Raw genomic sequence first — 72,089 nt, 5'->3', positions numbered from 1 at the left:
CATTGAATTTTTATATTTTGTGTTTTATTAAGCTAAGCCAAAACAAGTGAAATCACATTTATTGCGCCAGTGGATTTGAAATGATTCCATCTTTAACACCGAGGGAACAGTTTTGTTATTTAAAATTGGCTGTAAGCGTACATTTTTAACAATCAGGCAATTTCTGCGACCCCTTTGACAATTTGGACAAAAAAACTAAAAATAACTATTTCACCCATTCCAGTAACCTAAAATGATCTTCTTAAAAACCTAAAAATCCGTTTTGTACTTCGTTCATTACTTCATCCTGTATGTTCCATAATTCTGGTGCAAATCTCGATGGTACAGACCTCTTTCCTCTACTATGAGGTCTTCTGACATAGTCCTACTTTGTTTCTAAATATGTTATCAAATCATGCTTGTTCTGATAGTGCTGTTCATTTAGATAATCAAAAATGACTTCCAGACCGTAAATGGAACAAATGGCAGCAATCAACAACAAATGTCAGTTCGGGTCAATTCATTTTCATTGATACTCCGGTTCTGTCAGAAGTTTATCGTATATCGTCATATAGTCTGTCAGAATTGAAATAAATAACACTACTTCATTTCCTTATCAGTATTCGCGTTTTGCAATAATTGCCTGCATTTCAAGATCATCATTACATATTAAGGATTTAATTATATACATCTTTCATCAGCAGCAGTCTTTAGATAAACGAAATGCTACTTAGTGGCATTTCATCTGTCATAAATAATACGTGCATACAATAACGGAGGAAATTTAGTCTCTGACAGTGTCGTGTATTGTGTAGGCCTAGGGTGGTGAAATAACCGGGATACAGTTTTAAAAGTTCTTTCCCACAACGAAGTTGTAGTTGTAGCAAATAGGTGAATTCAGGTTATAAATACACTCATTCAGATAATCTGCAGCACTACCATGCTGTGAAAGTAGTTACCTAGTAGTTCTCTTTTCAATTTTGTCCTATAGCGTACGTCTAATTATGATAAACTCTTAAAGAGAGGTTGGCAGTACTGGATGATTTCTAATTTTGGCTTTACCAACTGCTCTTACTATGGTATATCTTCCTGGTATCACTATGAACTTCCTCACCGAGGTCATAAGCCAATAGTTCTTCTCATAATTCTCAATGATTATGGATATGGATTTCCAATCTCCCTTCGTTTAATTCGTTGCACTTTTATATGGATTTGTGTCGAATATATGAGCATGTAATCCATATCTTCCTCCCGGCATTATTTTCAACCAAACTCTATCGAATAGCCCACACTGATGTGCGACGGTCCGAAATCATCGTGTACACAATGAAAATCTTTAGGCTTTTTCATCTCACGCTATTCAGACTGGGCCGAAAGTCACGATCGGATAGTTTATTTTATGCTGCAATAAGATATTTGTAGCAAAAAAAACTTAACAAAATACTTCAGAGCTCTTCAAATGGCTTACGTCGTACCAGTTCTTTAGGTTTCCGACTTTTAAGTCACGCTTGCGTGTCAAGTTCTTTTTGTGACGACGTTATTTCGTCTCTTTTCCGAAAATTGAAGCAGGTGTGCAATTTTGTCATTATGAATAATGAGCTGGTTATAATAGTAACTTGTCTTGGTTCTTTCTTTGTTTCGTGATCCTTGTCCGTCCCTTGAGGCTTAAGGCTGGTCTACAAAAAACCGGGAACGAGAACGGGAAGCGGAGGACATATGTTACGTGAATATGTTTTATTCACAATAAACAGAGAATGAAAATGACTATACATATCGATATGCATGTCAATAATGATATGTAAAGTCGACATAACGCATTCTGTTTTGTAATTTGTATATAATTAACCAATGCCGTTCTCTCATGAGTACAAACAAGCGAACATAAATACAGGTTAACCAACTTCAAAATTTATGATACAGAATATCTAAAATTTCAATTCACGTGGTACTGTAATCTGGTCACATAAACACGTATATATTGAAAGTGATTTTACTAAATTTGTGTACTAGTTGACACGATGCATGAAGAAGAAATTATATCACGGCCTTCTTGCTACAAAATATACGACGACCAAATAGCTCTCTATGTGATAATAGAAAGAATCTAGTAGGCTGTGATCGGAAACGAGAACGGCAAAGTTAAAAATTCGTCAACTTTCACGTTCCGTTCCCGGTCTCCAGCAAGCCTCTCGTTATTATGGATGGTGACGTTTAAATATTTGTACGGTGTTTTAACAATTTTTCCGTTCTCGTTCACATTTCCGTTTCCGGTTTACTGTGGACCAGGCCTTATCAGGCTTCTTGCATGCGGACGAGACCTAGTTTTGTTAGGGGCTGAGGAAGGATTGCTTACCTGCTAAACATTTTCTGTACTTTCTTTTGCCATATTGATAAAATCCATAAATCTTTGTTACTTGTAAGTAGGAATAAGAGACATCATTCAGTTTTGTGTAATATTTTTCTTTAGAATTTTACAAGTCTGGCAGAAATATTATTAATATTAACGTATGAAATAGGTAACGATTTAATAGAACGTAGGCCTACCTGCAGTTTTCATCGAAATAACACAACAAATAATACTAATTCTGACTTCTAGCTGCTAAAGTACCAATGAAGTTCAAGATGGCTTCAGGAATTTGTGTGAAGGAATATAAATATCCGTAGATATTTTTCTGTACGCAGAACAGTGGTCTAGAATGCAAATTTAGCGGCACATATTAATAACTTTTCAGCTACCTAACAGATTTTTAGTCGACCTGGTTGGCAAGTTGGTATAGCGCTGGCCTTCTATGCCCAAGGTTGCGGGTTCGATCTCGGGCCAGGTCGATGGCATTTAAGTGTGCTTAAATGCGACAGGCTCATGTCAGTAGATTTACTGGCATGTAAAAGAACTCCTGCGGGACAAAATTCCGGCACATTCGGCGACGCTGATATAACCTCTGCAGTTGCGAACGTCATTAAATAAAACATAACATTTAACATTTAACAGATTTTATGAAATTTTACACAGTAGTTACAGGTAGCATATATGTTTTGTATGCAAGCTCTCGTTACGTTGGTATAAGGGGATCTACCCCTTATAGGGGGACGCATTTAGACAAAATTAGTAACTTTTCTCCTATCCGACAGAATTTTATGAAATTTTACAAAACAGTTTCAAGTAGCATATATGTTTTGTATGCAAGCTCTCGTTACGTTGGTATAAGAGGAACTACCCCTTATAGGAGGGCGCATTTAGACATAATTAGTAACTTTTCTCCTATCTGACAGATTTTTATGAAACTTTACAAAACAGTTTCAAGTAGCATATATGTTTTGTATGCAAGCTCTCGTTACGTTGGTATAAGAGGAACTACCCCTTATAGGAGGGCGCATTTAGACATAATTAGTAACTTTTCTCCTATCTGACAGATTTTTATGAAACTTTACAAAACAGTTTCAAGTAGCATATATGTTTTGTATGCAAGCTCTTGTTACGATGGTATAAGAGGAACTACCCCTTATAGGAGGGCGCATTTAGACATAATTAGTAACTCTTCTCCTATCTGACAGATTTTTATGAAATTTTACAAAACAGTTTCAAGTAGCATATATGTTTTGTATGCAAGCTCTTGTTACGTTGGTATAAGAGGAACTACCCCTTATAGGAGGGCGCATTTAGACATAATTAGTAACTCTTCTCCTATCTGACAGATTTTTATGAAATTTTACAAAACAGTTTCAAGTAGCATATATGTTTTGTATGCAAGCTCTCGTTACGTTGGTATAAGAGGAACTACCCCTTATAGGGGGACGCATTTAGACAAAATTAGTAACTTTTCTCCTATCTGACAGAATTTTATGAAATTTTACGAAACAGTTTCAAGTAGCAGATATGTTTTGTATGCAAGCTCTCGTTACGTTGGTATAAGAGGAACTATCCCTTATAGGAGGGCGCATTTAGACATAATTAGTAACTTTTCTCCTATCTGACAGATTTTTATGAAATTGTACACAGTAGTTACAGGTAACATATATGTTTTGTATGCAAGCTCTCGTCGCGTTGGTATAAGGGGAACTACCCCTTATAGGGGAACGCATTTAGACAAAATTATTAACTTTTCTCCTATCCGACAGAATTTTATGAAATTTTACAAAACAGTTTCAAGTAGCATATATGTTTTGTATGCAAGGTCTTGTTACGTTGGTATAAGAGGAACTACCCCTTATAGGAGGACGCATTTAGACATAATTAGTAACTTTTCTCCTATCTGACAGATTTTTATGAAATTTTACAAAACAGTTTCAAGTAGCATATATGTTTTGTATGCAAGCTCTCGTTACGTTGGTATAAGAGGAACTACCCCTTATAGGAGGGCGCATTTAGACATAATTAGTAACTTTTCTCCTGTCTGACAGATTTTTATGAAATTTTACAAAACAGTTTTACGTAGCATATATATTTTGTATACAAGCTCTGATTACGTTGGTATAAGGAGAACTACCCTTTATAGGGGGGCACAATTAGAAAAATTAGTAACTTTTCTCCTATTTAACAGACTTTAATAAAATTTTACACAAACTCGCGGCGCTTGCTGAGTAAGAATACTGGGTGGCGAAATGTGGCATGTTACCGGCTTCTTATCTCGCTATGCAGCCACCTCCGCTGATTAAGATAATCAATTGAGTGTTACTCAGTTATATAGGAAAACTATTTAAGAGTTTAATTTCATGTTTTTACATGTCATTTTTCTACATTTGTCCTCCTAAATATGGATTTTAGACCACTGTGCGCAGAAAGGAAAAACACTGAAATAGAACTAAATTGTAAACCCTCCGGTTGGGACTCACCCGAGACCACCATTTCGAGATACATCTCATTTATATTATCGCATGTCACTTCCTGCTTGCATTTCTCTAAATTTTTCATGATTTATTATTCCCTGAGGCAACTCTGAATTTCCGGGTAATGTGCCAACTGGTACAAAGCAAAGATCGTGATGGAGCTGGAAGTCTCGAACCCTCCGACGAAGATTTGAAAGACCTGCTCTATTAACATGTCATCTCTAGCCCTGGAACACCGCAGGAAATGAGTAAGTGAGAGTGACTTGGAATAAATTAATTCCAGTCAAAATAAGACTTTAATAGCATACTTAGATGATAAGCAATGATGAAAGCACAGCCTTAAGGAAGTGTTTTTATACGTTATTTAGCAACTTTGTATGAACTGTATGTTTATGTAGCGTCGATTAAATTGGCGATAGCAAAGTAGTATTTTCTGGTAGGTAATCTTGAGGATACGCCATGTGATCTGAAGAAGAAATAAAAACTTAGGGAAATTTGAGTTAATTACTAGGGACCGTACTTTGTCCCAGGAGGCTACAAGATTAAGTATTACTGGACTTTTTAAGTAGGTGACACACGTCCATCTAGCAACCTAAATACTCGACTGGCGGCTCACGCTACTCTTGTTTTGTTAAGTGGGGCATTACAAAACATGAATTAATTTAATAATTACACTAATAGTTACAATTTACATTATTTACATTATGTACAATAGAATTCGCCATTTTTACTATATACACTATAATAAAGAATGGAGCCTACATTGATCGAACATTATTTACCCTATTAAGCTTATGCACAGTGTTGTATATTGTAATGCAAGGTATTTTATTTCATAATATTATGGACTTCTTTTTTTGTAAATTGTGAACAATAGTGTAAATTATGTTTTATCAATGTAAGTCTTCATTTTTATGATAATGTTTATTTTATTTGTCGAATGTCTAGTACATGATATTTACTATCATTGACTGAGGGAAAAACAAGAAAGTGGTGAACAAAACTATGGATTAAGTAATTAAAAACATTCGGGCTCTGGCTTCCCAGTAGCGGCCGACTTCCTTGGAGGATTTCAGAGCAGGGCATTTTGCAAGATGTTGTCTATCCATGTCTTCCTGTTGATGGCACAAAATGCAGGATGCTGATGGAAGGATGCCAAGACGATTGAGGTGTTTACCCAGGATGCCATGTTCAGTGTTAAGACGAAAGCTTGCAACTGCTAGTCTTCTGGGTTCAGGAGGTATATCCTTCAGTAATTTCCTACGTTGTTGCGAAATGTTTATGTCCTGTTCTTGTTGGTGATTATTTCTTTGTAGTTGCTTGATATATTGTTTTACTGAGTTAAATGACAAAGGTTTCCGTGGGTTTATTTTGAGATTGGCACTCTTCTTAGCTAATGTGTCTGCCTGTTCATTCCCATGTAGATTACAATGTCCTGGGATCCACTGTAACACAACTGTATTGCCACGTTCTTTTAAAGTTGCAAGTATTTTTTGACAATTATTGAGTTGTTCTGTGTAGGGGTGATCAGTTTTATTTATGGACAAAATGGCTGCTTTTGAGTCCGAGAGGATGACTGCGTTTGGGGTGCGACATAGACCTACCTCCACGTGGTGCACCCTGGACAGCGCTTTGCGACAAAATGGTCTATAATAAGGCAAAGAAAATGAGAGAGCCAACAAATTGTCCTTTTAAGGATTACTCTGAACAACTTTTTATGATAATGTAATTGAGCCCTTCAGAGCAGAAGTGGTGTAAGTAAAAAATAGGTAATGAGGGTTAAAGTAAACATTCTGTAAAATACAGCCCAAAGTAGCAATTAATATTCAATTTATTTAAACTATTAGCAGTAAGTGGATAGCAAAAAAGACATATTAATTGCTACTTTGCGCTGTATTTTACAGATTCTTACTTTAAACCTCATTACACAATTTTCACTTACACCACTTTTGCTCCAAACAGCTCAAATAGTGAAAATAGCGTATTTTAGTGTAAATAGTGTAAAACAATTCATTTTGGTTTTTCAGATAAATCTATTCAATGTGATAAATTTATTTTAAATCCTCAATCAATATGATTGATATATTTGCAAATTTTATTATTTGCTATTACATCTTAAATAGATATGAACGTGTTCGCCTGTACGGCATCATCAGATATTTGAAAATTGACGAAATCTGAACTTAATCCATTAAATTGTACAAAGTAATATGTATAACAAAGTTGATTGATTTTATCATGTAGTGGAAAACGTATTGGTAGAAATGTTCACTTTTGAATTTGTATAATTTGCTTTGCCAAAAAATAAAGTATGAAATTTAAGATTGTGGATGTGAATATTAATACATATAACTCACGTTACATTGTTTCTTAAATATCACTTATGTAAAGATAAAATAGTTAAAATTGATAAAATATTATACTTTGTGCCTAAATAAGAACAGATCACTTAGGCTACTGTAATACCGTATACAGATTTTTTATGAGCTGTAATATTTTTAGTACTAAAAGAGTTCCTAACGAACATAGTTTTATTGTGTTCTTTAGGAAAAATAAATAGTATTTTACTAACAGCTCTGATAAGAGCCGTGCCTGCAGCATAAGATTTTTCTATTCAGAACTCGCCCTTTCAACTTCATACTGTATGTGCGCGTAAGTAATTTATTCCAGCTTATCTTCAGAGTTTCAGTGGAAATTTTAGCCTAGCTGGCAGCGACATTATAAATGGTATGGGAACATTAATATTGTAATTATTTTCGATACGTTTGAAGTGTTCGTCATTTTAAATTCGACGAATAACTTGCAGGATTTGTTGTATGTTTAAAGACGTCCGCTTGACAGACATCTCTTACCGTCTGTGATGTGCTCGGTGCGAATGCCTGGACTGAACTGGCATCATCATTGTTTACTAAGCCACGTTAGGTGCGCTCACAACCATTCACAGAATTTTAGTCGCACTCTATTATAATTTTCCGTATTAACTTAAACATTGTTAATATGTAGGCGTATAATGTCTACTCACATATTCGGATTTTGCCAAATTACTATTAGACTATTAATATTATTAACATTGTACGAAATGGAACTATAAAAATTGGAGATTTATCTTTCGAAGAGGTCGAAATATTCAAATATCTTGGAGCAACAGTAACAAATATAAATGACACTCGGGAGGAAATTAAACGCAGAATAAATATGGGAAATGCCTGTTATTATTCGGTTCAGAAGCTTTTGTCATCTAGTCTTCTGTCAAAAAATCTCAAAGTTAGAATTTATAAAACAGTTATATTACCGGTTGTTCTTTATGGTTGTGGAACTTGGACTCTCACTTTGAGAGAGGAACAGAGATTAAGGGTGTTTGAGAATAAGGTTCTTAGGAAAATATTTGGGGCTAAAAGGGATGAAGTTACAGGAGAATAGAGAAAGTTACACAACGCAGAGCTGCACGCATTGTATTCTTCACCTGACATAATTAGCAACATAAAATCCAGACGTTTGAGATGGGCAGGACATGTAGCACGTATGGGCGAATCCAGAAATGCATATAGAGTGTTAGTTGGGAGACCGGAGGGAAAAAGACGTTTAGGGAGGCCGAGACGTAGATGGGAAGATAATATTAAAATGGATTTGAGGGAGGTGGGATATGATGGTAGAGACTGGATTAATCTTGCTCGGGATAGGGACCAATGGAGGGCTTATGTGAGGGTGGCAATGAACCTCCAGTTCCTTAAAAGCCAGTAAGTAACTAAGTAAGTAAGTATATTATTAACAACTAAATCTATTCAAGATAATAATATTAAGCCACTTACGAAGATTAGCCTATGCATAAAAAAACCTTAATGACACATCCAGTAGTGCGATGATTGAGACTTTTTCGAAGTCGACTTTGAATCGGATTATTGAAAGTTACGTGCATTTTTCGAGAATAAATTGTTTTGATTATTTATGATTCTTAAAGCATAAAAAGCTCTCTCACACTTATAATGGCTATTAAAAATAATAATACGTACGTATTGCGAGTGAATTATAGGTTTCCGTAGGAGGAAGGCTTGTCACGTACAAGTGACAGAAACATGATGACTTTTTTTTACTCTTATACATAATTGCTTCGATGCGTGCCATGTTATGACTGTAATTAAGCATTTTTATATAACTCTCTTCTACTGTCCATGCCGCAACTCTATTAAAAATAAGAGAAGTGGCAACAATATTATTATTTGTGTTTCCCCAATTTTACTATCAGAAATTAATTCTTGTCATTAATTCTTATATGTCATTTCAAGTTATATATTCAAAATAACTTAATTTTTTATATGATACGTGTTTTTGAGAGTGTTTTATAAATAGGAACTGGAAAAATGTAGTGTATAAATCAAAAATAATCAATTAAAAACGTGAAACTCACCTAAAATTTAACTTGGTGCCTTGAAAATATAACGTGTAAGTGCGAAACAAATATATGAGTGACAGATACTTGTCATGAGGCTTGACTGAATATAAATTTTAATATACCGTTTTTCTTACACTTTCCAAAATAATTTTCTGGATTCGTCTCTCTTTATTCCAAAAGTGGGAGCGGTCAGACTGACGTTCACCTATAGCAGCGTCGCTGTTACATTTAAACGTGCCCGTCTTTTCATTGGCCGCTGATGACGTTATACACTTCTACTTCTGTCACCTATTTTATACTAGTAAACGTCTTTTAATTAATATACTGTCCTGCTCGACGACAAGCAGATATATAGAATGTGCAACAGCAACACGGCCAGCTTAAGACGTAAACAAAGAGGAGTCACGCCGGAAATAACAGCGAAGCGGCTATACTTTCATACATAACACTAAAGAGCGTTATTCAAGCTTCAATACTACTTTCTTTATATTTACAGGGACATCATTTTATTTTTACTAACATTTCTAATATTAACCTGGCTATATCTTTGGATCGATTGAGAACCGGAAACACCGTTTGCTACCCCCTTTCACGAATGGAGTTCGATGATACTGACGCAATATGCAAACAAATCACTTTACTAGGTATAGGAGGGAAGAAAAGTAGTTCATCCATTTACGTAAACTAAGAAATACCGTGATTTTGGGTTTTATAATTTTATTAGGTTTTTGTTTAATCAAATTACAGTACAGTATTAACAATAAGTGTTTTTACTCACGAACTGAGCTATTCATGCGGACATATTCATTATGCAGTGTATATTATACTGTCTACAGCACATTAGCGTACAATATAGAGAATGAAGTTAAATTGAAAAATAAACATAATATGGATATTTAAACACATTTTTGAAAATGGTGGCCGTTCATTTCGATACAGGCTTCAATTTTAATGTGCATATTATCGCACTATAGACTATTGTACGTAATTCCAATTACAAGGTTTGTACTTCGTATGAGTAACTCATGTTGAAATAATTCTGTACCTACTCTATAAAATAGTACCTTACGTACTGTAAATTCAATCTTCACTTCTGCCCGATCCGAAAAGATGAAATTACTCAGACATGCTATCTACTGTCCGTCCAAGTGGTTATGTCACAGGGTCGTAGAAAGGGAGGAAATCACGTGACAGTTAATTACTTAACGAGGCCCTTTTATTTAAGTTATTCTAAACAGTTGTATAATATTACGTAGACGTCCAATTCCTAACAGAAATTAATGTTCTCAGAAAAAAGCTAAGACAGGCCAGGCACTATCATTTACAGAGAGGCGAATAGAAGCAAGTGGGGGAAACCGGGATGCGACGTAGGCAAATGGACGACAGTACCTGTGCGAAAATGATTCAAAATTGAAAGCTCTTTCGTCACTGGAAAACGCGAACATATTTTTAGAACGTACTGTTTACTATGAACGTAAGGCTACTATGACTGTATATGTGGTCTTGGATCTGTGTGGAGGACGGTTGAACTTCATTAGTAGAAGGGGTGTGAGTGAAGTACATTCAAAAACTCAGGTACAATAAAAATTGAAGTAAAAATAAAATGATGTCCCCGTATAATATCTTTACAAATTAAATTTCGTGACCTTATGCATTCTTTTTCACAAATTGAACACTTGGCCACACCATCCACATTTGACAAATAAATGCATTTGTTCCTATTGAACATCACTAGGCGACGATCTTCGTTTTAAAGAACGTGCTGTATTTGACATTTTGTGTATATCTACTTTTTGTATGTCCAGACTAGACTAGTTTAAACTGCTAGATGTGCATGACCGTGTAGTCCTGTAGGACGTGCTTACTCAGTTACCAGTCGGACATTTCAATTGCAGCGCCTAGTCAGCGTCTGTCCCGGATTTCGCGTACTTGCAGATTATGTGCTGTACATACTGTAGTGATGAAAATGTTCCTGAAGATCCAAATTCGATCACTGACAGTGAAGAGGGAATTAATATAAAACATATCCTGTCATTTAAGGCCGCCATCTCAAAAATATTTATTGTGTTTTAAAACTAGAAGACACGCGTGCTCATAATCTCATAATCAAATAACTGCTTTACATGCCAATCAGTCTGCACGCAAATCCTAAGGATCTTCATCTGTGAAATTGTGATCTAAATAAGTACATTTTAATATGTTTATGTTTAGTCACCAATTCGAAGACTAGTCGGAACTTCATAAGTGGTACCAATAAGGCATCGCACATGAGGTAACTAAGTAGGAGATAAATGGGATTTTCCCTCAACCACTCGAAGCAGAATTGCTGGATAACTTTTGACGTTGGACCTCGGACTCATTTCGTCTTCATTAGTATCATGTCATTAATCATCTTAATATAGAGTGATCCAAAAGTCGCGCACAACTTAATAATACGTTCACATTATATTTATAAAGATGAATTTATTACGTTTACTTACATCAGTTTTCACATGAGTTACAGCATTTTTCACAACATATGCTGAAAATGTCAGCCCCGTTCAATAATGCATGTACGAACTCTTTTTACCATGTTTGTGGCCACTTTTATGAGCACGCGTACACTGATGTTGTTAATCTCCGTTATGTTCCTCTTTAGTTCCTCCAGAGTGTGCAGCCTGGTTTTGTATACCCTTCCCTTAAGTTAACCCCACAAGAAGAAATCTGGGGATTTCAAATCGGGGGAACGTGGGGGACACAATCCTTGAGAAATGATACGTTCACCAAAAAACTCGCACAGAAACTGCATGGTTTCATTAGATGTGTGACGTGGCACGGTCCTGCTAGAACCAACAGTTACGTTCATCATTTCAAGAAGCACAATAAACTGTAATGATATCTATGTACACAACATGTTTCCGAGCAATAAACAAATGACTACTGCAAGCGTCAGAGTGTATACATATACACATCACAATGACGTCTAGATTTGTTGCTGTTAATACCCATGATACTATCTAGCGGTAGCCGATAGCACTTTCCAACTGCACTATAATTTTAATGTCCGCGACTTTTGGATCGCTCTGTAGTTACAGGTTGACCAGGGGGACATGGTGGACGTGATTCCAGGATGTGGCTAGAGATAGCGTCTCTCTGCGGGAGCTGCCAGAGTCCGTGAATATCCGGAGTACCGCAATCCTTTGCGCAATCAGCCATTGTTATTCCAGCGCGCGCTATTAGCCGTATACAGTTTTAAGGGCATGAATGTAGCCTAAATCAGAATAAAATATTTTTAATTGTATGGGCCACGGACACTGGCCTAAATTGAGTTTTACTTTAAATGTTCCTATCCCAAGCGGTTGAAATGGAATAACAATGCCGGCCGATTGCACTACTCTGGGTATTATCGCCGCGCTCTCATGGTTAACATTTCGGCATCATACAATAACGTGCGGTGTGCTTTTAAAACATAATTTTGCCGACCTATTGCTGCTCTGTAGGTTTCACTCTAAGCGTCACGTTGTCACGTCTACTTCCTCGATAAGAATAAGCACTAGTTTGTTATATTGTTAAATGGCTATTACTATTATTATTATTATTATTATTATTATTATTATTATTATTATTATTATTATTATTATTATTATTATTTCATATACGGGTACGTTGACATTCTTAACTCTTAATAATAATTTTTAACCACATACCTTAATGTTCGTCCTCAGCACAAGACATTCCATCCTCGGTTTTAGTCCACGTGGATTAGACAAGTAGGTGTAATTTAATAATGAAAGCAGCTTATTTGTTGCAATATTGAAATTGAGGCGAGTGATTGGAGCGGCGACATAAGAAATTGAAAACAATAATCCAATTAAATTGCAAAGACTTGCCGAATGTTATGTACGAGGCCGCTCAAAGACCTGCCGAATGGTAACCATGAGAGCGCGGCGATAATATTCACGGACTCTGCGAGCTGCACATATCCAGAGAAGCCGCAGGATCTTCAATAAGCGGATTGCGGTTAGATCGGGGGAGTGTAGCTCCCTCGGATAGACGGCGCCTTGATGAGTCGTGGATTCGACGGCGACATGTCTCTCTGGTTGAGGATGCAACAGATTGAGGCACATGGATTGCGAACAGATGCCATCGATCTGAGGGGGCCGCAGAATAACATCACAGGCAGGCGGAGGAACGGTCTCCAGTCAGAACTGGATGCTGTGGCTGAATCGATACGATGGCACCATGCAGTGAACATTGCGCTTGAGAAGCGATCATAAATGGACTTCAACAATCATTCCAACATAAGGAGATTGCACAATAAGCCTAAGGCTGCGGTACTTGCCTGCGTACTCTCCTTTGGAAAAAAAAAACGTAGTTCATTAAGATGTATGAAATAATTGTTTTTCGTCTAACATATGTCGTCAATGAAGATGTACTGTATGGTAATAGATATTTGAATATATTGTTTAGATATGTTATATTGTCCAAATGAAACTCAGTCATTGCTAATAGAAATAAATTAAACTTATCTAGTACTTAATACTCGCCACGGATTTTAACATACTTCTTCCACTGTAACAGCAGGTAACGGCTAGCCTACCAGCTACATAGAATTCCCTATAGCTTACAGGTGAACCGAAGTTTCACAGCATTTTGCACACTTTGTCCTGTGGTTCGTCCGAAGGAAAGGAAATATCCCTTTCAGACTTTTCTTCAAATCTCCAAGAATATATAAATACTGTGACATCAATCCGCTGTAGGAGAAGTTATAAAACTAATAATTCTGTGACTTTCACATCATCATAGTAAGGAGATCTTAGAAATAGTGACCACCATCAATTCCTTGAGGAAAAGCTTGTCTTTTGTAATTATTATGTACTGTAGGCGATAGAATTGATAGGAAAGTTACAATAAGAGTAGAAATAAATCTTTTCGTAGTAATTCATTTCTGTGGAGAAATCGTTTTCCCTGTTATACGAATTACATAACATTTCATTTGAAGTGTATATATCACCTTTATGTGTTTGATTGTTTTTATAATAAAACTTAATTATTTCATGTACATCGTGCCTATACAAATTAATGCCTACATTTTGATACGAACAAAATCGGTACAGTAGTTCTGGAGAAGTACAAAGACAAACAATCGGCATACCTATAGTATTTCGTTTTTTTTTTTAGGTATTAGGAATGCCGAAAACGTACAATTCCTTAAAAGTCTCTATATCGAATTTTGAAGTATTACAATACTTTGTCTTGGTACCTCATATGTTGAGAGAGAGAGAGAGAGAGAGAGAGAGAGAGAGAGAGCAAAAATTTAGATAATGTAGGTATAGAAAGAATGTGTATGTGTGTGCGTGTGCGTGCGTGCGTGTGTGTGTGTGTGTTTTTCTGTGTGTGTGAAAGATATTTTAAAGATAAAACTACAAAATAAATCACAATGAAGATTTATAAATCCAAGTTCACGAACTTCTCACAGTCCTGGACCAACAATAGAATAATTCAATTTTCTAAATGCATTTCATTATTTCAATAAGTCTGTGTGCGGAGATGGTAAAAATGTGCAAATAGATAAATCAGAATGTCACATAACATATTCAGTAGGTAGTATAGAAAAGAAAATATGACAGTACAAACAACTGTTCTATTAAAATGAGGATCGTTTATGGTAATCAACCATTATATAATCATTCGGATAATGATAAGACTTTTTTGAAGTTCTGAATATACGAATATTGAAACACTGAGAAAATGCTGTTTATTGTAATAAGCCTTTCAGTTTATGTTGACAAATTTTTCCTTTTTTTTTTTTCATAGCTTTCATCTGCGATTATTGGCAGTGACAAAAAAAGGACTTACGGTAATTGGTAGAAGCTAAGAACCCACGTTGCATAAAGACGTTAATAGATATATAGATAGGTAGGTAAATAGGTAGGCAGATAGGTAGATAGGTAGGTAGATGTATGGATGGATGGATGGATGGACAATTATTGTCAGAGGCAAATATGCATAGACATTGTCAATAAAATACATTAATAGGTCTACATTGAAATTAAAATAAGTAAAAATAACATACATTATGCAAGAGTTCAAAGGCCCACACGTGCATCCTCTAGACTACGGCTTGCCAAACTACGGCCCGCGGACCGCATCAGGCCCGCGGGCTACTTTTGTTTGGCCCATTTATTAACTTTAAAGAAAATTAAAAGTCAATAAAAGAAGATTAATTTATTCTCGAATTTCGATCGATGAAATCAAATCAGAGGCCCAGATTCTTAAACAAATTGCTCATATACTGTGACAACAATGATGTTGCTACAATATAGTCTACTGGTTGCAAGCGTTCAGCCGCCAGGCGACCTTAGGTTGTCCAGCCCTAGCACGAAGTGTGGCAACAGAGCAACCAGAGATTGCACCGCTGTAAGCTGACAACAGCGACTTCTTTCGATACACGCTCACACATAATAGAGCAGTTGAAATGTGAAGGGGTAAATATTATTCAGTTAAAAATATTATTAGCACTTTGAGTAACCCACAAGCATTTACTAGTAGTTCTTACAGCGTAACTTAACTTCAATTATGGCAGGGAAAGAAAAAAATGGACAGTGAATGCTCTGTGTTTAAACAACAATGGGGTTTGGACTATTTTATGATTCAAACTTGAAATAAAGTAATTATGCTGATTTGTAACGAATCAGTTACTGTCTATAAAGAATGTAATATTCGCAGGCATTATGAAACCAAACATTTGTTAAAATTTTCACATTTTACGGGGAAGTTACAGGATAAATTTGAAGCAATGAAACGTGGGCTATCATCTCAACAGAATATTTGAAGAAACAGAAATCAGACTGAAGCAGCAACACTGGCTAGTTTCGCATGAACTGGCAAAACACTAAAGAAGAAACTAAATACCCTGATAAGTAATCAATCACAACAGCGAACCAACAATAATAGCACAACACAAGATAACAAAATACTAAATTTAACAAACATTCAACTAAATAATCAAGAATTAGACATACTCAAAAATGGTTACAAACACAACTTTCCCCAAGCAACATACATAACATAGTTGATACACTAGCAATTGAAACTCAGCACATAATATCACAAAGTAATCATGAAAACAAAAGAATTTTTACAGTACAGCTCAGCTAAAATAATATAGAAGTACATTACAGATCCCAACACTAAAAAAGAACTTAAAATAGCCAAAACACAACAATATGAAATAAAGAAATTGAAACAAAAATTTGAAGACAATAATGTAACGCACATAAAAGCAGATAAGAATGATGCTGTTGTTCTAATGTATAAAACCGATTATATTGATAAAATAAACACTTTCTTCAACAATAATCAGATAACGGAACTAAAAACCGACCCAACCGAAACATACCAGAAGCAAATTAAAACAGCTATCAAAAATGCACCAAATGTAATCCCGAAAAATAATAGCCACACAATAATTATGAAAAACCCCAAAGCCCCCACATTGAAAACATTACCCAAAACACATAAAGCGGAACTATCCATGATACCAATAGTAAACTGCAGAGAAGCACCTAACCATAAACTTAACAAATTCTTATATAATTTCCTAAAAACAACTATTATACAAGACAGCCAACACACTATAAAAAATACAAGGCAATTAATAAATAAATTACGAAAATTAAAAACCACAAAATGCACGAAATTATTATCACTTGACATAACCAATTTATATACAAATATACCCATCAAAGAAACTTTAGATATCATATCCTCTAAACTAAGTGAACTCCAATTAGATAATAACACAATCCAACAAGTAATAAACTTACTACAAATTTCATTAAAACAAAATTACTTCAAATTTCAAAATAAGTTTTACGCCCAACCAACAGGCTTGGCAATGGGAGATCCCCTATCGGGTTTCCTAGCTAATATAATTTTACAACATATTGAAAAAGAACATATCAATAATCTAAGCAATAAATTTCATTTCGTCACATATAACAGATATGTTGATGACACTTTGATTATCTACGAGGATAACATTTATCAGGATACATTGATACTAGAAGAATTTAATAACCTACATCAAAATTTGAAATTCACTTTGGAAACAAGTACTAACAATACCATAAATTTCCTAGATTTAAACATTTCAGTAAGACCCCCTAAAATAGTCTTCAATATACATAGAAAACAAACGGCTGCCACACACTCCATTAATAACAATTCTACCCATCCCACACCACATAAAATTAGTAAATTCAGGTACCTAATTGACCGGTTACTCACGACACCAATGAATAAAAATAATTACAAAAAAGAATTCAACTACATACAAAACCTTGCAACAGAAAATGGCTATGATAAACATTTAATTCATAAACTGCTTAAAAATAGAAAAGCCAAATTATTTAAGAATAAACAAACTACATTGGAACCAGAAAATGAAAAATCCAACAAAAAATGGCAAACCATGACTTATTTGGGAAAATTTTCAAATCAAATCAACAATTTAAAAAAAAAAAACAGAATATCAAAATAGCCTTTAAAACCAAAAACAAGCTTCACAACATAATTCCTAACAAAACCAATAGTAATGAACCTTTCTTAAATAGTGGTATATATCAATTGCAATGCAAAAACTGCATCAAATTATACATCGGTCAAACCCGCCGTAATTTTAAAATAAGATACAAAGAACACGCCACAGATTTTAAATACAATAGACACAAGTCGAAATATGCTCATCACCTTATTGAAGAAGGACACGAATTAAGTACCGGTAACATAAAAGATGCATTAAAAGTTATTAAAGTCATTAACAGCCCCATAATAGATACGGCAGAGCAATATTACATAGCTAGGAGTTTCAATGAAGGAAACCACCTTTTAAACGAGCAAATAGTCAACCCCAATAACCCACTATTTAATGTATTTCAATTATTTTCAAAAAATCAGAATAAATCAGCCCCACTTACTACAACATGTCCCCCCACCCCCATATTACTTCCGGTTCCGCCAGATGTTCATTAAACCAAGAACCAATGTGAGCACCGAACGACTTTCAGTTGTAGCCAAGCTAACGTAGAACACACAACACGTCCAGCCATTACACGTAAGTTACTAGCTCAATTAATGCATTTGACCATCAATACATTCATATACGTAACAGCAATATTTCATGTTTACAGTGTAAAAGGCTAAGCTGAAAATCGGACGGTGACAACTATAATTTGTAAGATATCAACAACGGCAAACCGAAGGAAAACAATAGCCAGGTATCACTGTAACTTATATTACGTACTATGTTCCATATTGGTAAAGTGCTTCACCATGTGAAAGTGAACATACAAGAACCTTGGTGTAACAACAATGCATAAGACAAGTCAATAATGATTTTAACATTTTAACATTTTACATCAAGTGTAATTTAATAATATGTTTAATAACTGAATAACTGAAATTGACAGAATAACGTCAAGCTAACCACAATGTTCTACAAGATATAGACAATATAGTAGAAGACCAATTAGTTAATAGGTTTTATTGTTAGTAATAATGAGTGTTTTTAATTATCTATATAAAATTGTTTCTCATGTTATGTTCAAATAATCAAGGGTATACATTATATGTCTCACTCACACAGTCCATGTGCATCTATTTGAATATGAAATTAGGCAAACTTTCATACATTTGAAAACGGCACATCAGTGCCGAAAACGTTCATGTTATAATTAAATTATATAAAACTAGATAAGCATAGACGGCTCATTTCAATTTAATATATTATTACATATAAGTTGTGTTAATATTGTAAGGTGTGTACCGGAATACTTAAACTATTTTTATTACGAGTATCATAATACTCGTAACTGCCCAGTATATTAATATTGAAATTCCAATACAGCTTTATTATTCAAGGAACAGCTATTGAAATGGGACATGTTGAACCATGAGATCGTTTTGCTGGTTGAGATGAGCAACAGGCTGAACCATAATATCGTTTTTGCTGGTTGTAAACTGTGCTGCACACGTGAATTTTGAATTGAATATAAGAGATATTTTCTTACTGACATAACCATGAGACCAGGGAATCAGTCGAATCCCAAAAGCACGTTATCATCCTAAGATGCGAACAAGAATCCTATTAAAAAAAAAAAAAAAAAAAAAAAAACATGGAGGATGCACAACAAATGATACAGCAAGAAAAGCCGATATTCTTGATGCCCTTTTTCCTTCTAGTTTTACCTGGGAAAATGTGTCAGCAAATACCATTTAGAATTGTTTCAAACATAGGAGATCTTCAAAAGAGGTCCGAGAATCTAAGAAAATTATTGGCATTCGTCCACCAAACATAACTATAGGCCAATTTTAAAATGGATAGTTATTGACGAACAAAATATTATTGTTGCTGTTAGATTGACACAAGATGGGGCTGCTATTTCATCGGACTCACAAAGACAGAAAAATGTAAAATTTAAATTATGGTTTATTTAACGACGCTCGCAACTCCCGAGGTTGTATCAACGTCGCCGGTGTGCCGGAATTTTGTCCCGCCTGTCGCATTTAAGCACACTTAAATTCCATCAACCTGGGCCAGGAACAAACCCGTAACCTCGAGCACAGAAGGCCAGCTCTGTACCCACTATGCTACCAGGCCGACCAAATGACAGAAGGAGAGTCTGAAGTAGCAGATGTTGGCGATACAAAGGAGGAGAGTTCGGCCGGCGTTGTGGATCGGGTCTCGGCATAGCTCAGATGGTAAGAGTACTCAGCACGCTAAGCTGAGTCTCCTGGGTTCGAATCCCAGTCCCAGAACGAATTTTTCTCCATTAATAAGTGTTTACGGGTCGTATTCATAGGCGAGACTTGGGACCAAATTTGAGTTTGGAAAGTACAAAGTCGCCATTTTCTTACTCACAGTCGACATTTTGACGAAAATGAACTTCAATCCTGGCTTTAATTCGAAGTCGCCGAAAACCTAGACTTTGACTTTGTTTTTCGTTCGTAGGCATAAGGAAAATGGCTGATATTTGGGAAATTGTTCAATTTGCCGAGAATAATGTGAACATCCTCGTCATGTTTCAACATGCATTTATGAATAATAATAATCAAAGAGGATTATCAGTCCCAACATTCATACAACTTCTTATTTCATTGCGATTTTATGCTACAGGTAAGGATTGATGGCTTAATATTGATTTTCACTATTTAATTCTATAGAAGATATATTATACAGTTGGATATGTAATTCATTTATAATACTACGGTCGTCATAATAATGTTTTCTGCATTTTGATTTCACGTAATTTTCAAGTAGTGTCTGCAGACGTGCAGAGAATAACTCTGCCAACTGTCAACAGGATACTCTTTTATAGCCTGTCATTCTTGGCATCTTCTTATCTTCCATACCTTCAGAATAAAATTATTTTGCAATGAAATAGTTGGATATTCTTATATAAAGCTGCAAGAGCGGCTAACAGTCGCTTAACATGTACCGATGTTCAATTGTTTCATTGATTGGTGACTCAAAGATAGCTTTGATTGCGGAATGCCTATTCTATTTCAGATATTTATTAATTCGTTTAAAAGTCAGTGATTGTGATTGCCAACATTAAAACAAGTTCATCAAATCTCGACTTTAACGATCGACTGGACACTGCAACTTGTACAGTCGATCAGTCCTAGTGAAATGGAGGAGTACACGAGAGCGGAATAAGCAGACCTGATTTTCGAATACGGATGAGGCAATGGGAACAGTAGACAAGCTCACAGTCGCTTAACATGTACCGATGTTCAATTGTTTCATTGATTGGTGACTCAAAGATAGCTTTGATTGCGGAATGCCTATTCTATTTCAGATATTTATTAATTCGTTTAAAAGTCAGTGATTGTGATTGCCAACATTAAAACAAGTTCATCAAATCTCGACTTTAACGATCGACTGGACACTGCAACTTGTACAGTCGATCAGTCCTAGTGAAATGGAGGAGTACACGAGAGCGGAATAAGCAGACCTGATTTTCGAATACGGATGAGGCAATGGGAACAGTAGACAAGCTCACAGATTGTATCGATACAAGTACCCACGTAGGAGACATCCGGCCCATACCATTTTTCCACGACTGTTCCAAAAGTTAAGGGAAGGAGGGCACGTGGTGCCAAATTACAATTCCATTTCCACACAACTATTTTTGCTTATAACTTTCGACTCAGTTATTTCAGGACCATGGTTCCTTTATCTCAAATTGATACATGTGTCCTTCGCCATCATCCCTGAAAGTTTGTAACGCCACCTCGGAAACACCCTGTATATATATATATATATATATATATATAATATTTAATTAAATACTCACAGTGGATATTCCTACATATGTAACCCTACTCTGTTTTACACATAATCGAAACGCTTTCAGGTCAGTGCGTCTAAATATACGAAATCTAAAGTACATAATGTCTAACCAGCAATTACATATAATAAAAAATAAGTCTACAATTTATCCATGTACAATGGGAAAACTTCTCATGCCAGAATGTCTAATTTTGATCTAAGTCTAATCACAAATAATGTCTACTGACTCATAGTCTAATGCTTAATTGGAAACAATGTCTGTTCAATATCTAAAATCGCCTAATGGGAAAAGGTCTCATGCCAAAGTGTCTAATTTTCAATTAAGTCTAACCACAAGTAATGTCTACTGAAGTATGGTCTAATGTTGTAGTAACAATATCCATTAATTACATGGTACAATAAGGCCAATTGAAAAATAGGGGATAAATAACAAGCAACTCCTAAATACTATCAATCTGTCAGTGTTACCATTCTCTGATCCGACAGAAGCATATAATATTATCGCCTAATTGGAAACAATGTCTGTTCATTAACCTCAGTAAGTGATTACTCTTCCTAAGAACCTTAGCTACATTTTAATTCAAATTGCAATCTGAACCATTGCAGGAAAATTACAAGTACATAGATGGGATTTTTTTGTGCAGGTGTGTTCAAGGTTCAGTAGTAGAGGACATTCATTAGTGCGTGATATTTTAAGTGTATTTAATTACATATTGAAATTATCAACAGTTATGAGTAAAAACTTCACAGAAATTTGCAAATAAACAATAAAACCATTGACCCTTCCACAATTGGCTGAGAATCCTTCATAGAAGGCAACGGGATTTAATTTTCCAACCTGGTTCTATTGTATTGTATTTATTTACATTCCATGATATTCATACATCTCTTCACACCTAGAATATAGAACAAGTCAAAAAATTTTAATAGAACTGCAAAGTCTTAATTATAGTCACAGTTTAGTTGAAATATATGCAGAAGAGTTTTACAGTATTGCTACTACAACACAAGGAGTTAGTATCGATACTTAATACAACACAGAATTATTCATGCAGTGTTGTTAAATGTCATAAATTCACCTACAGAATAGAAGACGTAAGAAATTAGGTACTTCTTTTATTTGGCACTAAATAAACATATGTTTTGATTTGATTTTTTATATTCATAGGGAGGCTATTACAAATTTTTACTGTCATATAACGCACTCTTTTTGATAGCACGATAGACTTGCCATGGAGTATCAAAATCATTTTCGACGCGTATTTTTGCTGTGAACTGTTGAATTAGTTACGAAGTTTTCACGATTACATACGAGGAAGTTTATTAAGGAAAACTAATATTGACAGGCCATGGGAATTACTTGTAAGTTTTTTAAATGATCCTACACGATACCCTAGATTTGGAACCTATTATTATCCTAATTACTCTTTTTTGTAGTAGGTTACATTTTTTATTGACAAAATGACTGTCGAACATGTATTTTGCAGTGTATCGGTTTTTCAGCCATTCGATCTCGTTTCACCATAGTTCCTTTATCACTGTAAAATCATCTCAGAGTCTGTGAATAGGTTATAATTTAAAATAAATATTAAACAAAGCTTATGCAGTAAAATTTTAACATATTTAATACAATAGGCATACTTTTAAAGAAACCTATTTCCAACAAACGCAGTTCACTCTTCTAAGAAAAAATTAAACGAGATTCATCACAAGTAAGGGGACTCATTTGTGGTGTGGTAGCATTACACAATATCGTAGTTTGAAGTAGTATAAGACACAATCAAAACAATGGACCTACACATTCAATTTCCGTGGAACTGATATAAATCTTACTGCTTTTCCGGGAATCGAAACCAGGTTCGCTGGATTTATAGCCGAATATGCTTCACAAATAGCCACAGCTAAATGAATGAATGAATGAAGCCACTGTGTCCCGTGAAGGGCTAGGGCCTCCTACAGGAGGGGAAGCTCGGTTGGTGTGGTTCACATGATGAGCTATTTCACGTGAACAATATTCACGTTCACATTCACTATGTGAGATACACTAAAGTTTGTCAAATTTTAGTTCTGTATGAGTTTGTTCACTATCTGTCTCCACTCGTTCCTGTTGCGGGCGATGGTTGACCAGTTCCCTCCCAGCTGCTGCTTGAATGTATCTGCCCATCTTCATCTTGGCCTGCCTTGTGTTCTCCTTCCTACGTAGAGGTCCCACATGGTGGTTTCCCGCGCCCATCTGCCTTGTTGCTGCCTAGCTACATGACCACCCCACTTACACTTCGTTATGAGGGCATTTTGTGTGATGTTCTCAGAAGCTGTAATTTTCTGTAGTGCCGTGTTGGAGACCTTGTCTCTCAGTGAAACGTCAACTATCTTCCTCTCCATTCTCCTTTAGCATATTTCGATGTTCATCTTTTGCCTCTCTGTGAGGGCCCAGGTTTGGCAACCGTATGTTAGCACCGGGAATACACAGGAGCTAAGAGCCTCTAGTCTGAGTATGCTAAATAACTTTTGAAAATACACAGCTTAAAAATAGCGTTCATGAATTTTAATAGTACAATGTGTATCTTGCGACTTCAATGCACAGCATATACAATGTCTTGAAAGAATAATGAACATAATGAAATTATTTAAAGCTCCATCACACAATGGTTGTAACTTCTTGAGGACATACGATGTGTTTATCAAAACCTTCTGTCTTCGAGTTCATATGGTGCATATTTTCTGGATTCTAATGTACGATCTTCTTAAAGTTAAGTTCAATATCGTTTAACGTCTGCAACAAGTAAGACTTCGGGTCGTACTCCAGCACACGAGGGGTGTCCTTGCATGGAGTTACTTCGAAGTTTGAAAGAATGTGCATGAGTGCTGTTTTCACCTGCATCAATCCGAAGCGTTTTCCTGTAACACAACCAGTTTATCTTGTTATCTAGATGAAGTTAGTATTTACAGACCCAAAAAAAAAAAAAAAAATTCAGGCGGCCCCCAAATTTTGTTTCTGGCTCTGCACAGAGTATCGATATCCTAAAAGTGGTTTTATGTATAAACAAGGAATAAAACTATGTATATGTATTGAATGTTTTATGACATTTGTTTAATATACTCCTTAACAAGAACAACCTCAAAAACGGGAAACACTTTTGATCACATTTCACAACATATCTGATTTCTTATTTTCTTCAGTCAAATCAAGCACTGTCCATAGAAAATTGTGCGTTTTCTTTTTTTCCCCACATAAAGTTGGAACATTCTATATAATATATTTATAGGAAAACGCTTGTTGTAATTATCCATTGAATCTAAAATTATTATTTACGTTCACTTAAATACTTGTACTTATAACTGATACATGATTGACCGGCGTGATCCAAATGTTTCCTCTATGAACGAGATTATGAATGCGAGGAATTTAGCCTACATTCATAGCCAAGGAAAGGTAAGCACTCGTCAAGAACCTTTCCCAAATATAGTCTTTCCTCATTATAAATTTCACTCAGGACTCGCCAGGTCTTCAGAATGGAGTGACATTGGGAACCAAATGCTGTAAGTATAATCTTCTTTCAAAGAAGCTTCCTTGACTATAAATTTCATGAGCCATCGGGTTGAGATCCCAGTCTCTAAGTTGTGCAGCCTGGAGCTAACTTTGTTTACAGTTGGTTATTAAACTAAAAGGATCAAATTTATATACCAATTTATCTGTTATTCATTATTATTTGAATGATTTATTCAGGCATAGGGATCGCCGAATGATTAGTGCATCATATTTCAACACCCGAAAATCTTATATAAAATCTCACAAAGTTTTATAATACATTAGTAGGTTTTAACGGTACTTCATTTTACCTTGTCATCCATACTTTTCTTTTCCGCTGCACTCTCTAGTTCTTATTTCTGATTGTAAAATATGTCAGGTATTGAATCTGTAGTTTTATAGTGTAGCCTGCAAAAAATACTGGAAGGCTAACTTACTGTTCTTTTTCTGAAACAGCTTCAAGTGTTTCATTATTGGAACAAACCCGTTGTACTTGCTTTGTTTCTCCGAACTTTTCACTTGTTATTTTAAAATGTGACTACTCACAAGAGTAGTTTAACAAAAACTATTTTATATTTATATACAGAGTATTAAATTAGTTCACTTACAATATATCTGGAACATTTTTCGTACATGGTAACAATCCGACACATGCGCCGTTTCCCTGTGTATGTCAGGTACTCCCATGTTTCACCTCTCCAAATATGTAATTTCACTGTCCCTCATTTCATCACAGGTAATACAGCATTGTTAAATACTGATTAAAAATACACTGCCTTAACACTTAACAGACCAAGACACACAATATACCTTGTGTATCAGAAATAATGTTACTCAGAGAGCGAGTTCAGTGGAACAAAGCGGTGATATTTTCTTAATACTCTTATGGCGCGAAACATGTCATGTGACCCTCTGGTTACAGCTAGAGTCGACGGCATTTGAGAAGGCGCCGTAGCAGTTCTGGTATGTGACGTCAAAGCTTGTACAGTAGAACTAATCGGAATCAGTCTGTAACATGTGCTTCCCGAGTTCGTTTGTTCACGTGTGAATGTTTCAATACATTGAATGAGTAACACTAACGTATATTGTGTGTAAGATAAATAAATTGAAGGGGATACTGTAAAAAGACAAGTACTGTACATGCAGGCGCGGGAAATAGTGTTTAAGGAGTATAATCATTTTAAAAACTTTGACGAACAGAATGCTGGCAGCCACGTTTCCAACGCGAAAGGTAGGACTGCAGAAGCATGTGTTGTGGGTTTGTGAACTGTGCAAAGAATATTGTTAGTGAAGGAAAGAGGGTTTGTTTAGTGTCATGCTTACAGTAATCAGCGGCTAAGATCTCATTATTCTCTTTTGAGAATTTAAATTCTCTCCTGCGCTATTGGTATTGCTCGCGCGCGTGAAGTACGATGTGACAACGTTGTATGCTGTCTTGCTCTGAATGCAAACGTTAGCAAACGACCGCCTTCCCAATTGCCGTCGACTCTTAACAGATCGCTAGAATACTAACGAGTAATGAATTCTTCGGCTTGGTTCAAGGAGACAAAAAAATGCCTTTGCATCGCATGGCAGATAGAGTTGTCAGAGTTACGTATTCGTCTTAGGCTTGATGCACATTTCTGCTCAAAGTACGTATTTCCTTGGAAGTGTAACAGTTTTTGTTAATATTGGATAGTTATGAAATTAAATTACTGGAATTCGCTCCCTTTACCGCTCGCATTAAGTGTGCAATTAAAAATAAGCTCATTCTCTGTACCAAATTTGCGTTTGTAATTATTATACACTGGCGGACAAAAAATTTGGGACACTTGAATTTTACTTTGTAAATGTATTTAATAGGTCACCCAATATATTTAAAATGGTGATTAATAAGATTATAATCTTACTATAAAAAAAAAAGAAAATGAACATGACTTCATAACACCAATGAGCATTATTGCCCATTGTTGTCACTCTCTGCATAAATAAAATTTTGTTCAAATCTAGATTGTGATGTTATTGTTGGTAATTGTTGGTGGTATGAAGTCATAATCATTTTCGTTTTCAGTCTATGTTACGTTTATAATCGTATAATTAAATTAATCACCATTTAGAATATATTGATGACATATTAAAAAGTAAAATTCAAGTGTCCCAAATTTTTTATCTGCCAATGTAGTATCATAGAAACAACAACACTGAAGAAAACTTTACTCACATGACGCCATAAGTAGGTATATATTCAGCAAAAATCATCACTTTGGACCGTAAATCCGCCCCCGTCTGTGTAAGATCGTTTCTGATACACGGTATATAAAAGAGTTGTTGAATGTCTTTCTTTTGGCGGCCTATTATGCAAAATAAATTTGTTACAATGATGTACCGAAGTACATATGACATTTCCGTGCAGGAATTCTGCAGTACCATATGGTGAAGAATGGCTAGAAAAGAGAAAAATTCTCTCCGGCATCGGGACTCGAACCCGGCTTTTCAATTCTACATGCTGACGCTTTATCCATTAAGCCACACCGGATTCTAGTTGCGATGCCGGATTGAATTCCTCTCAGTTTAAGTTCTACCTCTCTTGTTCCCCTTTGGTGGCCTATCTTCACGTACGGTGGCACAATGTCCAATATTACCTGCAGAGGTGCACTCATTATGAGTAAGTGGCCGGGGTCCGATGGAACAAAGCACCGTTATCATATTACAATGATTAGGCCTATATATGATATTTCCGTGCAGGAATACTGCATTGCCATATGGTGAAGAATGGTTGAACAGACAAAATTTTCTCTGGCAGCGGAGTGGTTTACTGGGTAGAGCTGAAAGCCCGGATTCGAATCCCGGTGCTGGAGAGAATTTTTCTCTGTTCTACGCATTCTTCACAAGAAATTTGGTCTTGCGGCTATCGATCGTGTTATTGGTAGTGACTGCGACATAATGATTATGATGATTTGCTTACCAATGCAAATGCGAGGTCCTTCTCCGAACGGCATATATGAATAGTTACTCTGCATTTTCTTATTCTCCTCCGTGAATCGGTCCGGATCGAATTTCTCCGGGTCTGGGAAATACTCCGGGTTCTTGTGGTAGGCGAAAAGAGGAACATAAACTGTAGTTCCTTTTGGAAGAATGGAGCTTCCTTTTCCATTGGAGTTTGGAAGTTGGTAGTCTTGGATGCTCACTCTGTCGAGAAATCCGATAACCGGGAACAGCCGAAGAGTTTCTGGGAAAAGAATAAGGAAAATGTTTCAGTATAAATGATGAGATTTAGCAGTGACGTCAGAGAAAGCTAATTTTTCTGACCTTGACGCCGTGCGCGGGCATCAAGCGCTTGGTATGGAAGAAGCAATAAGCAGCCTGTTGGATTAAGAAAACAGTGGTGCACAAACTTCAAACGGAACGTGAAATTTTATGTCGTTATTTTATATGACTTTTTCGTTTGATATTATCTATATTGTCTGTAAAACAAAAGTACTAACACCAGTTTCTTAATACTGTAAGTTGTGTTTTAAACGTTAATAACATAATAAAGAGTTAAGAAGGAATATTCACATTAATTCCATAGCAGTACAACTATAGGCCTACTATACTAAGTGGATGAAACACATCATTCATAAAGAAAGCGATATCCCAAAAAAAGAGATTGAATATGACATGATAAGTTGGAATTGATATTGATGGTATTTTTAGCCTTATAAAAGTAATCAATGAACTAATGAAAACAATATTATAGTACAAAGCAAAGTTACCTAGGTACTGTAGAGGCTATGTTTTAAGTGTAACTAATATTCCATAACAAAACTCTAATCGCATTCTGCTTTTAAAGTGATATTGATGAGCAACTTCCTATCATCAGAATACAAATTATTTTCTCGAAACCTGCTGAAGCTATAGAACTTACATTTTTACAACACATGGGCATATATTATTTTTTGCTTATGATGTAACAGTAGTTGCTTTGTTAATTCATTTCCTTACACATTTTCCATGCGAATATTTTCATAATTTGTAATACATTATTTTCAGTAATATATATTTACGATATATTAGATTTACGAAATCATTGTTTCATTACCTGGAAGGCTACTAAGTAAATAGGCCTATATCTGAAAATTTCACTTTTTTATAAAAATAAGTTGAGAAAATATTCCTTTTTAGTAAAAAAAACAAACTTGTAAAAAATATACATTAAAATTAAAACTCACATTCTTATAATGCACTTATACTTCTCAGACAAATCTAAAAATTAACACGGATACAGTTTTAATAAGTTTCTCTTCTCTTTATCTATTGAATCAGTGCTGGCTATCCCTGTATATAGCTCTCCAATTGGCATATACTATCTCTTTCGTCTGTCTCTTTCCTTTGCACTGTAAAGCGCTCAGGCTCTCCTGAGCTCTAAAGCGTGCGCTTGCGCCTATGGGCATCAATTGACATGACTGAGATATAGCAACAGAGCAGTTCAACACTGTGCGGCCAAGGGACGAGCCGTACCGGAAGCAGGTCCCTGTTGTAGATTTGTTATCATCAGTTTGTGGTTAAATTACAGAGCTATCAACTTTCATCTATAATGCACTAGTCACCCGAAATTGGCTCACTACTTCCTCTCTCCCGCATTGGCACAAAATTTCCGGAATTTATAGGTGATCGCATAATTCGTGTTTAATGCTCTGTTTTCGTCCCATTATTATTGTTATTATTATTATTATTATTATTATTATTATTATTATTATTATTATTATTATTATTATTATTATTAAGGATATATCTTCCAAATGTCCAATTCCAATCTCCCGGATTTCATTGCTGGTAGGTTAGTAGGTCTGATGTTACATGCGCTTTGCAATTGTCAAGAATGACGTAAGAAGTTTAGTTTAATATTTTGTCGATGCTGCTGAACATTTGGTTGCACTATGAAGACATCACTGCATTGTTACCAAATGTAATAAATATTCGGCTACGTTTGCTGACCACCGTGAATTCGCGTGACTATTACGCGGAGTTATATGACGTCATCCTCTTGAAGTAGGGACGTAACAGTTGGTTCAAAATATTAGAACACCGCAACATTACGAAGTGAATTATTATTAAGTGACTCGTTAACTGTTACAAAAATGGGAAACACGTGAACAGTTATTTGTTGTTCTAGATAAAAATGTTGAATATATTAACGACATAATATTGGGTTCCGACAGTGACCTCAAATCCAACGAAGTATATACCTAGTTGTGATGTCCCTCTTTTCCTATATGCACCGGTTATTTCATTTGACGTCGAAATAAGTTTCTGATTGTATAAATTTATTTTTTGAAAGATATAACAGGAGACGTTTCTCATTTTATATATTAAAATTATAGGCCTACTCAGGGTAGAAGTGATATGACTGCAGATGAAAGGGAGTTGTTGTTTTTGTTGTTGTTATTGCTGTTGTTGTTTTTTTAGACAGAGTCGTGCAGATCGGCCCAAGCCCATGGGCTGATGCACCGCTGACGGCAATCGGCTAAGCAGTGTCGCATGGAACTAGCCCGTTACGTCACCCTACACCACCGCACAGGTCGCGGGGGACTGCTTGTGGAGCGGTTTAGTGCGGTGGACTTGTTTGTATCAAAGCATCGAGCCCAAGCTTCCGCTTCTATCAGTTACTTATGAATTGAGTTGGCGCGGGTTTGTGCTTGTGTGTGCGGTTCGATCAACGATCAGATACTGTTTCAAACGTTTTCGTTTTTGGTTTCTGTTTTTCAAGATGTGTCCAAATAATGGTGCATCGCTAAGAAATACAATCTCTGTGAGGCTGCTATTACACTATCAGAGTGTTTTGATAAAGAATATTATGATAAAATATTTCATCAAAGATCTTTGATGAAAGATAGGATTTGGAGTATATTACACTACATAAAATCTTTTAAAACATGCATTCCGTGGATTAGTTGATACTAATATTTACGTGTTAAGTTTATGATTTGTTTATACTATTATTTACGCGTTAAGTTTATAACATCATGAATAAAGAACAGTATTATGCTTGCTTAGCTGCAATTAGTTCAATTATGTAGGCTATTACAATATGCATGTTGACCACCTCTGTGGTGTAGGGGTCAGCATGCTGGTCTCTTACGCAGAGGGCCTGGGTTCGATTTCCGGTCGGGTTGAATTTCCTGGTTGAGGTTTTTCATGGTTTTTCCTCAACCGTAAGGCAAATGCCAAGAAATTCGGGCCACAACATCCCTGAAAATCACCGGCCTCATTCATCACCGAAATCATATTCATATTCATAGTACACAGGCCTTCGGATTTCAACCAAAGATTAACTCGCGATATGACCAAAGATGTTAAAGCGAGTATAAATAACAGCGAGGAAAAAAAGTTGCATGTTACTGAGAAAGAAACGCCTTTGGATTAAACTCCTGATCACAATACAAAAAATATGTGGTCAGGGGTTAAACCATGCATTGCAAGACGTGATAAGAGAGGTATACATTAGAACTTATTGAAAGAGCTACAATGAGAGGACTTGAAAAGTTATACAAATTATTATAAAATATTATTATTTACTTACGAATGGCTTTTAACGAACCCGCAGGTTTATTGCCGCCCTACATAACCCCGCCAACGGTCCCTATCCTGTGCAAGATTAATCCAGTCTCTATCATCATATACCACCTTCCTCAAATCCATTTTAATATTATCATCCCATCTACGTCTCGGCCTCCCCAAAGATCTTTTTCCCTCCGGCCTCCCAACTAACACTCTATATGCATTTCTGGATTCGCCCAAATAATATTAATATTATATTATAAAAATTATTTATTAACATTTCATTTCCTTCATACTCCGATATCAGAATTTTTGTGGTAGCAACAGTCTAGTTATATTTGCATTCCGCCATATTTGTTTCAAGGTATAGAAATCTTTTATCAAAGATAACAAGCTGCACTTACATTTAATAAAAGATCTTTTATCAAAGGAACTTTTACAAAAGAAAACCCATTACACTGTCATATATTGTATAGCCTAATATATATTTTATAAAAATATCTTTGCAAAAAACTTTGATAGTGTAATAGCAGCCCGGAAAAACTTCATCCCAGACACCGGCCGTGAAAGCATACTTTCTAAAATACAATCTCTCTAGAGAAAAAGTAGTGAAGGAGAAAATCGCTGCTAGAAAGTTTAAAAATACAGAGTCGGATGAAAATTTTAAAAAGTACCATAGGGACAGTTTTTAAATCTGTGTTCGACAGCAGTGGAAAATATTTTAATTTTGTGCTGTGTCCTATATGCTCATGCCAAACGCCAACTAATGCGCGCAAGCAGGAAAACAGTAGAATGCAATCAACTGGTGGGATGACATCACCGCACTGAGTAGTGCGGTGGGCTAAGTTGGGCTGCGAAACCCAGCGTGATGGGCTAGGAAGCGGCCGCATCAAGCAGTGTTGGTCTTGGGTGGGCTGGGCTGCTTATGCATTAGGACTAACAGTGCTGAGCGGGGGGCCAGTCTGCACGACTCTGCTTTGCACACACATCTCAGTATTTATTTATACTTAAATATAAGTAACAAAGGCCTATTGAGACTTACCCGAGACCACCATGTCTAGATATGTCATTTCATTGATGCCATCGTACGTCACTTCCTGGTTGTACTTTGCAAGGTTGCCCATAATCTCCTCCCTCAAACGTTCCTGAATCTCCGGATGGAAAGCCAACTGATGCAGAGCAAAGGTCGTTGTGGAGCTGGACGTCTCGAAACCTCCGATAAATATTTGGAAGGCCTGCGCTACAAATATATCGTCTTCCAGCTCTGAAAAAGCGTGACGAATGAATTAGTGTGTAAACATATCGGTATCTTTCTAATGTTACATCTATCTATCTATCTATCTATCTATCTATCTATCTATCTATCTATCTATCTATCTATCTATCTATCTATCTATCTATCTATCTATCTATCTATCTATCTATCTATCTATCTATCTATCTATCTATCTATCTATCTATCTATCTATCTATCTATCTATCTATCTATCTATCTATCTATCTATCTATCTATCTATCTATCTATCTATCTATCTATCTATCTATCTATCTATCTATCTATCTATCTATCTATCTATCTATCTATCTATCTATCTATCTATCTATCTATCTATCTATCTATCTCTCTATCTATCTATCTATCTATCTATCTATCTATCTATCTATCTATCTATCTATCTATCTATCTATCTATCTATCTATCTATCTATCTATCTATCTATCTATCTATCTATCTATCTATCTATCTATCTATCTATCTATCTATCTATCTATCTATCTCAAAAATTAATTCTCAGGTTGTACAGCAAAGAAGCATTAATTACTAATTAGTTTGACTCCTGATCCAGAGTTACGCTCGAGCGTCGGTTCGATTCTCCGCTTGTTCTATTTATCTAGTTCAGTTTTTTCCGAGGTTTCCCCAACTGTAAGGCGAATGTCAGGTAATCTATGGCGAATCCTCTGCTTCATCTCGCCAAATACCATCTCGCTATCACCTATTCCACGGACACTAAATAACCAAGTCAGCGTCGTTAAAATAACAAATTATAAAAATAGTGTATTGTATGAATAAGCAGGGATAACTGTATGCTTTATAATGATGACACGCGACTTTTCTATGCTTATAGTTGTAAGTTTTTTATTGGTTATTTTGCGACGCTTTGTCAACTTCTATGGATACTGAATGAGATGAACGTAATAATGCCAGCGAAAGAGTCCAGGATCCAGCGTCGAAAGTTACCCAGCATTTGTTCTTAATGTGTCGAGGGAGAATCCCAAAAATAAAAACCCTCAACCAGGTTATTTGCTCCAACCAAGATCTGAGCCCGGCTCCACTGGCTTCACGGTCAAACATGCTAACCGTTAGTCCACAGCGGTGGACCTATAGTTGTATAAACTGTATTAGCTTAAATCTATTGCGTAGTGGCAAAATCCATAATATTCGGATCTGGAATGCGTAAATATATGAAATCTTGACAAAAGTTGGGAAAAATAGTAACCGAATCTCTGCAAATTCTGCAAAAATCATATATGATAGCCAGTATAACAAGTGGAATAAGTGTACGGTTTGCCATATTCGCAAACCTATATCTCTTCAGTGCAGAAAGATTAGCACAACTTGAACATTAGTCCTTCGGTTGATTTCGAAATACGTTTTCATGCGAAATATTAACGCTGGTACAAGTGCATAGAGCATATATTTTCAGACTTGTTTTCGGTGTTTCCAGTAGTTATATTTAAAGGAATTGTTCACCTCGAATTTTCATTTAAATGGTATGATTCAGACTACAGTCATTCGTGGAGTAACGGTTAGCGCGTCTGACCGCGAAACCAGATAACCCGGGTTCGAATCCCGGTCGGGGCAAGTTACCTGGTTGAGTTTTATTCCGGGCTTTTCCTTCAACTGAATATGAGCAAATGCTGGGTACAGACAGATTATTTAGTCCTGATAGCTCAGCGACGCGAAAGAGAGGAAGTAATAGGAATAGTGCGGAGAGTTCCGGAGTAGAGATAAAGGCGAGTGGTCGGTAAAGGAATGCAGTACAGCTTAATTCTACTAGAAAGATACCGCTCTACCGCACGCATGACATCCCATCGCTCCGAAGGCAAGCGAGTGAATAACCCAAACACCCTTTCGCGTAACTAAATGGACTCACCTGACCCAGGCGCACATCTCCGGCGACTGTCAGGACTAAATAATCGTACTGTAACTATCGGTGCTGGACCCCTGAGACATTTCACCGGCATTATCAACTTCATTTCATTCATACGTTAAATAACCTAAGACGTTCATACAGCGTCGTAAAGTAACACACTAACAAAAACTACAGTTACTTGAAATAAGCATGAACTCGTTCTTGTGTACAGTCCAGTAGAGCAAAATGTCAGGACATAGGCTGTATAAATTTTATACAAACATCAATAATACAGTAATTAGATAATAGGCCTAATAACAACAGTATTGGAATAACAGTGACGGAAAATAATACAATAGACTTGACATAGCCTACTCGAAGAATATCAAAGAATTGTCTTCGTGATGATTTATTCAGTGTAATATTGATGCTTGATGAAAAACGTCATCGTACTTTGTGTAGAAATGCAATCTTGGTAATGACTAATCCAAACTTAAACGAAATATGTATATTTATTTCGTATTAACCTTGTAATATTTAGCCTAATACAAATAGAAAATCTTCAAAGAACTCACTTAAGTAATTGTTGCCTCCCTTTCCATTCTTCTCTTCCTCCATGTTCTTCTTTCTCAGTTCCATCAGGCTGTCCAAGAGATCTTTCCTCACGACTCCGTGCTTTTTTCTAGGGAAATAATAAATAACAGTTATTCATGCGCCAGTGACTATTTGCAGGCAGGCCATTTCGAAGCAAACGTACTATAACACACCTATACTCCACAGTGTTCCACATGGTGTTTCTAAAGAAATTGGCTGTCTCAACGTCAAGGAATTTGAAACGGAAAAAGTTGAGCAGAGCGGGTGAGAAGAACATGAGTAGTCCAACGACGCCTTTCCAAGCCGTGAAGTCGAAGACCCGACGCATGTAATGCCGCATCTCGGCGTTAGGGTTCTTCAGCGAGTTGCTCTCGATGCCCAGCGCGCAGGTAGAGATGGCGTCTGTGGTGTAGCGTGCCATCATCTCTCGTACCATCACAGGCGAACCTGAATATTTCGAAACTACAATCAGAACCTGTTTTCAAATAAGAGCAGAATATAGTAAGAAAATATAACCGAGAACTATAAAAAATTATTAAACGTCTTTGGAAGATAAATACAATTTGAATAATCCATCACACTGTTAACAAACAGACATCACAGAAAGTAGTAAGGAAATGAAGCTGACGTCAAGGGTCGGAGGGTATGGAGGGTCGGAGGGGCGTGGCCCAAGGAGGGGTGGGGAAGGGGGCGTGACCAAAATGAGGGGTGATGGGAAACGGGGTGTGGCCAAAAGAGGGATAGGGGAAAGGGGGCGTGGTCAAAGGAGGGATAAGGGGAGCTGATTTGTGATTGGTGAATGGGTATTTGCAAGCGAGCGGTGTGGGAAAGCGATTGACGAATGAGCATGGAGTGGAGCTGTGAGAGGGAGGAGTTTTGGTTCCATGTGAAAGTGAAAGGTGTGTTACATAAGATCCAAGGCAAACCTCTCGACATGTGTTGAAGTCCGTTGTTTGTAATTCACCTTGAACCAAATGTGAAAGTGGAAGCGCGACGTGTTGACCTCGGCATGGCAAGTGACAAGGTGAACAACACCTCGACACGTGTCGTGTGTTCGGCGTACACCGGCTGACCTTCCGCAGCCCAGCCGGTTGAAGAGAAAGTTCAGTTGCAAAAGAGTTTTTTGCTCCATGTCACTGGTATAAAAGCGGAAGAATTCGGGTTGTATATAGTTGTATCATGGATCCATTAGCTACATTATCACGCATTAGTGTTGGGGAGTACACAAGAATAAGCAATATTGGGACGTTAACTCCCAACAAAGAGTATATTTTGAAAAAGCTAAGAAAATTAAACACTATAAACGGTCCGGTGATTGTGGCAGATTTAGAAGACTAATCTGTTTTCCTCCCCAAACGGTTTACGAACCTATCTGAAGCGGTTCTCAATGAAATAACGTCTGATTCAAAGATATTGTTGGTGTACCGAGGGTTGGTGCCGATTGGCGGAGGGAGTAAAACGATCCATAAAGTGGACTTCAAAAGAAGTGAATAGCGGAGAGGTGAGTAGAAATGAATACGATTATACAAATATGTTAGTATCACCAAGTGTGTTAGAAATATGTACTATTTTAAGTTAGGTAGTAAGTTGTAAATGTTGAGTTGATATGATGATATATGGATGATGTGTTGAGATAATGCTACATGTCTCGGAACTACGAACGAATCTAATTACTTACAACATAATGGTTAACCCTGACATGGAACAGACACGTGTGGAAATTTAAGTTAGGTGAAAGTCAGGCAATGCGTGAACTCCTGCATCTGCGTGCGTGCGAGAGAGGTGAGAAAAAAGCGAAAGTATTTGGACACGCGTACTAATGTAGTTTAGGTAATATGTTGCTTAAGGGGGTTAGAAAGGACAGGAGCCCCTTCGCTGTCAGAGGTACAAGATGAATTATTTTAGGAGAAAAAAAAAACAATACCTGTCTGGGTGAGAGTTGGGAATTAACCTTGAATGAGCCCCGAAACACGTGGAGGAAACTCGTATAAATAGGATGCTGTACATTTCATAGGAATACAGTGCAAGAATGGATTTTAAAGTTCATTGCAGGTTGTATCACAATGAAATATGTAACGGTACGATTCACACAATACGATGTATAAATCCAGGAGCGCTGGAACTAGGACTGCAAATTTATGACTGTGCAGCAACGTGCTATATCTATCGATTACACCAGTTGGAGGCGAATGTAAGTACACTACATATTTTAATCATCGAAGTCTCATATTTATTGCTTCATTAACGTACTTGTATACATGTATCTGCTTACCATACACAGAACCAATATAAGTTCATTGAATAGTTTAATTAATACTTATTTTCGTTTCATTATCTCGTGTATGTTTATTTATATGTTTTTGTGTTGTGATTATCATGATAGCATCATTAATAATGTGATGTATAAATCTAATGCATGATTTTTATCAAAGTGTACATCATTAATTACATTAATCAATGCATCAAATTTATGTTTTTTGTAATCATTTAACTAGATTGTGGGCTTATTTTCATTTAATTGTTGTATTTACATAAGAATTACTCTGACAAACGATGTAAATTCATTCATGTTTTTCTAACTAGATTGTAGACCTCATTTCCGTGTTTGCGTGTTAATCAGCGTTTGCTCATGCTCTAACAAATGTTACTTTACTGTTATTATTTCATTGTTCATGATAGCGTTATTAATAATGTGATGCATAAATCTAACGCATGATTCCTATCAAAGTACACTTATTTTATTTACATAAACAGTGATGCAGAACCGAGAGAGTTTGAGACTTCCATTGAGGAGGTCACGGGTTCAAATTCCATCACCAACCATAAAGACGGCTACCAGTTAACATGCGCTCATTTAATAACTGGGAGGCGTAGCTCAATTGGTAGAGGGTTCGCTTAGAAAGTGTAAGGTTCCGGGATCGATACCCGACACCTCCAAAAGATTTTATTTTATCGATAGAAATACTCCGACGTAGCTCAATTGGTAGAGCATTCGCTCAGAAAGTGTAAGGTTCCGGGATCGATAATCGACACCTCCAAAAGTTTTTATTTTATCGATAGAAATACTCCGATAAATGATATAAATCCATGTATCAAATTTTAACTAGATAGTATTTTCATTTAATTGTTGTGTGTTAATCACGCTTCAACAAATATTACTTTATGTATTAATTATTTTCACAGATGGCAGCCGGAGCAGAGGCACCTCCAAACAACACACCAGTAGAGATGCCTCGCCATAATCATGTAAGTTCATTGGATATGTTAATCATACTTAAATATGTTAAAGCGGTTGCTCATGCTCTAACAATAAGGTTCCGGGATCGATACCCGACACCTCCAAAAGTTTTTATTTTATCGATAGAAATACTCCGGTAAATGATATAAATCCATGTATCAAATTTTAACTAGATAGTATTTTCATTTAATTGTTGTTTGTTAATCACGCTTCAACAAATATTACTTTATGTATTAATTATTTTCACAGATGGCAGCCGGGGCAGAGGCACCTCCAAACAACACACCAGTAGAGATGCCTCGCCATAATCATGTAAGTTCATTGGATATGTTAATCATACTTAAACGTTTTTGAGCGGTTGCTCATGCTCTAACAAATGTTACTTTATTGTGGGCTTATTTTCATTTAATTGTTGTAATTACATGACGTTCCTGTGCTCATAATTTACCCATACTACTCGTTTCCCAATGTTTCTTAAACTAATATTTATGTACCTAATTTCATTTTAATTTATTTTATTTACATAAACAATGATGCAGAATCGACAGAGTTTGAGACTCGCATTGAGTAGGTCATGGGTTCAAATTCCGTGATCGACCATAGAGACAACTGTCAGATTGGAAATTTACATGTCATCACCGCCTCAATTACCAATACGATAAACCACTCCTATCTGATTTTTGTTAATCAAAATTTTACCTGGTTTCATTAATTACGTTCACAGATGTCAACTAATTTATTTTATGTAATGACTTGCTGTTTTCACAGATTCTCTGGCCTGAGACGCCGCACATGGAGATGGACAGAAGGATTGGGGAAGAGGGGAGCGAACAGGCATGCTCCTGTGGTGAATGTAACGTAATTACGATTGAATTAAAAAAAAACATTGAATATAATGAGTTATTATTTCGAAAGTGAAATCACATTCCTTATCACTGAGCAAGAAACCTGTCCTTATTTCCATCTTGGGGGACTTAGGATCGGGGTAAAAGAAAAGAGTAATAAAAGCAAATAATGGTTATATATTGATTACAATGCAACAAATACAGTTCCAGAAAACAGTACCAAATGAATTGTTTCTTTTCCACAAACACACTCACAATCAGTCATATGTGATATCTCTTAAAAGCACTATAATTAACATAATCACTAAGCATTGTAATTAACATAACCACTATTCCACAATAGTCCATGATGATATGCTGTCAACCAATTCGACGAGTTTGATGGTATGACGTGAGGAGGTGGTTTGAACAGCTGCACATTCCCGGCGAGATGGTGAGTTCCTTTACAGAAACATTATTCGTCCCGGCTTCGTGGAAACCTTGTACATCAATTATCATAATGGACATCCTGAAACAAAATAAGAACAGTGTAGAATGAGAGCTAATGTAAATTGTATAATATTACGGAGAAAAGTAACACATACTTACATTTTTTTGTTACACCACTGTTTGCACCAGGTTTGTGAGGGGTGTATAGTTTACGAGGCAATCGTGTAGAATAAGACAATATGGCGCTTTTTCGATGAAATCTTTTCTCGATAGCAGTGGATTGTTTGGTTTGTTGTAATATGAATTTTGAAATTTGCTGTATAATTCATATAATAGAGCCACTTTACCATTCTCAATATCCAGATTTAGTTTATTGTATGGGTAGAATTCATCATTCAAATATACTCTCACGTCAGTAATATTACAATGATCAAAGACACTGTTATCCTTGTCAATCCCGTTTCTGTTTGTTTGAAATCCAATTATAACATATCTTGGTTTCCGAAGTTTGGTAGTAGTTGTAATATTCCACATAATCTGTTTAGTTGCAGGTAGTGATGGATATTCAAACAACTGCCATGAGCGAAATGGAATGCTAAGCGGTCTATCACTTCTCAGTATCTCTAAAAGTCGAAGTCTTTCAGAATCAGAGACTGTAATTAGAGGCATGTTCCAATGAATTCTTGTTAACGTCACCTTGCAATTCTCACCCATTCGAGCATTAATAGAGTCTTTTGCTCGTACAAGTATGAGTTCCAATTGTGCATTTATTATGATATCTTTAAAATCTTCAGCAAATCCGAGAAGAGTTTTCAGAGGGACGCAAACGTTGAATTTAGTATTGGTGACAATATCAACATCCTTAGTGGGATGGATCCAACCGCTGTTTCCAAGCATGTTAGATTCAAATGTATTCAGAGAAATCAAATTCTTCATCGTTGACGTAATGCCTGCGTTTTTAATGCTGTCAATAAGCTGCCCATTAAGTTCCAATCGTATACTTTCGAACAAAAATGCCATAGCATTGTTAACCAATTTCGCACTAGTTGGCGTACCCTCAGGTTTTGTAATGCTACCTTCAATAACAATACAACTCTCACAAGGAAGCATGTATAAATTTTCACTTTTAATACGAATATTGATTGAGTCATTTTCATTGATGACTGAAGGATTCTGTGGGAGAAAGGAATGCGTTTCTTTTTTCACTATTCTCTCCTCAAATATTGGCGATTTAGTAACATTTAAGGGATCCATCGTCGCTTTACTTTATATCCGTATTTTGTGAGTAAGTGTACAGAGCGAGATGTCAATCTCTTGGTTTCAGAAGTTGAACTAACGTGTTCAGTTGATGTGTTAGTCCTGATATAGAAGTTTTGAGGGAATTGTAATCCCATCTTTTTCGAAGATGTAATTCTAGAGTAATAGTCTCACCCCTAAAATCAATCAATCTTCCGTCTTGATCCAGTATTCTAATAGTAATATTATCAATATATTTAGTATTTATTTTGAAATATCGAATGTCGAATGGCTTGTCAGACAAGTGAAAACCTGGGTCAACATTTACAATTAAAGAATGAATTGCATGTGTTGATTGACTGTTTAAAAATGAGCTCCCAGTTAAATTACATTCTATTCTTATAAGAGTGACAGGAAATATGTTAGCTGGGTAATCGGATATGTGTTTATGGACAGCTTCAAGTTTTTTCGATTTAAATCCCAGTATTTTACCTATTGAATCGGGAGCGGTGAAATCAATTTCATGTTGACAATAAATTTGTGTGTGTAATGTGTTATTATTTGCTACTAATTCAAAGGCGATCGGTCGTGTGTGATTGTCTTTGATCATCATTGCATGAGATATATATTTATTGATATCATCGATTTCATACGTTCCCGTGGGTAATGTAATTGTTTTACTTTCCTTCGTTGACTTTGTAATATATGTAAATTTGTTATTCCCATCGTTAACATTGGGTATGGTGTTATATGTTGAAAAATTCACGAGGCCAATTTCATACTCTGAATCTTCATCCAATGTGATTGGTGGATGATAGTTACAAGATATCTCTGATGTGTTACCTGTCACCGTGAAAGACATTGTGACAGCATACAAATTGTTACGTTTGCATTTATAGCAAAAATTGAAGAGCTAACTGTCCACATAATTCCGTATTAAACTCTTGATAACGGTTAGTATTATATTTAATTGTTACACCCCGTAAGTAATTAATTATCTCTACAGGTGGGGGGAGGTCTCCAAACGAATCAAAGTAGAATGCTTCATTGTTATTAATTTTATTAAGCGCGACCCAATGCGTTCCGGGTCCCTCATTAGAATCTAAGTTAAGTACTAATTTTTCTTTATACCATGGTTACCTTGGCAAAGCATTTCTCATAAATACACCGCGAAAATTTTGTATCCCAAGAAATCGTGCATAATTAAGAATATCAGCATCACTTAGGGCTTTTTTTTTAACCGCATTCCCTTACCGCTCTTGTATTGTCTCACATACAAACCCTTTCCTGCCGATGCTTTCTTTGGTGAAATAACTGTTGCAAGTGTTTGTAAACCAGCCAATATTAAAGGGAGAGGTAGCCCACCACCAGTTTTTTTCCCCATCGCAATAGCCTCCATAGTTTTATTATGCCTCATAGATTCTGAAAGTTGCTTTTTATCACTTTTGGCAGAATTTACAGCTTTCGCTATTTGTGCAGCACCACCGGAGAGAGCTCCTAATGCGCTGAGACCTGCGGATATTGGGAGCAGAGGGAGAATTCCACCTCTTTTGGGCCCCTTTATGACTCGAGGTTTCTTCTTCTTCTTATGTGTATTGTGTTTTCTTTTCATTGCCGCTTTCAACTTGGAGAGTGTCATGTCTCGCTTTCCAGCACCAAAGAAACGTTTAGCACCCATCACTTTGGAGACAAAAAAAGCAGCAGCCCTCTCACTCGGTTTGGCGTCAGATGCAGTTACACGTGCTCGGGCTTTGTCTTGTAACACTTTATCAGCTGCGTGTCTTGATGAAAGATCACTGCTTTGTGCATATGCAATATCGTGTTCTCGGCACGCCTCGTCTAAAGCATTGACGCCCAGTTGACCTTGAAAAATTCTCTTATGCAATTTCGTGCCAGGTCCGCAAAACTGATAGCCTGGTAGATGCAATTCCACTGGTAGCTTGTTGATAACTGTATTTAAAATACCGCGTCCTCTTACGGTACGTTCCCCACCGTGGACAAGCATACTATAAAATAATTTATAAAAAGTTGTTCCTTATATACATATAATGTATTATTCTACAATGTTATGATATTTGTAAAAGCACTTTATACACAATCCAACAAAACACTTTGAACATTGTGTTCGAACAATGCTGTTACACCCTTTTTGCATACATCTCTTTCTCCCTCTAAATGGGATATATTGAACCCAATGATTCATGCAATCATATCGGGATTCTCTGCTATCGTATATAATCGGGGAACACGTTAGTCGCACATCCAGTTTCTTAGCGTTCATAATTGCAACTGATACGAAAATCATATGTTTGTAACATTATATGGTACCTTGTTGCTTTAAAGCAACAAATCTTGTTGTTTTAAAGCAACAAATGGTCGAAAATGGTATCTTGTTGTTTTAAAGCAACAAACGATCGAAAATGGTATCTTGTTGTTTTAAAGCAACAAATGGTTGAAAATAATACCTTGTTGTTTTAAAGCAACAAATGGTTGAAAATAACATATTGTTGTTTTAAAGCAACAAATGGTTGAAAATAATACCTTGTTGTTTTAAAGCAACAAATGGTTGAAAATAACATATTGTTGTTTTAAAGCGACAAATGGTTGAAAATAATACCTTGTTGTTTTAAAGCATCGATATGTTGAAAATGATATCTTGTTGCACATATGTCGAAAATTGTATTCATGTTAAAGTATTTAACAGTTGTAATTACACCTGTATCTATCACTGCAGTGTTTGGCAACAATCAAACAACATGCAAGTTGTGAAGCAAACACAAACGTTACCAATTGAAGTTATAGGAGAAAGTGGAAACGATACAAATTACGTACGACACAGTGCACTATTTCCCAATCACGTGCGATGTATCATATGTGGTCCAAGCAATGCTGGGAAAACAAACTTGTTCTTAAATTGGATTCTTCATAGCTCTGGATTAAAATTCGAAAATATCTACATCTATTCAAAATCCCTATTCCAGCCAAAATACGAATATTTAACCAAAGTATTGGAAAAAGTGCCAGAAATAGGACTTTTTAGATATAATGCCAGCGAGGATATTGTACCATTTGAAGACATAAAAGCAAACTCCGTGTTTGTCTTTGACGACATAATGACTGATTCACAAAAGACAATATCGAAATTGTTTAGTATGGGAAGACATAAAAACCTCGATTTATTTTATCTCGGACAGACTTATGCAAAGATTCCCAAGCACCTCATTCGAGACAACTGCAATTTAATTGTTCTTTTCAAACAGGACAGTATGAACCTGAAGCATATATTTGACAATTTTGTCAATCCAGACATGACTTTTGATCGATTTCAAGAAATGTGCTCCGAGTGTTGGAATAGTGGTGATCGATGTTTAATCATGAATTTAGAAAGCGAATTACACAAGGGGAGATATCGCAAAGGAATAGATTCCTATATAATATGGAAATGATTACTATTCTCTTTACTTAGTATCGAGACTTTGAGAAAGTATGAGTATTGACAAATTTGGACGGAGTGTCTACAGAAGAAGAGAAAAAATAATTCTTCGAGAAGATTTCCCACGCGATAGTGATAAAAACTATCTTATTGGCGACGTAAAACTAAAAGGTGTCAAAGCACCGGATGAGCCGGAGGACGCTGCAAATAAACTATACGTGGATAGAGCTATTAAGGAAATTCAACGATATGCCATCGAAAATGATGATAAAATTAAATCGTCTTTGGAAACGTACACGTCAACACTTGTTGACACGACTAGTAGCAATTTTGAAACGCGAATTAAACACTATATTAATGAAACGAATGAACAGACGGTGAAACATGTGCATGAACGTATGCAGCACCAGGAAGCACAATGGCATGCAAAATTACGGAAATATGATGAAGATCGTGCATTATTTGCCATTGCTGAAAAAGTGACTCAAGCAAATGAGTTGAAGAAAGAAATTTATGAAATGACAAACAAGTTCAAAGGTGTTACATTTTTTCATATTGCTTCAACTCCAAAACATAATAATACGAATGTATATAAATTATCCAGTGGACTAAATTACTTTGAAATTCCTATGAATGGTGTAGTAACTGTTACTACAACACCAGCTGATATAATCGTGAAATTAAATGATAAACTATTCAAAAATGGAACGTCTGTTTCCAAACGTGATAAGTTATCGTTTCATATGTCTGGTCGCAAGCAGCAGTTAAATGCAACTATAGAACTTGTGTATAAAATAGTGAATGTAGCATGAATATTCACCATTGCATTGCAAGATGTCAGCTGCTACAGCATCTCGAGACAAACTGAAAAGAAATATCATAAAACATTCTCAAGCTGTAAAACGCAAATTCATAGCCTTGAAGCAGGGACAATTGAGCTCTCAGCATGCACTCGGTGAAGCGTTTCAGCCAATTACCACACCTCTACATATGCTAATAAATGAAATGCAGAATACGAAGAAATATGCAGACGATGGAGGAAAGAAGGTAGATTACATCAATAAGGATATGAAAGAGGAGGAGGAGGAGGAAGATGAGAAACACAACCCCATTGTTAGCATGCATATACACAATCTCTCAAAGCGAACAAAACATAAAGCATATGATAAGGTATATGGTGTTCAGTTTAGTAATAACAAATTGGTGATTGGAAACACACCCATTAAATTTGACAAAGATCATGTAATTGTGAACAATATACGATACAAGGGAACCTCTGGTTTATATAATTTACTGTTTCTCAACAACCCACCGGATGGTAGTTATGATGATCAGGACATATATAAATACAAAGATATTTTAATTTCCACTAACGCACATCGTGTTGATTATGATCCGAAACAGAAGCTAAGGAGAGCAAATACCAAGAAGTATTACGATATTATTGTTCCATTGTTTCAGAAGCGTGGTGGAAGTTGGAAAGTTTCTCTACCAAATCATAAAATAGAATATAAGCATTGGGATGATCCGAATGAATTAGTTGAACGCCTTGACCTTCTCGTGTCATCACGCTACGCTGGAAATACCGGTGTGGATAACGAAATCTATGCTATAGAAGAGGAATTGCGTGAAGGTGGATACATAGAATGAGCAAAGAGGGGATTGCACAAGAACTTCATAAACCAGCTCGGAAAAATTTTCAAAGACGTCATGTCATCACTAAAGGTTTATTTGACCTCTTTCAAAGCGATCTCATTGAACTCATTCCCTATGCTAAGCAAAATAAAGGATTTAAATATATACTGGTAGTAATAGATGTGTATTCCAAATATGCTTGGGCGAAAGAACTTAAAAATAAAACCGGTAAAGAAGTGACATCTGCCATGCACTCATTGCTAAGCGGAATGGCAAAGGCTCCGAAAAATTTGCAAACAGACTGGGGAAAAGAGTACTACAATAAACATTTTAAATTGCTAATGGAAAATTACAACATCAATCACTACTCGGTGTTTTCTACAACAAAAGCATGTATCGCCGAGAGATTCATCAGGACACTCAAGTCACACATGTTTCGAGAGTTTACGGCGCGTGGATCCTACAGATGGTTGGAGCTATTGCCACAGCTCATTGAGAAGTACAATGCCACCGTACATTCAACTACAAAGATGAGACCCATGGATGTTACTAACAATCAACTCCTTCATACAGTGTACGAGCAACAACCAGTGCGACGAGGAAGACAAAAGTTTCGAGTGGGTGATTTAGTGAGAATATCAAAGTACAAGAAGCTGTTTACCAAGGGCTACCTACCATCGTGGAGTACTGAAATATTCGAAGTGAAAAAAGTGCAACAGACTCAGCCAACGACTTACATACTTCATGATCTAGAAGGTGCACCCATTTTAGGAGCGTTCTACACCGAGGAACTTCAAAAGACAAACTTTCCAGATGTTTATTTAGTTGAAAAAATTTTGAGGAGGAAGGCTGGGAAGGTGTATGTGAAGTGGTATGGGTTTCCTAACTCAAAGAACAGTTGGATTGATGAGGGTGATGTACTGAAATAAAAACAAGTTTCTGCACAAGCACTGTAAATTTATTATGAGTTAATAAAACGTATATAAAATACAATATTCTTATTATTTAAACACACTCTTGCACACGTCTTCTTTTACATGGAGGTTCATCATATCCATGTGGCACTGTATTAACTAACACCATCTTGTAATATTACTCTTTTGTCGTCAAAAGAATTTAAAGTCACTTTATTTACACACATTGTAAACACATTATGAAAATATGATCTAATAGAATTGTTTCTTGAGTAAGTAGGAATACCAGATTCACGACATGATGCATAATCTGCAAACGTGATTTCATTCCTAATTACACTTTTCTTAATACCCTTCAGTTTTTTTATTTCAAAATCGGAACACTTCAAGGCGTACACTTTAGCCTTCAAACCTACAAACTCATCAATATGTGAATTTGGAATTTCATCCTTGAACTTCCCAAGCACACCTTTATTCTGTAGTGAATATAAAATATGATTTGGTGAATACACACTAGTATCCAAATGATCCCGTACATTTTGCAGATCGTGGTACAAATCATCTGTTTGAGCAAGATATATAAAACTGTCTGTGTCCATGTAACACAACTTAAATTTGTCACCAAACTGTTCTTTCATAATGCGATGGTGAAAATTGTACATGTGCACTTTTGAAAGTTCTAAAATACACATACCTACATACAATGCTTTATCAAACAAAATTTGAGTTTGTCTTAAATGAATACCCACCAGGTTTTCAGCATAAATTACTCGGTCGAGAAAGTATGATTTGGAAATGAGTTTTTTCAGTTTCTCATCATTTGAAACTAATCTGAAATGTGTTCTTTTTCGAACATTTTCCATTGTCTTTCCAAATACCGCATTATTCATAAGCTTGAAAAAATCTTTTTCAAAATCATTGTTTGCATTTCTACGCATTTCAGTATTCAAATCAATGTATTGTTTTAACCAATGTGATTGCTTGAATTTTATAACACGATGTATTTTCACAATTTGCAAGCCATGATCCACTGCCTGTTGCAAAAGTTTGTAGTGTGCCACATAGTTTTGTTTGGAATGCAGTGTTGTCAACAATTTTTTATGCTTTCCACCTGGCGGTTTTGCAAATTCCGCACAAAATGGTAACTCTTTATGTTTTTCAAACAGATGATTTGGATACTCTATATCCACCTCTAGAACATAACCTATTTCACTATCATCATTTACTGCTTGAAGATCAAAATGATGTATTTCCTCATCCGTTAGCCATGCAAATCCCCCGTATGGTAATTTTTGAGACATGGCGAATCCATACAAATTATTCGCATCCACGTAGTAAATTGCAGAAGGGGGTTTAGAATCATCGAAATTGTCGCTTTTAGGATCGTTCGCAACTGCATGACGAGTCACACATTGACAGATTCCACCACGTATTCCTTGTTCGAAAAGTAATAGCATAGTCATATCCTTAATCAATTGCAATTCAACACCCGTTAATTTCAACATTGCTGAATAGGCAAGTCCTGGCACTGTATAGTAATACATACAATCTAAATCGTATGCTTTGAGACACATTTCGCGAAAATTTTCAAACACATCCGTTAAGATGAGAGTGTCGGATTTTAAGTATAAATCTGAATACTCCCCCAGCGTCTGAATATTGAATGTCTCCCAAACAGATTTTGCATGATTATAGTCCTCTTCAGTGATATGCTCATTAGTTAATTTGCTGAAAAAGTTCTCCTTCGGTGGTAAACAGTTGTCCTCTAGTCTATCTGACGTTGTTAAATAGTCATATGGAAAAACACCCTTACGACAAACAAGATCAAATTTATTTTTGAAGTTTTTTTTTCGTTTCCGAAAACTTATCTTTGGGCAAGTTGTCTGCTAATTGTGCTAAACTGGATGGCATAAACCGAAAAGAATCAAGAAATCGCATTTGCATATAACGCTTTCTTCTGTGCATGCAAGGAACATTTTTAACAAAACTAATGTACTTTTCCTGCGTGTTTGGTAAAACTTGAATGAGGTTGTCATCATAACCCAATTCCTTCACAATAAAATGTCCATCATATGATGACAAATTATGCAGTACAATTGGAATAAAGTGTTGATGCTGATACCTCAAATTACACTCATTGTGAGCAGCACCGCGAAATATCCCCGTCAAATGATCATGATCACGAACTTTATAATTATCGCCTATAAAATCACCCTTTTTACAAATGTGACATATATTTGCTTTCAAGTATGCATCATTTTCTTCACTGGTTAGTGGAATCATTTCTTTAATATCCTGAAATAGTATTTGTTCAATTTTTTTCGTCTCCATCACCATGTCTTGTACGAAATGGTTTGCTGCATCACGCCCTCTGTACAATTTCATGTCTGTGTACGTATCCTGACTATCCTTAAGAACATAGCAATAACTAAACGGTGTATGTTTCTGATATTGCACCGTATAACTAGAGTCTGGATTCCCATGACAATTCTCAATGGGCTCTAGTAGACACTCAAAATCCGCATAAATAACAAATCTCACCTTCTGTGAAAACTCGGGATGATCAAAAGACAGGTAATCTTTATACGGAAATACTGATCTAACAGCACTAAATTGCGAACATACGCTCTCGTGATCCTTCAATCGTTCTGCACATGACCTAACCTCATTATGTCGAAAATATGCAAAACACCGTTTACAAACAGCAATTTGACTACCAACAGCAGCTGTCAGCTGAGGCCGTACGAGTGCGCTGAAATTTGTTATGCAACAGTAATGTGATGTGATTTAATTACTAATGTATAACAAATCCCTATGATCTGGTAATTCCTTTTCACACATTCTAAGAGGAAATACATCATCATTCTCATCAAGTGCAAACACATTTATTGAAATATCATTGTGTTTTTCAAATTTTGCAATGTCATTAATTCCCACGGGGAAGTCAATGCACCAATCATATTTACATTCTAAATCTGGTCTATTCTCATAGTTCAACATAAGGTCCTTGTCTCTATCGAGAAATTTCGATAGTATACAATACTTAAAACAATAGATATCACTGTTGGCAATGTTTACTAAAGATTTTGAATTTTTGTACCTGCGAGGAAGTTCTATATATGCACTTCCGCCCATCAATGGTGTATATTTATTTACTCGCAATTCTAATTTATGTAATTTGACATAAAATAAACCCGAACCTTTCGTACTACATTCTTCAAACTCTTTCAGAATCTTTTCCTTTTGTTTATTGATAAATTCCCTGATATCCGAATACTGATATAACACATCATTTTTACTTTTAAAATTATGAAATATTGTCTCGTTGTGAACACTGGCAAACATACATTCAACAAATATGTTAAATTTTAAAGCAGAATACTCGCTTAAATGTCTCTTTAAAATGCCTTGCATTTCATTCGTGACACATTCTAAAATATCTTTCAATTCACTCTCATGATTTGTCAGATTTAGAGCAATATAAGTCTTCAAACGATTTTTGAAAGCTCTATCCGATAACGCAAACACAGATCCAGAACATACTTGACTGGATGTTGACGCCACCATTGGGACAGCATCCGTTCCAGAGGTCGGTTGTGGAACCATCCCAGATATTGATGTTGGGATAGCAACCGCTCCCGAGAATGGTGACGTAACCATCTCGGATGCAGGGGTAGATGGTGGCATAACATCAACCCGTGCGGTGTTCATCACAGGTGCAGCGTTTTCATCTCTATTCACTTTCTCATAAGCCCCTTTGACATCTGTAACCTGATATACAATTAATCATTAATATTGTCATAAGTATTAAACAAACTTAGTATGTGTTTATATTTATATACTTACCATATTATGGTTTTTCACATGCTGGACCATATGTCTTTCGAGATTGACAACTGTGCCACATAGTTTGCACTTGAACCTGGATATGTTGTGATATTCTTTTTTGTGTCGCGCTAAACTGTCTTTGGATGAATAGTCTTTTGAACAAATATCGCATTTGTACCCTATTGCACTATGTTTGTCCTTCACATGTGCTGTTAATCTCCATTTATGTGGAAATGTTTTGTCACAAATGTCGCCTTTGTTCTCCATTTTTTTCTTCTCTATGCGGTCAATTGTTGAATAATGTCTTCCACATCCGTCGCCTCATTCAGTATTTCACGTTTCCTCTTCTCTCCTCTTTTACTTTTCTGCTGAAAATAATAATGTAAGTTAGTCACACATACATACTACATTATTTGATGAAAGAATAACAAAAAATACACTCACCGCTTTGTGGTTAGGGCATGTTTCAATACAATTCTCCCGCCAAAATCTATTTTTCCTGTTGGCTTTTTTCTCATCAACGACCACTTTCACAATTTCAGGTTTCTGTTAAACAAAACAATAACAAATATAATCATTGTGCATCACAAATACAGTTGTACTTCATATAAAAAAGAAATACACTTACTGGTTTATAGTTGGGGCATGTGTCTTCACATCTCTCCCGACAAAATCTTTTTCTTGCCGCTTTCACAACCACATCCACACTTTCTGGTTTCTGCACAAAAACAAAATAAGAAATATAACCATTATGTATATCATATTAGAATTAGTAAAAGAAATAACCACACTGTACTCACCTCTTTGTAAGTGAGGCAGCTAGGATCGCACAGTTTCCGCCAGACGCGTAAATGTGACTCGCAAGGATCGCTGCACTCAATCAGGTGCTCGCCATTACCTAAGCAGGTATTGCTGTGGTAGGTATCCTCATGTGTTGAAATTGAATTTAAAAAAAGAATTTCCGTATTACCACATGGTAACACTAATGAGTAATCAGTATGTAACTGATTTTCTCCATGTATTAGTCTCTTCACCTCCGTATATATTTTATTAGAGTTGTTTATGTAGTACTTCCGAACGATTTGGTGCGGCTCATTCAACCATTCATCTCTCATACCTGTTGGATATGAATATATTACCTCAAATGGCAATTTCCAATGTTCTTCTTTTGTTATTAGTGGAATGTTCTTCAAAGCGTTACTGTCCATGACTCCTCATCACGCCCTAATACTTCCGCTTTTATACCAGTGATATGGAGCAAAAAACTCTGTCGCAACTGAACTTTCTCTTCAACCGGTTAGGCTGCAGAAGGTCAGCCGGTGTACGCCGAACACACAACACGTGTCGAGGTGTTGTTCACCTTGTCATGTGTCAACACGTCGCGCTTCCACTTTCACATTTGGTTCAAGGTGAATTACAAACAACGGACCTCAACACATGTCGAGAGGTTGGCCTTGGATCTTATGTAACACACCTTTCACTTTCACATGGAACCAAAACTCCTCCCTCTCACAGCTCCACTCCATGCTCATTCGTCAATCGCTTTCCCACACCGCTCGCTTGCAAATACCCATTCACCAATCACAAACCAGCTCCCCTTATCCCTCCTTTGACCACGCCCCCTTTCCCCTATCCCTCTTTTGGCCACACCCCGTTTCCCCTCACCCCTCATTTTGGTCACGCCCCCTTCCCCACCCCTCCTTGGGCCACGCCCCTCCGACCCTCCTTACCCTCCGACCCTTGACGTCAGCTTCATTTCCTTACTACTACAGCAGATTTCATTTAGACAAGTCACAAAATGTTGAATATAAAATAGAAAATAAATCACGAACAAAAATCCGATATGTGCCATTTCGGTAGAAAATAACTTGAAGCAACAAAATAAATATCAAAATTTTAAAATGCTGTAGCTTGATTTGTTGTCCTCCTTACACGTCTACTCTCTTTCAAGAATTGAGACCTGTGGCACGTTCCGTTGACACTTTCCCCAGAAATGTAAACCAGCAATAAATAAATTAGTGAGTCCGCCGCTGTGGAGTAACGGTTATCATGTCTGACCGTGAAACGAGCGGGCCCGGATTCAAATCTTAGTTGAGACAAGTTACCCGGTTGAGTTTTTTTCCCGGGGTTCTTCCTCAACCAAATAAAGCAAAATTGATGGGTAAATTTCGACGTTGGATTTCGGACTCATTTCGCCATCATTAATTCACATATCATCATCATCATCATCATCATCATACAGTAGCCCGAGTTAAGTTCATGGTGCGGTGTGCTGTACTTGTACAAGAGCGCGGCCGTTCGGTTACCCAATCATTCACAGAATAGAAGTGGTAACCACAATAAGCCTTAGGTTGCAGTGCAAGCCTTAGGGTCTCTCCACCGTACAAGAAAAGAAATAAAATAAATAAATAATTAAATAAATTTGTTGGGCTTCCTGATCATGTAATAGGCATATAAACACGTCCACTATTCAAAATTCAATGCGAAAGCTACAAGAAAGCCCATACTTATACTCATATAAAGTTTGTACGACTGTAACCTGTGTATAATTTTGTGCGGCTTTACTTTGTTTATGGTAGTGTGATTTTTCGTTTTATTCCTATTATTCTATTTGTATTTCTGGTAGTGTGAAAGAGGAGTCCTGATGGCCTTAACTTACTTACTTACTGGCTTTAAAGCAATCCGGAGGTTCATTGCCGCCCTCACATAAGCCCTGTCCTGAGCAAGATTAATCCATTCTCTATCATATCCCACCTCCCTCAAATCCATTTTAATATTATCTTCCCATCTACGTCTCGGCCTCCCTAAAGGTCTTTTTCCCTCCGGCCTCCCAACTAACACTCTATATGTATTTCTGGATTCGCCCATACGTGATGCATGCCCTGCCCATCTCAAACGTCTGGATTTAATGTTCCTAATTATGTCAGGTGAAGAATGCAATGCGTGCAGTTCTGTGTTGTGTAACTTTCTCCATTCTCCTGTAACTTCATCCCTCTTAGCTCCAAATATTTCCCTAAGAATCTTATTCTCAAACACCCTTAATCTATGTTCCTCTCTCAAAGTGAGAGTCCAAGTTTCACAAGATGGCCTGAACTACACCAGAATAAATAAATAAATAAATAAATAAATAAATAAATAAATAAATAAATAAATAAATAAATACTTCTTGTTAGTGTTCGATCTTAGATATGCTATAATTATGTACAGTAAACCACTAATTTTTAACCTGAGAATAAGGGCTTTTTTTCTGCATATGGAACACTATTGTGAGTTCGAATAAACCTAGATTTGGATATTCAACCGTACACAACGCGATTCGTTTTTCTATCTTGGATGTAGACGAGATATTGTGCCGGCAATGAGAGTCTTTGTCTTAAGCAGCGTAGGCACGTAACGAATGAACAGCGAACGAATGCATTCGCTGACGAATTCGGATCATGTTGACCGCACAGCGAAGGGTAATGGATCGTTCGATTTGGCTTCGGTATTGATCCGTCACATGCCAGTACATAAAGAAAGTTTGCATTCGCTGTGGACAGGATTTGTCACTGTTCGCAGTACGTTATAGCAACAGAGCGCAGCGGTTAGTATAATTTCACCAACCGGTACTAGAATGTCAAAGTCGAAGTGGATTGAACAAATTGTGATCAACCTTATTGAAATATATAGGGACTAGAAAATTTCTGAAACAATCCTGTAAACTTGTATATGACTCCCCTGTTGCCAGATATCGAAGTGTAATTATTGCTGTATTTCAGGAACAGGTATTGCTTCTCGCCTGTCTATCTTTTTTTGCAAATTGTTGTCCCTATTTTGCATAGTAACATTTCGAAATGTCTTTCTGAAATTCGACAGAAGTTTTGAAACTGTCCCGAATCAATTTGACGTAAAAATAATGGTTTATTTAACGACGCTTGAAACTGCTGAGGTTATATCAGTGTCGCTGGTTTGCCGGAATTTTGTCCCGTAGGAGTTCTTTTACATGCCAGTAAATCTATTGACATGAGCCTGTCACATTTAAACACACTTAAATGCCATCGACTTGGCCGGGATCGAACCCGCAACTTCGAGCACAGAAGGCCAGTGCTATACCAACTGCGCTACCCAGGCCGATATTTAACGTAAATCATTAAACAAGTCACTGCATCTATAGCGATTACGACTTTCGTATAGCACCGTCTGCCACCATCGCCTTTTATTTTTTAACCTTTTTTTTTATTACACTGCCTATAATATCAACTGCTGCACTTGCTAGAATGATATCTTCATCTGCCATTATTGCGGATAATCAGCGAACGCGAATGTTCTCTGACCATTCGCTTGTAATTAGTGCGTTGCCCCTAACAGCGAAGGTTCTCTTTGTCAGTTGTTCGTTGCTGGTTCGCTATGTGTGTACGCATCTATACATGTCGACGAGAAGTGGTGGCAGTAATGGAAATCTTTATCTTACTGTTAGATGTAGATGAGATGTGGTGCAGTCAATGGGAATATCTGACTTAGATATAGGCGAGATGTGATGCCGTTGATGGGAGTGTCTGTCTTACTAAGGAACGTTCAACACTGGAAGGTTGGATAGTGCCTTAACATTTTATACACTGAAAGATCGCATTTATAACATGTTTTCTACGAAAAAGAAAAAAATTCGAAAACGACCTATAAGACAGTTAAATAGTGCTTGAAATATTAGTAGTAGTTTGGTAGTTTGGAAGCCCTGATGCTGTCGCTCGCAAGAAGGCAAGATCTGAATAGTACCTATGTCTCGAGGCAATGACAGGCAAGTACGCAATCTAACATCGAACATAATAGTGTCCTGTAGTTATAAAGTTATACGTTTAATTTGTGAGAAATTGAATACCATCCTAGTCTAATTGTTCGCGTGATAGAATCTTTCACCATATTCTCGTATACAGGAGCAATTAGTAACTTGAATTAAATTATGTTAAACAATTAAAGAAAATCTCAGGTTACTATTGGAAATAGTGCTTGCTTGTTAGTTATTTATTTTTGTGTTTCAAAGGAAGAGGGTTACATCAACGCACAATTCCTAAACTAAAGGCTAGTTATGAATTTGCCTAGTTAGTAAATGGATAGAAAATTTACGTTGTACAGTATAAAAATAATTTTGAGGTATGTACTGTAGCTAAATGTATTGAAAATTGCATCATATTTTTTTAAAGAAAGTGTTTATTTTATTTATATAATTATTAAATTTACTTTACGTTGAGCACAAGAGACATATTATTAAAAATAGTAGCTCATAGTAATTGCCGAGTCATAGTACAATTGATTACTGTAAGTTTATCATCTAACATAATTCCTCCTAGCGTATGCTCTCACGGGCACTAGTTTAAATCACTGGTTCCGAACATAAAGAGCAAGTCCATTAAACATATTACGGATTAAAATGGTACTATGTAGAATCTGCAAAAAACAATTTTATTCGCTGTGCGTGGTGCAATAAGAATTTGCGTTTTCATTACTGCATGAACAATTCACAATTTTGTTCTATTTATGTTCAGTGAGACTGTAGTGTCTATAGGCAACCAGAAGGGGTGGAAGGACAGAATAAGAGAAATAAAAAAGGGATAGTAACAGATTCTGAGAAAGACCAACCTGTGTCGGTGGGCTTTATAATATATATTTGACTACTTATTGTGAAATATACTATTACAGGTTTAATTTGTGAGACAATTAAACATACCGTACCAATTTAATGTACTATGAATTTGCTTAATTTCATGAAATCAGTTCATAATTTGTTAGTAATGATACTCCCTATTTAACTCTGCTGTTTACAAAAGTTGAGTTGCAGCCTTCTTTGTTCCTTATCTCTGTCACACGCTACACTCAAAAGGCTCCGCAACCACATGCTGTAGATTCACAGTGATATTCGGAACATCGTTTTAATATCTTGCATATTATTTTCGAAAGTTTTGGCATGAAATCTTATACTACTAAGACGTATCAATGTGCGAAATTTGAAGGTCCTACTCAACCTTCCAGTGTTGACCGTTCCCTTATTAGATGAAGACGAGATGTGGTGCCGTCAATGGGAGTGTTTGTGTTAGATGTAGACGAGATGTGGTGCCGTTAGTAGGAATGTTTGTCTTAGATGTTAGAAGAGATGTGGTGCCGTCAGTGGGAGTGTTTGTCTTAGATGTAGAAGAGATGTGGTGCTGTTAGCAGGAGTGTTTGTCTTAGATGTAGGAGAGATGTGGTGCCGTTAGTAGGAGTGTTTGTCTTAGATGTTAGAAGAGATGTGGTGCCGTCAGTGGGAGTGTTTGTCTTAGATGTAGAAGAGATGTGGTGCCGTTAGTAGGAGTGTTTGTCTTAGATGTTAGAAGAGATGTGGTGCCGTCAGTGGGAGTGTTTGTCTTAGATGTAGAAGAGATGTGGTGCCGTTAGTAGGAGTGTTTGTCTTAGATGTTAGAAGAGATGTGGTGCCGTCAGTGGGAGTGTTTTTCTTAGATGTAGAAGAGATGTGGTGCCGTTAGTAGGAGTGTTTGTCTTAGATGTTAGAAGAGATGTGGTGCCGTCAGTGGGAGTGTTTGTCTTAGATGTAGAAGAGATGTGGTGCCGTTAGTAGGAGTGTTTGTCTTAGATGTTAGAAGAGATGTGGTGCCGTCAGTGGGAGTGTTTGTCTTAGATGTAGAAGAGATGTGGTGCCGTCAGTGGGAATGCTTGTCTTAGATGTAGAAGAGATGTGGTGCCGTTAGTAGGAGTGTTTGTCTTAGATGTTAGAAGAGATGTGGTGCCGTCAGTGGGAGTGTTTGTCTTAGATGTAGGAGAGTTGTGGTGCCGTCAGTGGGAGTGTTTGTCTTAGATGTAAACGAAATGTGGTGTCGTTAGTAGGAGTGTTTGTCTTAGATGTTAGAAGAGATGTGGTGCCGTCAGTGGGAGTGTTTGTCTTAGATGTAGACGAGATACGGTGCCGTCAGTGGGAGTGTTTGTCTTAGATGTAGAAGAGATGTGGTGCCATTAGTAGGAGTGTTTGTCTTAGATGTTAGAAGAGATGTGGTGCCATCAGTGGGAGTGTTTGTCTTAGATGTATACGAGATGTGGTGCCGTCAGTGGGAGTGTTTGTCTTAGATGTAGAAGAGATGTGGTGCCGGTAGTAGGAGTGTTTGTCTTAGATGTTAGAAGAGATGTGGTGCCGTCAGTGGGAGTGTTTGTCTTAGATGTAGACGAGATGTGGTGCCGTCAGTGGGAGTGTTTGTCTTAGATGTAGAAGAGATGTGGTGCCGTCAATTATTTATTATTATTTATTTATTCTGGTGTAGTTAAGGCCATCAGGCCTTCTCTTCCACAACACCAGGAATACAAATACAATTATAGAAATAAACAGAAAAAATGCACTATACAAAGTAAAGCTACAAAAGAAATAAAGGGAGAGAGAAAAAAATATATACTATACAAAGTAAAGCTACACAAGAAATAAAGAGAGAGAGAGAGAGAAACACTATAAACAAAGTAAAGCCACACAAAAATATACACAGGTTCCAGTCACACAAACTTTAAATGAGTGATTAAGTATCATAATTAATTGTATCCTAACTAATTAACAAACATAAACAAGAAATTTGCAATTTTAATCTGGATTAAAAAAGAAAAATAAAAAAAACACAAATCAATACTTCTAGCAATACCTAAAAAAACATTAACTAAGACCAAATTTTCCAATTTAATTTTGAATTGTGATAAAGTCCGGCAGTCCCTGACGTCTTTAGGTAACGAATTCCAGAGGCGAGGTCAATGGGAGCGTTTGTGTTAGATGTAGACGAGATGTGGTGCCGTCAGCAGGAGTGTCTGTTTTAGATGTAGACGAGATATAGTGCCAGCAATGCAAGGCTGTTATTGATATAAATTTCCTTAATCGATAAATATGTAACTTATTTTAACATCCCTTAATCGATAAATTGATACAATTTTCAAAATTCTAAAACTCTATCGTAATATTATTATAATACATACTATGTTTCGTAATGAAGAGTAATCTCTTTTACCTCCAGCAGATTCCTTGTCCAAACAATGAACAAGTTCCTTGCCGCAGTTCTCCACGAGGTAAAACATCATTTTCATTTTTCCAGACGTGAATATGGGAGTCATATTTACACGAAGGTGCTTCCATCTCTTCCCCTTTTGCAAGAAGAGCATCCGTCCAAACACAGGATCCGCGTTCTCGTCAATTTCTGCGGCATGATCGATAAAGATCTGCGAGTCTTGCACCACTATCTTTTTCGCTAGGTCCAGATCATTTACGAGTAAAGCGGGTCTATCAAACGCGAATATTCCGATGCACGGTTTGTCTTTGCTTTCGTCATAAAGATTCTTCAGATGGGTAGCAAGGTCGATCTTCTGTAAGAATACGTCTTTGAGATTTCCCAAAAATGGCACCGGCTTCAAGAACGGAATACCGACTTTCGACCAGAAGTTGAAGTTCCGTGTGAAATATATATATACGCTCGTGAATATTACCGTTAAAACGGCGATCAAGGTCAACGTTATCGAACCAAGAAAGAAGGCCATTGTTATGAGGTCAAGTTTACAGTACGGTGAAAATTTTAATAATAATAAAGTTCGTAGTAATACAAACAATACTTTAATTAGTTATTTATAGCCTAAGCTACCGATAATTCATTTTCAAGTGTTTTAATTTAACTGATTAATTTTGTGAAACGAGATCACATTGTGAACCAAGTTGACACACGTAACTGTGAAGCTCAGAACAGAAGCTCCTGTATTTATAAGAGTTCTTACTCTCCTCTTGATAATCTCATTGTACATTCCCGTCACTACAAATTGTATAACTTGTTTGTGCTGATAACTTTATTGCTAGAAATTGACCTTCATTAATCTATTAGGATAAGATACGTCACTGTTATTTAACGATAGACGGGAAGGGTCTTTATATCTTTCAATGTCATGATTTACTCTGAGTCTTCGTTCAACGGTATTTGCTCTCATAATATGTAGAAAACCGCCGCGTAGGCTCTGTGGATACCGAAACTTACTCGTTTCCCATCCAAATGTGGTTCGATTCCTGGCGTGGACAGTGAAAGATATTCATCTTCCGTCTACGCGATTGGATGTTTGTCCCTTGTAATTTGCTCTTAGCCTATGTTGTCTCAGCATGTTGTACCGTGGTGACCACACACTTACGGAAGCCCATAGTGTGTGCCTGTCTATTATTGGCGGAAAGATAAATCCTTCCCTACAACCCATTGATTTTCAAGTCGGTACGAAAAAAGAAAATGAAACATGATGAATAGTAAAAGTAATGATTACAATAATAATACTATTATCACTGTTGATAACAATATTATTATTATTATTATTATTATTATTATTATTATTATTATTATTATTATTATTATTATTATTATTAAATAATGTGATCAATTGAATAACTTCTCTTGATTGTCTATGACAGCAGATATTTTTGCATACTTGAACACACTCAATATGAGACTTCAAAGTAGTGGTATGATATTTTTGACGTTGGAGGCAGGATTGAGGGCGAAATTATAAAAATACGGCTATAAGCAAGCCAAGCTGAAGGTGGTAGTCTCAGCACCTTCCCAACATTGAGTCATTTCTGGAGTACACTGATAAAGAATTGTCACAAGAGTTCAACATATTATCGTTGAACTTATGAATTATTTAGCGACTAGCTTCAGAGATTACTTCACTCCTTCACATCTGAAAACTCATGGATAATAAATCCTTTCGAGAATGGTGTGGTACATTTAACACTTTGTTTGAGGAGGAGCAAGGTAAACTTGTTGATGTTACTCGTAATGGCTCATTTAAAATATTTTTCAAAGAATGTACCCTTGATCAGTTTTTAAGTGAAGGTATTTTCTGAGTATAAGGTGAAAAGACATTGAAACACCTAGTTCCATTTTGTAGCATATATATTTGTGAACTAACATTTTCAATACTTTGTTTTCTGAAAATTAAACATAGAAATCGCCTCGATGTTGAAATTGATTTAAAGCTAAAAGTAGCAAATACTGAACTAGACTTGGAAAGAATTGTCCGAAACAAAAAGAGGTGTGATTTTTCCCATGACATCTAGATTCAGGTATATAGCCTACTGTATGTTCAATTTAATTGTTCTTAATATTGCTACCTACCTATCAACTGCTATTTCTACGTAAATACCAAATTTTAAAGGGTGGAGTCCGTAGCATACCTTAAAAATAAAAAGGGAGTCTACAACTTTGAAGTAATTGGGAACCAATACCGTAAGCATTCTGCTGTAGGTTCTGGAATATAGACTGCGACTGCACCGTAAAGAAGTCCGTTAAAAAGCAGAAAAGGACAAAAATGTAACAAAAAATAGAAGATTTCCTAAAAAAATAGCCAATAGATAATAAAATACCGAAAATGCAAACAAAACTTGCAAAATAAAAGTAAGCTATATTAGTTCGTGTTGAAGTGAAACGAGTTTGTATTGCATCTTGCATTGTCTGTGATGTGTCTGAAAAAAAGATATTTCATCAATTTTCGAGCCCTAATGATGAAGACAGAAAGAATAGATGGAAACACATTAGTACTGCTTTTATGTGTAAAGTTGTCGTTTGTCCCGAAAACTCATAATTATCTCTTATTTAGGGCTTTAATTAGTGTCCCGTCAGAAATTAAAAAAGAATAGTCAGGATTATGATTTTGAGGAAATATGTATTTGCATATTTTTTAAGAGGCTAGAGAATTCTGCATAGGCCTATTGTATAATAATTACATTTTCGGAAATTAAAAAAGCCTATATTTCTGAAAAATAAAGCACACAGAAACAATATGGTAGAGGACTTTTCCACTCATAATATGCTCAGGATTCTTCCCTTAAAAGAATTGTCGTTAAACACCTCCTACCCTGTACATCGAAAAATACAAATGTCAGATTTTTAGCGCAAATGTAGCATTATGTATGTGAATAAGCATATATCTTTTCGTCTGCCTGCCTACCCGTTCATTCGTACGTTTGAAAAAATCTTGGCTCATATTAACCAGGCAGAGATCGCGCTGGGTCTCTGATATCCAGAGCAAATAGTTTACATGTTTTACGTTACTATGTAAAAACATAGTGAAACTACCATTTACAAAAAAAAAAAAGACTGTATAATAATCTTAAGTTAATCACTTTTTTTTTTAATATTTGGATTGGGTCTGACAGATCCTGAGCGAGAATTTTTTATAGCTCCGCCGATTAAACGAAAATTCATGCTACTTCTCAAATATTATATTAACGTTCCAAAAATTGGATTTTATAAGTGTTATAATTTATTTTGAAATTAGTCACTTAAGTTTCGTGCTTCTAAATTCATGCTAATTAATAATCGTGGGTTCAGATGGAAGTAAATTAAGTGAATTAGTACATTATGTAACATACCGTACATCGTTCTTTGAAAACTGAAATTTACGAGATCAAAACTTATGTTGTGCCATAAACCATCCTGGAATCTTATTAAACTGAACTTAAGTAATTACCGTTAATAATTTAAAATGTGTCTTCTTCTCAATTGTCAAGTATATCTTTGATAATATTATATGCGAATTAGAAGCAGTGGCAAAATTACAATAAGAGGACAATGAAGGTTAGAAGTCATACTCCACAGCTCCTAAGCATATAAATTTACAGGATCTCCAAGGAATTAACGTTTTTTGTGTCTTGATAGATAGTGTGCTGAGTGAGTTATGTACGCGAGGGAAGATAAAATGTATGCATTACATAAGAAAAATCGAATACTGTACATTGTTTATATTGTGAAATGATTTCAACAGAATCGAAACTTCAATGCATCATTATTTACTGTTGTATAAGATAATTTTTCTCTCATGGGGAACATGCATGAATTTTATTTTCGGTCGAAAGTGAATTCTTGTAGTGGGAAATATTACATATTATAATCTAGGGTCAGTTCGCAACAGGAACTTTACTGCTTAGAGGGTTACAGGAGTCAATGTGGTGTGACTGTTAATAGACAAGACTAAGACAATCACTTTTGTGCGAGATCGTACGTATTTGCTTGCTTTCCGCACAAAACCAATACGCGGTAAGTATGAAATACCACATTCAGTAATTCCCAACGTAACACATAACAATTTCCCTCTTCTTAAGCGCTATATTCATTTTACTGCTTTAGGCTTTTAACTTATTATTTTTAGAGACGTTTAACATAGTAATAATTATAAATTGGAAACTTACCACTGCAATTTCACCTAAATTGCACTGTTAATTATTGTTTTTAAATATTTGCAAAAATTAAGTAAACTCTACTACTCCACGAAAGCTATTGTATTCCTGGTACAAGTAACATTAAGGAAGCCGTGAAAAAATCAACAAGATTCCAGATGCCGATGTTATTACTGCAATATGTTATATAAATAATATTGTTAAAATATTAAAATGGAAAATAAATCATTACATAACATTACCGTTTGTTTTAAGTTCGCATTTATAGACTGGGGAAAAAAAAAGACAGACGTATATCACGGCCTGCTGGAATATAGTAAACACAGAAAACATTTTATAGCAACAATGTTGAAGATAGATATTTTAGTTTTTAAAAGTTGCCGTCATTGAACAGAAACCAAGATGGAGATTTCATTGCAACTAATTAGAAATTCCTCTTTCAGGTATGTAATAAACGATCTTCGCACAAAATAATGTACGATACACGAGCGGTATGTTTGTTTTCATGTTCTCGGAAATTAAAAAAGCTCAACTACGTTTCGCTTTTTCAATCTTTTCCTCGAACATGAAAACATCAACATACCGCTCTTGTAACGCATATTACTATTAAAAATAGACCTCTGGAGAAAGAACCAAGGAAGAGACTAGTGAAGTGCTTTGTGTGGAGTGTAGCATTGTATAGGGCAGAAATATGGACATTACGACGAAGTGAAGAGAAGCGAATAGAAGCATCTGAAATGTGGATATGAGAAGAATGGAACGTGTGGAGTGGACACAGAATAAGAAATGAAACTGTGTTGGAAAGAGTGGGTGAAGAAAGAATGATCTGCGTACTGAAGGATGCACTGGAAGGAAAGGTGAACGGAAGAAGAGTTCGGGGCAGAAGAAGATATCAGATGATAGACGACATTAAGACATATGGATCATATGAGGAAGGCAAAAAATAGGAAAGATTGGCGAAAGCTGGGTTTGCAGTGAAAGACCTGCCCTTGGGCAGAACACCAAATGAATGAACGTTTTGTTTGTACTATTTTCATATTTATATATATGTTTTATAGAAATTGGTTGGATTTAATCACAGGTGAGGGGGCGAAACCTCAAAGTAGGACTTGTTCTGTAAAGCACGTACAATCAAAAGACCCGTGCACTGGATTTAAGAGTAAATTCTAATATTGTAGTGCATCTGTATGTGTAATATTGCTGAATAATTCCATCTATCTATATAATCTAGGGTCAAGTAGGATTATTATGATACAAAAAATGAATTTTGTGCTTTAGGCCCTAATGTTTATATTGCAGCACACATCAATTTGAAAAAATTTAGTCATATGATACTTTATACATATATGAAGGATTTGGAGTTAAATTTAATTTTTATTTAAAAATATGGATCAAATTAAAACAAAACCATTGTGTCATAATAGCCTTCTGTGTACGCCAGTGATCGCCAAAAGCTGTGTCGCGACACATGCCCCTGCCTTTACTCAAGCGTAACCATGACATCATACTCCCACCCTCTGTTTACAGGCATCACTTCGATATAAGTAAAAACACTTATCAGCAGCGGACGTACGCATGTAATGTTACAAGTGTGTAGGATAATATGTTTCGATATCTGTTCCAAAACAAATAATAAGTAAAAACTTAATTTTAAGGAGCATGGGAGGAAAAGTATTTATTTTGTGCAGATGGCAAAAATATGAAATCTTAATTTGTTGTAAAATTTTAAATGAAGTGTAAAAGAACAATGTACGTTGTGATTATTCTTCGTGTTATAAAGACTACCACGCCCTTACCCGTAAGTTGAATATTTCATTCATAAACGAACAATAAAAAGTATCGGCTTCTATGTCTTAATCGGTGTAAAATACTTCCACGTTTTTTTCGACGGATGTAGTGTAATTTGAATATTTCGTTAATAAATAAACTATAAAAAAATATCGGCGTCTATGTCTTAATAGGAGTAAAATACTTCTACGTTTTTTGAAGTATATAGTGTAATTTACAACTTAGTGACCAGCCTGGTATGTTTTTCTAATTTCAAATATCTGCTGATGTAAAGTACACGTTCTTTTTATGGTAAATGAGAAAACAAAATATTTTATTTCATTAATAATACAAACATAATGATTGAGGAGGATAAAAAATTAACATGGAAAAAAGTGTGTATAGTTAATAAGTAGAAGAATATTACATTGCTTTTGTTTTTTGGTCACACAGTCCGTCTCTGCACTGTTATTCACTGCATTACCTGAGGAGATACCCACTCCACTCCTCCCCCTGCGATAGTGGTGTGCGGGTTGCATTTCTATTACGTCACAATTTTGTGGTGTTTGGCAACCACTGGTGTACGCTATTGTGATGCACCTATAGGGTTATTCAGATACAGTGCTATAAATCTGGCCATATTATACAGAGTAACGAAGTAAGGCTATTGTGATATACACATATGCTTATTGTATCACCAATAAAAGTTTGGTTGAAATCACATTAAAATTAACTAAGAGTTAGCAACTTTTATAATGCTTTCTTTTTCCCTTAAAATTATATAATTTCCTGTAACTTTAACACCTTACTTCCAATGCTAGAAAATTGGTGTATGTCCAAATAGTTTTTTTGTAACGAAATAGATTTAGAAAATTATGATACAGTTTGTATTTCTAAAATAAATTAAAATGACTTTTTTAAAAATAATAATGAATGTATTTTCCAAAGTTGTGTTAAATTTTACCAATAAGAATAATGACTATTAAGCTAAAATTGGTATTTTGCAGTTCATTTTATGTAGATTTTCAGAAAAGTCTATGTGTATAATGAAAGTTTATTGTTTCAGTCTTTGACATACACAACAGTAAAGTCAATGACTGAAACAATAAACTTTCATTATAAAATTGGTAGATAAATAAGTAAAAATAAGTCATAAATACTCATTTGTATTCTACATATCAATGTGATTATATCAAAATTTTACAGCAATTTTTATAGTTAGTAATAATATTAGTTTTAAAATAATACAGTTTATGTTCATTAAATTAAATTCTTACATGTTTATAATCTGGATCTGTATTGTCACATGGTCTGTCAGGCTGAAGTCTCCCTTTCTTCGTAAGCAATTATTATTTTTTACCTTAGGGTGTACTGTATCGTAGGTTCTACATTTCAATTCAAACATCCTTCAAGAACTGATAAATTATGAAATACCCCCTAAGTAGTAATAAATTACTTTAAGTTAGAAAATTGATCAACTTGGTCAATTTCTTTCATAGTAAACAAAATATCATAATAGCCCTTCTAGCGTATCATACTAGCCCTACAAATTACATCACAACAGGCCTTCTCATTCATACACTAATTACTGCTAGACTGATAACATTCACAGCTTTTCTTTAGAGAAAAATGAACCTGGCACTATTCTGAATGAAAGGAACATTTAAAAATTATTTTTTCTTTATTCATTCAAGAGCAATAACAAAAGTAAGCAAGTATCACATAAAAGGTCTTTGCAAGCAACAAAACTGCCTTTCTTTTAATACATTTATGAGACTGATAATGATTTGTTTTTAATTTTGTTCAGTATTCCTCCTTAAATAGCATAAAATGTACTTCTGCAATTGCATTTTAAACATTTTCAAAACTGACCCTTTGGTACATTTTAAAGTCTGTATCAAATTAGCCTGACTTTTTTTACTGTATCATATTAGCCCTACTTGACCCTAACTTATCTGAGGCTCATTATACAGGATTTAAGGGGTATAAGTGCCATTATTTTAACTCATGATTATTCATATCATAAGGAAGAAAAAATGTCCTTACAATTTTTTTTTAATTGCAATATTTAACTAATTATTCAAGTTTACCGGTATTAGACGTTTTGCAATGTTGCTGGATGGGGAGAAGGAAGTTTACGTACAGCTCAAGTAGGTACAGACATACCGGTACAAAACAGATGCTCTGTTCTAATGCAGGAGCGTACCATGACAATACTGTTGTTTACATAAAACGAGTAACAAATACAAACTTTCAATCTCATTAATGAAACATTATAGTAAATTTCCATTTTATGTAATAATATTGGTCAATTTTTTACTGTACCTCTAAAAAACAAACAATAATGGTTTACTGCACAAAATCACAGGAACTTTTTTTTTCTAATGCAACATTTTAATCTCTCCCGCTTCTGTAAAGCAATATCATTTTTAAACAAATTCCTGGTTGTGTGATTTTCGTAACGGGGTAAGAGACTCCTAGTTTCTAATAATCGTTAAGAAACTGCTACAAAATTTCGCCGATTAGATAACCTTCTTTGAGGAAAACGTTGATGGTACATCCTTCTTGCCGCACTTGAATTACGGCGACTTACTTACAAATGGCTTTTAAGGAACCCGGAGGTTCATTGCCGCCCTCACATAAGCCCGCCATCAGTCTCTATCCTGTGCAAGATTAATCCAGTCTCTATCATCATATCCCACCTCCCTCAAATCCATTTTTATATCATCCTCCCGTCTACGTCTCGGCCTCCCCAAAGATCTTTTTCCCTCCGGCCTCCCAACTAACACTCTATATCTTATTGTAAGGTTTCGTAAGAAGCTGTTCTTTACGGTGATGGGTTGTTAGCCCTTCGCTTAACTCCCAAGTTGGAGGACCACCCCTTATCGGCTATCCACGACTGCTTATTCAATATATTTGCAACTACCCTCCATATCTGGAGGCCGTCTCCTCTATCCGCAACCTGAGGACGTGCCATGCCGTGGTGATAGGGACCCACAAATTGTGGGCCACAATACATACATATGATATTCCTGAACTGTGAATGGCATTGTAAGTTGTTTATCGAATACCTGCTATTGTAGGGCCGCGATAAGAAGCGAGCTGAGCTCCCTAGTCTGAGAATGACCCCTGATCACATATGTATGACATAATCGCGATAACAGAGACGCCTTGACAGCGTTCTACAATAGTACTACCGTACAAAAAACATTCGCTCTACAGATGAAGTGAATTTCCGCAAATGATAACAAGACAACTCTCTATGGCTATAGTGGCAAACTTTTATTTATGCTCATAAGCTCATTACTGAAACTAGTGTGTACTGCACAAATTCCTTATGACGTTATTAAACATTAAGCAATGCTTACTTACTTATTGGCTTTTAAGGAACCCGGAGGTTCATTGTCGCCCTCACATAAGCCCGCCATTGTTCCCTATCCTGAGCAAGATTAATCCAGTCTCTACCATCATATCCCACCTCCCTCAAATCCATTTTAATATTATCTTCCCATCTACGTCTCGACCTCCCCAAAGGCCTTTTTTCCGCCGGCATCCCAACTACCACTCTATATGCATTTATGGATTCGCCCATACATACGTGCTACATGCCCTGCCCATCTCAAGCGTCTGGATTTAATGTTCCTAATTATGTCAGGTGAAGAATACAATGCGTGCAGCTCTGCGTTGTGTAACTTTCTCCATTCTCCTGTAACTTCATCCCTCTTAGCCCCAAATATTTTCCAAAGAACCTTATTCTCAAAAACCCTTAATCTCTGTTCCTCTCTCAAAGTGAGAGTCCAAGCTTCACAACCATATAGAACAACCGGAAATATAACTGTTTTATAAATTCTAACTTTCAGATTTTTTGATAGCAGACTAGATGACAAAAGCTTCTCAACCGAATAATAACAGGCATTTCCCATATTCATTCTGCGTTTAATTTCCTCCCGAGTATCATTTATATTTGTTACTGTTGCTCCAATATATTTGAATTTTTTCAACTCTTCGAAGGATAATAAGTAAGTAAAATACAAATATATACATAGACTGGCCACTTTGAATATTTTAAAATGGCACTTTCTTACTGAAAGTACATGGCTGGAAAAGGAATGCGAAAGATAGAAACAAATGTTGGAGCACTGTAGGGGCGGTCAAGGTCTGCAATATGCTGTGGTACCAATGTTGTTGATATAATTATGGTTTATTTAACGACGCTCTCAACTGTAGAGGTTATATCAGCGTCGCCGGAGTGCCGGAATTTTGTCCAGCTGGAGTTCTTTTACATGCCAGTAAATCTACTGACATGAGCCTGTCGCATTTAAACACACTTAAATGCCATCGACTCGGCCGGAATCGAACCCGCAACCTCGAGCATAGAAGGAGAGCGCTATATGTTGTTGTTGATTTAATTTATGGTTTATTTAACGACGCTCGCAACTGTAGAGGCTATATCAGTGTCGCCGGTGTGCCGGAATTTTTGTCCCGCAGGAGTTCTTTTACATGCCAGTAAATCTACTGACATGAGCCTGTCACATTTAAACACACTTAAATGCCATCGACCTCGGCCGCGATCTAACCCGCAACCTCGAGCATAGAAGGCCAGCGCTATACCAACTGCGCTACCGAGGGCGACGTTGTTGATGATGATTATGATGATGATGATGATGATGATGATGATGATGATGATGATGATGATGATGATGATAACTTAGTTCATTATTTATTCGAATTCTTCAAATATAAATCTACAGTTGGATGGTTCACTTTTGCAGATAATTTGACAGGTGTTATTTGTTTTTAAAACCATCTACAGTGTTCAGTATATAGCTAATTTACCAAATTATTTCAATGAAAAATAGCTTGTAAATCAACTCTGAAATTTCTGAATTACAAGTAATTAGGCGTACTATCATTGTAAAATTTCCTTAGAGGAAAAAATAAATAATCGACTTAAAATTTATTTTTAAATAATGCGAATTATTGATGAAACAGCAATGAGCTGTAATGACAGTAGAAATAAAGTCTTAGCTCTTTTTACCAGGAGTTGTTTCAATGTCATCTGGTCGCTCGCTAGCCATTTTCCGGATTCTCATGACATTTGCATTACTAATGCCGGCGTATTTAGCAGCTCTGGACGTGGCCTGCCTTAGGGGAGCGATTAGCCTCTTGTTTCGAGCCTCTTCGTCGCAACATTCTATTATATTCTTTATAATCTTCCTCTCTCTACTATGTATTACTTGGCCACGCCGTCGAGTTGATCTTAGTTGTTCCATTGCTAAATACAAACTGTGAGGAGGTAATGTTTTCGTACTGGTGATACTCAGTGTTATCTGAGGTCCGCAGAATGCACACAGAGGTGACGAGGTTGTCATCTCTTTTCCCCGCTACCCCGCTCTCAGAAGTCTCTACTTATTGCGGCCCTACAATACTGAACTCTCATCCGCTCGGCAGTAGACAGGGAGCTTGGACTCATCTGACATGTACTGTACGTACGTCTGTACAGAGTACTGCCTGCTGAACGTTGCCACATCTCTCACGCCAGAATATTAACAAATTTAAGCATGCATTTTTATTTAATTTCATGAAAACGTAACAGAACACATATATTTATTTAAACTAATATTAACTCTTTGCTAGATGATGTAATAATTGTTTTCGTAATTTTACTAACGATATAACGAATATAACACAAATAAAATAAGAAAAGAAATTTTTCTGGGAAAACTATCAAGTTTTGACCCTATATTGTATGGACATTTTTTGATCCTGTAGACCGTCCCCTACTACTGTGAAAAGGACGGCATTTATACCCCTTACATCCTGTATAACGTTTCTAACTACAGAGGACCTGGGCTCGATTCACGGCAGAGAAGTACAGAGTTTTCTCTTCCCCATAATTTCTGGAGTGTCCTTGTCTTGTTTTTATTCAATGTTGCCTTAAGGTCTGGCCTTGCAACACACTGACAATGTGAGAAGACGTACGTAGTGTTGTTCCATAATCCTCAATGAGTACGAAATGGATCAAAGAGTCCAAACATTAAAAGAAGATGATGTCATATTATATAATCTCGCAATATTTATTCAAATACTTACACTCCTGTCTCTTCTGATTTAAATGCAAATAAAATGCGAAAACAAGTTGTAAAACGCCACGTTACTTGATAATGTAATTACATTATAACATCACGCTGCACGAAACAATAACAAGTCTTCCCCAGTCTTTTGTGCTTTGTGCACGGCGTTCTCTATAACAGGCGGGAATACTGGTGGAGGGGTGCGTGACGTCATAGGTCCGTCCGGTCTCGAGACAGCGCGATACAAGTCAGTGTTAAACGTGATTTTTCCATTGTCAAAATGCCGCCAAGGTGCTGTGTCCCGGGTTGCAAAAGTAATTATACATTGAAAGGTGTTGTTAGTAAATATGTGACGTGTTTTACTATTCCCAAAGACAAAACATTACGTAACAAGTAGATGAGAAATATTCCAAGAAAAGACTGGACTCCTTCAGATACAAGTGTCGTGTGTATTAAGCATTTTGAATCTGACTGCATTGAACGCGAAGTTTCATATCTGGATTCAAAAGGTATGGAAAGGGTGTTTGTGTATGATAGGCCAAGACTGAAAATTGGCTCCTGTCCTACAATTTTTTAAGGCTTACCAGCATATCTTTCGAAAAAGCCGCCGGTAAAAAGAAAGAATCCTGAAGAAAGGGCTGCCGACGTTAAAAAGAGAAAGTTAATTGCTGAACATGAATCAAGTAAAAACGCTGCTGAAGAGGACAAAATATCGAACTTCGAAGAGTTAATAGCGAGAATTGAGAAGAAATTGCCTACAACAGAATTAGAAAATAAGGTAATTAATTTTAAGATCTTCAATGATAAACTTGTTCTCTATACGGTTAATTTTGAATCTATGTCAGTAGAATTCTATATGAATGTAGAACGAAATCTAAAAGTCTCTGCTTATTCTAATCATAATTCACTTTGTTACCAAGAACTAAGTGAGTTCTTGGACCGAATTTGTTATTGGAAAAGTGGAGTTGTTTACAGCAGTTAGTTCACAAATTCATTAACACAAATGCTTCGCCGTGTGTTGACAGACTTCTACAGAACGTAAAATCAAATATGACAAATCTAAAAGAAGCCTTAGTAAATGTTAATGACGACAGTTTGGCTGAACAGGTGGACGTTTTCTTGGAACAGTTTTCCTTGGCTTTAGTATCAAAAAAGGTCTATTCGCCGCGCATTATTATGATAGCTTTC

General features: G+C 36.2%; 2 protein-coding genes and 1 long non-coding RNA gene across 3 annotated transcripts; 1 reads left to right on the top strand and 2 right to left on the bottom strand.

Moving 5' to 3' along the window:
• Positions 1-22,211: 22,211 nt before the first annotated feature.
• LOC138711910 (cytochrome P450 6j1-like) lies at positions 22,212-59,582 on the bottom strand. Its single transcript, XM_069843211.1, has 6 exons — positions 58,868-59,582; positions 35,480-35,753; positions 35,288-35,394; positions 32,621-32,842; positions 28,004-28,267; positions 22,212-24,428 (listed from the first exon to the last, which is right to left on the bottom strand). The coding sequence occupies exons 1-6, from the start codon at positions 59,388-59,390 to the stop codon at positions 24,259-24,261; spliced, it is 1,560 nt and encodes a 519-aa protein (XP_069699312.1). The 5' UTR covers positions 59,391-59,582; the 3' UTR covers positions 22,212-24,258.
• Positions 36,902-39,641, top strand: LOC138711912 (uncharacterized). The gene is made up of 3 exons (XR_011335527.1): positions 36,902-38,552; positions 38,794-38,856; positions 39,313-39,641. It is a non-coding gene; the product is annotated as an uncharacterized lncRNA (long non-coding RNA).
• LOC138711911 (uncharacterized) lies at positions 47,298-51,143 on the bottom strand. The gene is made up of 2 exons (XM_069843212.1): positions 50,883-51,143; positions 47,298-50,807 (listed from the first exon to the last, which is right to left on the bottom strand). The coding sequence occupies exons 1-2, from the start codon at positions 51,129-51,131 to the stop codon at positions 49,824-49,826; spliced, it is 1,233 nt and encodes a 410-aa protein (XP_069699313.1). The 5' UTR covers positions 51,132-51,143; the 3' UTR covers positions 47,298-49,823.
• Positions 59,583-72,089: the final 12,507 nt, after the last annotated feature.

This window comes from Periplaneta americana, chromosome 13 (assembly GCF_040183065.1).
Source record: "Periplaneta americana isolate PAMFEO1 chromosome 13, P.americana_PAMFEO1_priV1, whole genome shotgun sequence".
Taxonomy (NCBI): Eukaryota; Metazoa; Arthropoda; class Insecta; order Blattodea; family Blattidae; genus Periplaneta; species Periplaneta americana.
The sequence above is the reverse complement of the archived record's forward strand: the minus strand, read 5'-3'. Positions and strand labels throughout refer to the sequence as shown.

Bases quoted from the DNA above. Each gene is read 5' to 3' on its own strand.
- LOC138711911 (XM_069843212.1), bottom strand. From the start codon at position 51,131: ATGGAGAACAAAGGCGACATTTGTGACAAAACATTTCCACATAAATGG. The intron at 50,808-50,882 runs GTAAGTATATAA...ATTGTATATCAG, and splicing joins ATGTGAAAAACCATAATATG to GTTACAGATGTCAAAGGGGC.
- LOC138711910 (XM_069843211.1), bottom strand. From the start codon at position 59,390: ATGGCCTTCTTTCTTGGTTCGATAACGTTGACCTTGATCGCCGTTTTA. The intron at 28,268-32,620 runs GTAAGTCTCAAT...TTCTTTTCCCAG, and splicing joins TCTAGACATGGTGGTCTCGG to AAACTCTTCGGCTGTTCCCG. The intron at 24,429-28,003 runs GTAAGCAAATCA...GTTGTGTTACAG, and splicing joins AGGACCTCGCATTTGCATTG to GAAAACGCTTCGGATTGATG.